Source organism: Delphinus delphis, chromosome 3 (genome assembly GCF_949987515.2).
Source record: "Delphinus delphis chromosome 3, mDelDel1.2, whole genome shotgun sequence".
Taxonomy (NCBI): Eukaryota; Metazoa; Chordata; class Mammalia; order Artiodactyla; family Delphinidae; genus Delphinus; species Delphinus delphis.
Window position 1 is genome coordinate 46777800 of NC_082685.1, and position 69717 is coordinate 46847516.

At 53.6% G+C, this 69717-nt stretch overlaps 2 protein-coding genes across 4 annotated transcripts; both read right to left on the reverse strand.

The window, feature by feature from the left end:
• Positions 1 to 1271: 1271 nt before the first annotated feature.
• On the reverse strand, positions 1272 to 12724 carry MYOZ3 (myozenin 3). Its single transcript, XM_060006846.1, has 6 exons — positions 12664 to 12724; positions 6561 to 6715; positions 5524 to 5583; positions 5287 to 5425; positions 4684 to 4846; positions 1272 to 1455 (listed from the first exon to the last, which is right to left on the reverse strand). Exons 1-6 carry the CDS (start codon positions 12722 to 12724, stop codon positions 1287 to 1289), a joined length of 747 nt encoding a protein of 248 aa, XP_059862829.1. The 3' UTR covers positions 1272 to 1286.
• Positions 12725 to 16375: 3651 nt separating this feature from the next.
• SYNPO (synaptopodin) lies at positions 16376 to 46860 on the reverse strand. Of its 3 annotated transcripts, none has more exons than XM_060008518.1 (3): positions 46791 to 46860; positions 24190 to 26528; positions 16376 to 19136 (listed from the first exon to the last, which is right to left on the reverse strand). In XM_060008518.1, the coding sequence occupies exons 2-3, from the start codon at positions 26194 to 26196 to the stop codon at positions 18450 to 18452; spliced, it is 2694 nt and encodes an 897-aa protein (XP_059864501.1). In that variant the 5' UTR covers positions 26197 to 26528; positions 46791 to 46860; the 3' UTR covers positions 16376 to 18449. The 3 variants fall into 3 exon arrangements, 2 of the variants coding, with proteins under 2 accessions (XP_059864501.1, XP_059864500.1); XM_060008517.1 differs by lacking the exon at positions 46791 to 46860 and adding an exon at positions 32121 to 32243; XR_009518937.1 differs by lacking the exons at positions 16376 to 19136; positions 46791 to 46860 and adding an exon at positions 46652 to 46724 and having other exon boundaries at positions 26398 to 26528.
• Between the last annotated feature and the right edge of the window lie 22857 nt (positions 46861 to 69717).

Consider the following 69717-nt stretch of genomic DNA (forward strand, 5'->3'; position numbering starts at 1 on the left):
AGAAGCAGCCACAATCATCATCATCACCACCACCTGCAGGGAGGCGTTCCTTGCCCTTCTCTTCCTAACGAGCCAGGATACAGGCCGAAAAACTCCTGGCGGAGACTAGCACAAGGTCTACCCTGGCGCCTGCTCTAAACGGTGAGTGGAAGGGGCTGGAAAGGGGTCGTCCTTGTAAGCACCCTACTCTGCGCCTGTCCTGTGAGGTGCCGAGCGCTGCCCCTTCTTTCTGACCCCATGGCCGCCTCCCTAGTCCAGGCCTTGTTCCTTCAAGGATCCTGGCGTCCAGCTGTACTCCTCTCCAGTCTGTGCTGCACACAGCAACCAGCGAGACCCCTTGCTCTCCAGCCTAAGAACCTCCCCATCTCCTTAGTGCAGCCCACCCCACTCTGGCCCCCTGAGGAGTCACTGACTCCTCTGACATCGCCATCTCCCTTCTCCACAACACCTGCCCGCATGACAATTCTGTACCTTTGCCCTTGCTGTGCACTTGCCAGGAATGCCCTCCCCATCACACTCTCCCCATCACACCCCCTTCCCTTGAGGGACTGTCACTCCTCTGCGGCCCCACTTGAATCCTCTGGGAAGCTTCCCAGAATCCCACCCCACACGCAGGGTTAGAGAACCCCTCCTCTGCTTCACTGGTACTTTGTTTCTCAGTAGTCAACTAGCGTGCTTTAGGGAAAATTAAGATGACTTCCTGCTTTACAAATCTGTCTCCTCTACTGTCTTTTCCTCCCTAGGCTAGGGCCTGGGCTTACCACACCCTCTCCCTGGAGCTGGCCCAGCGGCTAGCGCACAGTTGGTGCTTAGTAAATGTTAACAGCGTAAATAAGGACCATCTGTGTCTCAGTAAAAGGAAAATCTAATTATCAGAGTGATTCACAGGTAAATAGGCGGCTAGCGAGCTCCCTGTCATTGGGGCAGCGTAGCTAGACTACAGGAGCAGGAAAGAGTGGAGGCTTGGACGTGAAGTCATTGGTGGTTTGGATTCCTAAAGATACAAACCGGGGACGAGTTTTCCTGGAATCAGCTGGGAGTACTGGTTACTATAGAGACCCTCCACTCAGGAGATTCTGATGCTGCAGGTTTGGGACGGGCCAGAAATCTGTATTAAAACACCTCCAGGTAATTTTGAAGCACACCACATTTGGGAACTGCTGAACTTCGTGACCTTTGAGGCCATTTGTGTGTGATGGCCCTTCGTAAACTGTGAAGTGCTGTCCACGAGTCTTGGCTCCAGGTGTTACCCGAACTCTGAGATGGGGGAATTGAAGCGGCTGGGGCTACAGCTCCTCAGACTCTGGGAGGTTGCGGACCCAGCCCTGGGCCACCCTGTTGAAGCTGGGTCTGAGGCGGAGGAGTTCCAAGCTACTGGTGAGCTCCGGGACGAAGGGGGTGCCTGCCCTCGGAATGGTTTCCCCCACCAGGGCTCCTCCAAAGGGCACTGGTGTCCTGGGGAGAGAAGAGCAGCAGGGGAGGAAGGCTGTGTGGGAAAGGGTGGCGGAACAGACCTGTGGGTCGCCACGGGAAGCCCCTCCCCTCCTCTCTCTGGGCCTCAGTTTCCCTGCTGCTCAGCAAGGTTTTGTACTGTCTTTAACAGGTTTCTCCAGCTCTGCCCATTCTCAAATCTGCCCCTAGTGGGGATGGCTTCTTGCTTGGAAATAGGAGTGAGGTTTTCAGTGAGAACTGGCTTGTCCTGGCAAAACTCTAGGTTCCTGTTAAGGAAGGTCCAGAAGGGTGTAGAATTGGAACAGAGTTTTTCCCTCCTCTTGTCATCTCCCCTTAAAACAATATATCACAGGCTGGAGAGAGAAAGGAGGGTTAGAAAGAACACTGAGAATCAGAGACTACAGATTACCCCAGAGACATGCCACTTCTCACCCATAAGAATGGCAAGAATAAGTGATTTGGTCATGGGGCAAAGTTAGTGAGGCGGTGGGGCAAGGTCTCACTCATATACTGCTGGTTGGAGAGTAAATTGGTGTTGCTCCCTTGGAGGGCAATTTGGCAGGATCTGTTTTTCTTTTTTTTACATCTTTATTGGAGTATAATTGCTTTACAATGGTGTGTTAGTTTCTGCTTTATAACAAAGTGAATCAGTTATATATATACATATGTTCCCATATCTCTTCCCTCTTGCGTCTCCCTCCCTCCCACCCTCCCTATCCCATCCCTCTAGGTGGTCACAAAGTATTGAGCTGATCTCCCTGTGCTATGCGGCTGGCAGGATCTTTTAAACCTGAAAATGTGCAAATTCTGTGAACCAGCGCTCTACCTGTAAGCATATGGCTTAGGGAAGCATATGCACAAGGAAGCAGATATGAGCAGCGATTAGTGACAGACCAGAAACAAGCCATATGCCCACTGGCAGAGGAATGGATAAGATAAATATAGTATATTCACATGGCAGAGTACTATATAGCAACTTAAAAGGAATGGAAAGAGATATAGGTATTAGAAAGAGGAGACTGAAAAGGCATAATGTTGAGTGAAAAAAGCAAGCAAGTTACAGGATGAAATACAAAGTAGCAAAACACACACACATGCACACCAAACAATGCTGCATCCCCATAGGTATGTAGCTGCTGGTAGAGAATATTCTCTTGTAGAGAATGTTCTGAAAACATACATACCAACCTGACAACAGTGTTACCTTTGGGAAGGGAGCTGGGATTGGAGCATGGGGAACAAAGGGGCCCTACCTTTATTTGAAGTCGCCTAGGGTTTTTTTTAAAGATAATATAAATACATGATTTTCAAACTATTTTTTAATTTTAAGAGAATAAAAAGCATTGCTCATTTAGTGTTTTCCCTGCAGCCTGGGACCAATGGAGAGAGGGGAATGCCTGCTCTGGGGTAAAAAGGCAATCCTTGGGCCAGAGCCTGGGTTCCAGCCAGGACAGTGTTTCTGCCTGGACCACCACAGCTGTGATGGCAACAGCCAGGGCCCCGCAGGAACAGGTTGGGCTGTTTCCAAGTCAAGCAGGCCTCACGGTTGGGCCCTTGATCAGGAGCCCAGGGCCCTGGATCCTGAGCACAGCTTGGCCACCAACGCTACAGTTCCTTCTCTCTCTGCCTCAGTTGCCTCTTCCGTCCCAGGAGGGGTCTGGGCTCAGGGGTCCCTAAGACCCTCCTTATTTTTGTGGGAACGTGCCTCAGCCTGTCAGAGCTGAGGCATGAGATGGGTGGGGCTGCGACCTGCAATGGCCAGCCTGGAAGCTGGCTGCTAGCACTGAATGTCAGCTGAGGGTTTTAAAGAGCTGGACAGGCAGGGTGTGAGGGCCCCAGGAGGACAGCAAAGTCCTGCCTGGCAGGAAACCCCCAAATGTCTGCCAATGGCTCGTGGTTCACACGAGGCCTGTCGGGCCCATTCTTCCCATCATGGTCCTCCCTGGCTCTCAGCTGTTTGAGGGCAGTCACATCCCTCCTGAGCAGTCTCCTCTCAAGGCCCATCACCCCCAGTTCCTTCAGCCCTTCCTCAGAGGGCTTGGTCTCCAGGCCTAGCAAGACAGACACAGTCTCCATGTGTGGTCTGAGCAGGTGCCAGAAGCGCTGGACTGTGGCCTCCTCTCTGTGGACCCTCCACTTTCTCGCTTAATCCAGCCCAAGCCAGAGGAGCATTTTTCACGAATAGCAGCACACTAAGGAAGCCAATTGAAATGCGGTTGAAATGCGTCCCCCAGCCCAAAGCCTTCTTTCCTGCCAAGCTCCTGTCCTGACTGCTGTGATTTGTTTTCAGGCCCCCAGGGCGGGATGTTAATCTATCCCTTTTAAGTTCTCCCCTGTTGGCTTTTGCAGCCATCATTTCAACCTGTAAATAATAATAATAATAATGGCAGCCACCACTTATTGAGAGCTTATCGCTTGCCAGAAATTTTGCCTAAGGCCTCTCATGCCATCCTCACGACCATCTTTTGAAGCAGGTACTGTAACAGTCTCATTTTACAGGTGGGGAAAGGGAGGCCCAGCGAGGTTAAGCCACTTGCCCAAGGTCACACAGCCAGGGGTGGAGATTGCATTAAGCCCTCCTCCGTGGAGGGCCCACTGTGCTAAACACTGTGAGTCACTGCTTTGTGGCTCTCACCTCTGGCGTCCAACATTTCACTGTCACTCCCCACAGTGGTACAGCCTCAAGATCACTTTCTAGGCCTCTTCCAGACCACTGATGAAAGTGAGGAAAACGCTGAGCTGGCGTAGGACTAGTGAGATCTGGGGCCCCCACCCAGGGAAGGACCCGCACCTTGATGTCCATCAAGGAGATGGCACACAGCAGTGATGGAGAATAAGCAACTGGACTCTGGAGTCAGACAAAACCAGACTTGGATCCCAGCCCCGCCACTGCTTCCTTGCTTTGTGATTTTGGGCAGATTGTTGATGATCCTCTTCTCCAGCAGAATAGGAAAAACTGTGGCACCTGCCCCACCCTGTTGTGGAGGAGAATCCAGCAAGGTGTGTGCCACATTCACCCATTTATTCCCGGTACATTTGTTGGGCACTAGTTAGTTGTGCTAAGGCAAGAGCTCTACTGTTTTAGCAGGGGCTCAATAAATGTATATAAGGCGTTGGGGTAGAGCCCGGCCTGTAGAAAGCGCTCAGGAGATGCAGCTACTGCTGTGGTTGTGACTGGCTCCAGCGCATCCTCCCTCCAGGTCTCTCCCTAAGCAGCCCGCCTCGTCTTACTTGTTGAAATTTCGATACTCCGCCAGGCTGGGGGTATGGCTTCTGCCTTCGCCCAGGTGGTCCTGGTAGCTGAGGAACTCCTGCCATGGGCAGCTGTAGCCCTTGGGGATGGCCGTGTGGTTGAACTTCTCGGGAGGGACGCCCTTCAGTGGCTCGGCATAGCCTAGGGGGTGGAGCATGGCACGTGGGAGGCGGGCGAGCGGGACGCCTGGGTTCCTTTTAACCTTGCCGCCACGCCCCGCTGCAGACACTGTTGGGGGGGGGGGCTAGGAAAGGGGAGTTGGGGGAGGGGGTGGAATGTGATGCTAAAGTTGCTCCAGCAAAGAGGACCCTTCCCCATCCCTGGAAACAAGGAGGACGGAGCAGAGGAATTGCAAGTTGGGGCGCAGACTCTGGTCTTGCCTCGGACCCTGGCTGGCTCTGTGACCTTGGCGCATTGCTGCACTACTCTGGGCTTGTGTTGGGTCTTTGGAGTGGGGTGAGTGTGTGTGTGTGTGTTGGGAAGGAGGTGGACTAGACGCTCTCTGGATGCTCTTCCTGCCCCACCGTGGAGCTCGCCCACGCTACGGTCCCCTGGTCCTGGGACGCGGGCAGGCCACTTACCTGGCGCCAGGGTACTGGGGCTGTGGGCACTCACTGGCCGGGCGGCTGTGGGCTGGGCATCCTCAGGGCCCCCGTGCCCTGAGGTCGGGAAGATGTGGAGCTCAGAGCGGTAGTTCTGCCCCTCGGAGCTATTGGCAACCTAGGCACAGGGGCGGGAGCTCAGAGGTGGCGGACCGGGGAGTCTGAGCTGCCTGGCCCTTTCCCCCAGGCTTCCGCCACTTCGGAGTCTCTGTGCACGCTCACCATCCCAGGTTCCGCTGTTCCAGTCACCTTCTCCTTGGCGCTTCCTGCCACGAGCTGGGGGGAGGGGAGGGGCAAATAAACCGCAGGAAGGCTCAGCGGGGCAGGAGGCCAGGGTTCTCCCTCCACTAAAAAAATGGCAGGGGGTGGTGGGAGGTCATAATGCTAGAGCCCACCTCCCAGGGATGTTTTGGGGGGAGGATGAATTAATAGTGTAGAGCGCTAAACCCTGGAACAGAGAAGTGCTCTTATATACGTTAGTTGCTATTATAGTATTGACCCTGGGCATATAATACTTAACCTCTCTGAGCCACAGTTTCCTTCTCTGTAAAGTGGAGATGATGATAATATCACTCTCTGATCATTAAATGAGATGATGCATGCAAACTGCTTAGCCAATACCGTCATAAGCACGTAGCAAAGGTAGGTGTTTTGTCATTTTTATTATTCTGCCACATCGATCCCTCTCATCATCTCCTGTTTCATCCAGAAATTGAGTGGAGTAGGATGAAAGTCCCCTGAGTTCATTAGAAGTACCTGAAACTGCCTGCCACCTTTTTGAAGCTGGGGGACAAGCCATTCTTGCCTCCTTTCTCTACCAGCTGACTGTCTCGTGGCCCTTGCCTTCTTCCAGTGGGAAAAAGAGGACGGCATTCTGCATTTTCCATCTTAGATCAAGCTCAAGTGTAATCTAAATCCTGCTTCCTGCAAATTCAGCCCAGAGCACCTGACTGTTCTTCTGCACTTTTTGTAGGAGTCAGAGTCCCTTCGCTCCATGGGGCATCCTGTCCGATACACGTTATGTATTGTATCTGGGGAAAGGTGCCTAAAGGGCTAACCCTTTTCTAGGATCACCTAGCAAGGCAGAGGTCAATCTGATGGCAATATCACAGCCGTCCCTGGCTGGAACTTGAGGGACCGCCCCCCCCCCATAGAGGGCAGAAGTCCTATCTGGCTCATTGTTTGGCTCTAGGCTAACGATTGGCCCTCTCCGGGCCTCGGTTTCCCTGTGAACACAATGGAGGCTTACTCACCACACGCGGGCTGGCTGCAAACTCAAAGGTGAATTTCTGCACGCGGCGCTGTCTCTTCTGGAAGAGGAGGGATCCTCGGTTGTTACGCAGTGATAGCTCTTCCATCATCAAGTCCTGGGGCACGCTCAGCTTCTTGCCCAGGTCCAGCAAAGGGACTGCCCAGAGAGGCCAGAGGGAGCTCTTACTACCAAACCCTCAGGGCACTCCGGGTTGCTGCCTGTAAGGGGACCTCCGCACAGCACCATCCGCTGTGTATGAGAGTGCCGACTTTGCCCCACACTTGCTGACCCTGGGTGTCATTATTCTTAGGAATCTTTGCTCACCCAATGGGCGGAAATGACTCCTCTGTGTTTAATTAGCATGTGTTTGACACTCAGTGAAATTGAGCATCATTTCAGGTGTTCTTTGGCCAGGTATATTTATTCCATGCATTTCCCATGAAGCTCTTTGCCCATAGTGGTGGAGGTAGTGAGTAATGATCAGATTCTAGGTATCTTTTAAAGGTAGGCCATGGGTGTGGGATGTGAGAGACAGAGAGAGAGGTGTGGGAGGTAAAGGCAAGGTTTCTGGCCTGAGCCGCTGGGAGGATGGAGTAGCCGCTCTCTGAGATGGGAAGGCTGGAGGAGGAGGAGATGTGAGGAAAGACCAGGCATTCCGTTCTAGACATGTCTTCCTTTAATGTTAAAATAGCCTTTTATTATTATAAAAACAGCATATAAGTGCATTGAAGAAAGTTAGAAATATAGACATAAAAGAAAAGAAGGGCTTCCCTGGTGGCGCAGTGGTTGAGAGTCCGCCTGCCGATGCAGGGGACACGGGTTCGTGCCCTGGTCCGGGAAGATCCCACATGCCGCGGAGCGGCTGGGCCCGTGAGCCATGGCCGCTGAGCCTGCGCGTCCGGAGCCTGTGCTCCACAACGGGAGAGACCACAACAGTGAGAGGCCCATGTACCACAAAAAAAAAAAAAAAAAAGAAGAAAAACACCATTTTCTACCATCCAGAGGTTGCCACTACTAACACTTTAGTGTATCTCCTTTCCCGTCTTTTCCACTGACTATGTATTCATATGTGACCTTTTAACCAAAATGAAATCATAGCACAGCTGCTTTGTAACTTGCTTTTATCAGTTAAACATCTCCACCTTTCCAAGTGAATGAATTTTTTTATATATATAATGCCTAGTCTATATTCAAACTCCCCTAATTGTCTCCAAAACTGAGTATAATGTTTGCAGAGTAGGGAGCTGGATATATGAGTCTAGTGTTCATGGGAGAAAATCGACCTGGACGTAAAATTTGGGGCATCAGGAAATACAAATGGTATTTGCTGTTGTTGTTTTTTAATGAAGACTGTCCCGTTTATTTCTTTTCTCATAGTTGGGACCAGTCATTATAGCCATGTAGACGGATTCCAGGGCTGATGACCGTCCTTAGTAGTTTGGTAGCCCATCCATATCCTTGGTGCTTTCCCCACCAGCAAAACACATACTTTTATGTTGGTGCCACAAGGGAAGACTTTTGGAAGAAAGGAGTGTCAGCATGGTGCGGACGTTGGTAGGAGAGGGATGTGTATGGGCAGCACGGGAAGACTTGTCATCTCTACAATCAAACACACATAGGTTCATATTCCAGCTCTTTGAATGGTATTTGGAGCCTGGAGGCTAGGTGAGATCTCCAAGGATATGAGAATGGATAAAGAGATCCAAAGACTGAGCCCTGGGGCCTCCAACATTTAGACTGAGGAGATGAGCCCCAGCCCTGGAGCCTGGGAGAAAACACCCAGCACGTTAGGAGGAAATCTAAAGACTGTGGTGTCCTAGAACCAAATGATGAAAGCGTATTAGGCAAGATGGACTGATCAACGGAGTCAAATGTTGCTGATATGTCAAGTAAGAGGAGGGCTGAAAACTGACCATTGTATTTAGTAACATGGGGTTATTATTGGCAGTCTCCGCAAAAGCAGTTCCTGTGGAGTATTTGGGTGTGAAAGCCTTATTAGACAGGGTTCGAGAGAAGAGGACAGAGGGACAGTTTGACACAACACAAGGAAGCAATGAGCCAAATCTAGGATGTGGGACGTTCTACAGGGCAGGTGGCCCGGTGTCTTCAAAGGAGTGAATGACATGGGAAAAAAGGAGGCGGGGGCAGTGTTTTAGATTAAAGGAGATTTAAGAGACATAGCTACCAAATAAAAACAAGGGCCCTTGAGGGTACAGTTATTATGCTAAGTGAAATAAGTCAGATAGAGAAAGACAAATGCCATATGATTTCATTTATATGCGGAATATAAAAACAAACAAACATAAACCAAAATAAATGATCAAACCAAACCAAACATCAACAAACATGTAGATACAGGGAACAGAGTAGTGGTTCCCAGAAGGGAATGCGGGTGGCGGGGGAGGGTGAAATGGGTAAAGGGGATCAACTGCATGATGAAGGATAGAAACTAAATTTTTGGTGGTGAGCGTGCTGTAGTGTATACAGAAGTAGAAACATAATTCTGTACACGTGAAACTATCAATATATAACGTTAAATATGAACCAATGCTACCTCAGTTAAAAAGTGGCTCTTATTTGGATCCCCGTTAACTAGAAAATTGGAGAAGTTTGACTATAGGACTGGCTATTAGATAGTATTAAATCAACATTTACTTTTGTTCAATGTGTTAATATCTTTGTGGCATGTAAGGAAATGTCCTTTTTATTACTTTCTGTGAAGTATTTGGGGGATGAAATGACATGCTCTTTGGGATTTGCTCTGGAACCCAGGAATAAAAGGAGGGCCACAGGGATTTGCACTCTCAACTTTGTGTGTGTGTGTGTGTGTGTAAGTTGGTTAATAAAATGTGAAAAAGAGAGAAAGAGAGGAGGGAAGTACAGACAGCTGCTTTGAGGAGGTGGGCTCTGAAGGACCATGGCTGGGGGCAGCTGTGGAAGCAAGAGTGGTTTGCTCGCTTGTTGGTTTGCTTACTTGCTTGCTTGTTTTTAAAGAGGGAGGAATAATAGCACGTTTGTTAGCTGATGAGAAAATCTGACGATGCAATAAAGAGAGGGGAGAATTACTGAAGGAATGTCTTGAGCAGGAGAGAGGGCAGGGAGGGTGTTCAGTGCCCAGCAAGAAGGGTTGGCTTCACACAGTGCAAGGAGAGTTCATCTATCATATCAGGAAGGAAAACCAAGAACAGGGACACAGATGCAAACAAGTGGACAGATGTGGAGGCGGGAGCTTGCAGAAGTTCTCTTTTGGCCACTTTACTTTTCTCGGTGAAATAAGAAGCAAGGTCATTAGCTGAGAATGAAGGTGGGGGAGGAGGTATTGGAGGTTTGAGAAGAGAGGTTGCTAAAGTTATCTCAGAGAACAGTAGGGGAGAGTGAATGGGTCAGGGATGGGTGATGTGGTCACCAGGCAACACTGAGGGCCATTCAGGTGCTGTGATTCATCCCATTCAATGGAATCCTAAACAGCCTTTTAAAAAAGGAGGCTGATGTTTCTTTCATTCTTTCAGCAAATATAGAGACAGCACCTTCTACATGTTAGCATCAGAAAGAAATCCACTGTAGATTAAAAGGGGGAAAAAAGGAAATTTCAGAAGAATCTGTATTCTAAGATCCTACTCGTATATTTTTAAAAATAAGCACATGTTTATGTATGCATTGAAAAATCTGCAAGGAGATATGCCAAATATTGGCAGTGACAATTTGGGGACCTAGGAAGGAGGAGGGCTGGAAATTGTGTGCATTGTTTTTGTTTTTGAACAAGAAAATGTACTGCATATTTAAACAGATGAAAGACCACATATACCTAAATACATAATAAAAGTCCCCTGGCATCATATTCTCAAATGCTGTTCAGATGAACTGAGCTCAATATTTAAAAAAAAAAAAAAAAAAAGCTATAGATAAAACCTATTTGACTAAGCAATTCCACTTCTAGGCGTTCGTCCTCGGGCAGAAAAGTTGAATAAACATGCCTGAAGATATACATACAAGGATGTTTACTGCAGTGACTTTTCGAATTGTGGAAACTGGGAATCAGTCTTGCGGTGCATGCTGCCCAGATGCCCTTTATCAGTGACTAACAGCTCACAACTGCCACCTCTACAGAGAACTGCCCCGGTGAGTAGAGGCTGCAACAGCCCCCTTGCTGAAGATGAGATGAATTCTGTAGGGCAATTAATTTATGCTTTGGAGCCCACATCCTTACTTAGCAATTTCCTCTGCCGGATTGTGCTTTTGTCACTTCCCTTCTCCTAGGAATGCGAGCTCAACAAGTCACTTGTTTGGGAATCCTCAGGCTCTACTCCTAAGGGTCCCAACCTGGGCTGAGCCTTCATGGCCTCCCTTAGGGGATGTGTGTGTATAAATATATATAATATCTTATATGCTGGGGGAGCAAGGGGAGGGGAGGGGTGAGATAAGTCATACTAGGTTGGAAAGAAGTCTGTGGTGTGCCGCTAAGTGAAAAAAATTTAAGATGATGAACACAGTGTATAGTATTTAGCCCGTGTGTGTGTTTATATAAATACGTTTATATATGAACAGAAGAAGGATTTACACAAAACTGTTAATAGTGGTTCTCTCCAGATGGTTTTGTTATGAGGAACTTTCACGTTCAAAGTCATTCATGTCTGCTTTGTCTGAATATTCTATAAAATGAATGTTTTATTTATATAACCGTGTGGTAAAGGAGCAGTTTTGGAGACAGATCTGGGGTCAAATCTCAGTTCTACCACCTACTATATATGTGACTTCCTAGCTTCTCTGACCCCTGTTTTCTCATCTGCAAGATGGGTGTGATCGTATCTAACTTACAGAGTTGTTGTGAGGGTTATATATATAACGAAAGGTACAAATGCTCTTAGCACAGTATCTGAGACATAGTGAGTACACAATAACGGTAAGTGTTTTATTATTATTATTTTACGATGGCTATCTTTCGGCGGTGACACCATGAGATTTTTTCCTTTCTACTTTTCTTTAGCTTCAAAATTGTCCTTAATTAATACCTTAGCAATCGTCAACAATTCACGTATTTCCAGTCTGGCGTAAATGTTGTGTGTCAATATTTGGGGGTCTGTAACTAATTAATTACTTAGACAAGAGAAAAGAAAATGCATTGCCTGATTCTTCTAGTTAGAGCATCGGTACCTCACAAAGCTTGTGTATTTCAGCACAGAAAATCATGGAATTAAAAAAAAAATGATACCAACAAAAGGAGGCAAGAACATACAAAACAAGTTAAAAGTACGACTCACACATAAAGTCATACACATGATTAAATACTTCCTAGAACACTGAAGGAGTTAAAAGTGCAGCAATGCCCTTAGATAGGGGTTTATCAGAGCTTGGTTCACTTCCCACCTGCATCAGAATCACCTGGGTACTTGGCTAAAAGGCTAATGTATGGCCTCCTCCGCAGGTCCCGTGAATCAGAATTCCTGGGGGTTGATGCTGGGAATCTGTATTTTTAACCAACAACGCCATGTCACTGCGATTCACAGTGAAGTTTGAGAGTCCTGACTTAGCTTAGTTTGTTTTTAAAATATTTGAAATGCTATAAAGTAGGCCAAATCAACAGACTCCAAAATTATGCCAAGAGGTCTTGTAAAGTTGATAATCATGTATTTTAGATGATTTATGCATTGGATGAATGTGCTTTTAAGTGAAATGGTTTGAGATCGGACAGCCTATTCCTGCCCCCCTGCCCCGCTCTCCCCTGACCCCTTGTCTCTTGCCATGGGGGCTTGGGGAGACGGCCCAGTTAAAACAAGCAGGGGCAATCTGTGGGACGCTTGGGCCATTGTTAGGATTGAATCTGGGGCCAGAGCCCTCAGAGCTCCATCTGGGGCTGAGGTAAGGACTTAGGTGGGGGCAGGACCCAGTCTAGGGCACTCAACCTCAGCTCTTGGGGGTGCGGGCATCAGAGCAAGGCCCTTCCCAGTGCTTTGGGAAGCTTCCCAGCCCAGGCGGCAGATTCCACAGGCCGGCCTCGAACTCACACCTGTTTGCCCAGGCCTGGGGCCAGCAGGCCTGAGTGGCTGCAGCCTGGGAGCAAGAAAGCATGGGATCTGAGGAATGCTCAGGGGCTGGGTCAACCTTACCTGGTTCAGTGAGGTCCCCCGTGGTAGTCATTACCGGCCCCTTCTGCTCCTTGGGAATCATCCTGTGGAGGAGAGACTGCCACATATGGTCCAGGCTGCCTCCGTGCCTCCCCAGACCTCCCAATCCTTGGTCTACCCAACCCCGGCCCTGCGCAGCCTTGGCCCACACCAAAGTCTCAAGCAAGGGTGTCTGAGCTGGAAAGAGGAGGCTGAGGTCCATGGAAGAAAAAGGAGATGCTCAGGGTCACACAAATCTGCTTCCTTGATGCTAGGGAAGCACACACGCATTGGGGGTAGTTTCTGGGACATTAAGAGAAGGGGAGGTGAGGGTCTCTGACTGTTCTTGTCCACTGACTCAAGTGAGCGCTAATCAGAGGCTGAAAGAGGTTGGAGGTTGAAGTCAGGGGGAGAGGAGCACGGGTGGTTAGGCTGACGCTGCACTGGGGTCTGCGAGGTGCGCCCCTCCTCTCCTCAGGACTCGGCTCTGAGGCTTGAGGGCGCAGGCTGGTCCAAGGACACTGAAAACAGCCATCAGCCCCCTTCCTACCCCCGTCCTTCAGCTCACTTACATGGTGTCCTTTTCTCCCTCGCTCCTTCTCTCCCTCTTCCTCCATCCCCCCATTTACCTCTTATGGCGTGTCCCAGGAATCTTGGAGGTGATTTACAAATAAAATGAGGTCCAAAGCCCCAGAGAAGCCCTGCAGGCCCCAAGTCCAGATCCCCTAACTCGCCCCCAGGAGAGAAGGCAAAGTCCTTGAGCCTCCTGACGGCCTTACCAACCCTTGTGCCCCTCTGCTTGGCTTCCAGGTTTTTCTGTATTTCTTCTTTTAGAGAAACAATCTGCCTCCATCTGTGCCCCCCACGCCCATACCCAGCCCCGGGTCCGTGGGCGCTGAGCTGGGCGGCCTGGCTTCTGATCGGTGTCCCTGACTCCCTCGGTAACTGTGAGCAAGTAGCCCTCCTGTAACCTGAGGAAACTGGGCTACATCGTGGGTATCCATGGACGTGCTTCAGGGCGTACACGGACCCCCTCAAACTGTGTGCAAACATGCGTACACATGCATGCCTTGGGGGCGATGCCCACGAGCTGGTGGCCAGTGCTCCAGCTGGGACCACTTAGGGTTCCACAGTCCCCGGATCTGTTTCTTGACAAACACTCTCCTTATAGAAATTCACAGACATTGGGAAGGACCCCGCCCCTCATTTTACAGACAGGGACCCTGCTTCCCTCTATTGCTGAAAGATCTTGGAGTCCTGAGCAGAGCCATTACCTACCCCAACCTTGAACCCTAGCCACCCCCTCTCCATTTAACCCAGAGTAACCCAGAGCTTAGAATCCCTCCCTTCCCAACTCAGGATCCAGGCTTCCACGAGGCCCCACCCTCCCCGGACCCCCTTGGGCCCTTCCTCTGCTTGAGGGAAGGGGCTCTGAGAATTGGCTCCCCCCCACTGCCCACCCCCGACAGCGCCTCGAGCTCCCCTTGAGTCCTGGTACCTGAGAGATGGAACCACAGTGGGCAGGAGGGAGTGTCAGACCCTCAGATTAACACCTCTGTCGGGAAGCTGAGAGTTGAGTGGTCGGTGTCTGCGCAGGCGGTCGTCAGTGAGCTGGGTATGCCGTGCCTCCGGCTCTGGCCTCAGCTGACGAGAGTTGTCCTTGCCTTGTCGTGGCTCATAGCCTTATTTCAGGCTGCAACAGGATCCAGGGACAGATGCTAAAAGCACCAGGCCCCAGGGAAGACAGGTGCCCCGGCAGCAGGCCCTTGCAAACAGAAGGCCTTGCACACGTACAGTACACATACATATGCACACACCAAAGTCACCTGGAAACGCTGAGTGAGTCACCGGTCCCCTGAGCTTGCGAATTGTATCCTTAGGGCCTAGATCGGGGCCTGGTAGGAACTCAGTAGATATTTGTTGAATGAATGATTGAATGGGTAGACTGATGAATGAATGAATTTTCCCCCAGTAACTTTGCTTGACTTGTTCATTCCCCCTTTCCTTTCTTTCTCTGCTTCCTTCCTTCCTCCCTTCTTCCCTCCCTCCCTCCCTCCCTCCCTCCCTCCACCTTCTCACATTCTCTGAGCCTCTCTCTATGGACTGAAAATAAATAAGGCAGGGCTCTGTCCTCAAGGAGCTCAGCCAGGCCTGTGTCAGACCTGTAAACAGCCTTTGCGACGCATCACGGAAAATGATCTGGGAGGGCCAGGGAAGGGTGCCACCAGCTCGGCCTGGGGGTGGGGAAGGCCTCCCAGAGGAGGAGACATTTGCGCTGGGCCTTGAAGTCTGAGTGGGAGCTCACAGGCAGAGAGGGGCACGGGCACTGCAGGCTGAGGCCATGTCACACATAGGATGTGAGGGGCCAGCGAGGAGAGCTAGAACTGGGGGCTGGGGTGGTGCTGAGAGATGAGGCCAGACAGGTGGGCAAGGGCCAGATCACAGCAGGCTTTTCAAAAGTACCGTGTATCTTATAAAAGGGCTGTTGGAGTTTAAGGCGGTGGAACAGAGCCGTCACGTGGTCATTTTCCAAAGATATCTCTGGCTGCCCTGTGGAAAGTGGGTTGGCGGGAGTTAGTCTTCAGGCAGGAGGATTTCACTGTGGTCAGGTGAGACCTGGGAGTGGCTGGACCAGGGAGGTGACAGAGGGCATGGAGAGGAGGAGAGGGGCTTGAGGGGTATTTGAGGGATCACCAGGTCCCAGTTAGAGACTGGATGTGGGAGGTGAAGAAAGGGCCGCTCCCGTTTCTGGATTGCGTCATTCAAGGAAAATAATGGTGAGGAGTAGGGGGGATGGGGGCAGCTTGGGGTTGGGGGCAGAGACTGAGTTCAGTTTGGGGTGAAATTGGTTTGGCGTGTCTGGGCACCAGGATCACCAGTAGGCAGGGGGATACTGTGCTCAGGAGAGGTTCCTGCTGAAGATAAAGATTGAGTCAGAGGTGCACTAACCACTACCAGGGAAGGGTGGGATCAGCAGGGATGCGCCGGGTCCAGGGCAGGGAGCTCCTGTACCTGTGTGCTGGATAGACTGTCCAAGGGCATATCTCTTAAGAAGAAGCCTGGCCTCTGCTGTGGACCACCTGAACTCAGCCTCCTGCCCGTCAGAGTCCTTTGCCCAGCCTCTGCAGGGCCTGAGCTTTTAGAGAGGAAGGTGAGGGATCTTGGCCTCACCTGGGAGTGGGGCCCCAATCCCCTTCTCTGGACAAAGGACGCCCCCATCAGGAGAGGAGCACTCCTGATGGTCTGGATCCTGAGTTCTCTAGGGTTGGCTGGACTCTGATGTTACCTCTTGTAGGGGCTCCTCCTCCTGTCTGAAGCCCCGACCTGCCATCAGGAAGCAGCCCCAGAGCACTGGGCCCTGATGCAGCTTGGCCCTGGCCACTCCAGTGACAGTGTCCTGGGGTCAGGGCCTGGGCAATACCACCTTGAGACATCACCTCACCAACTCACTCATTACACAGATAGGGAAGCTGAGGCCTGGAGAAGGAGTGGGTTTACCCAGGGTCACCCAGCTAGTAGATGATGGGACCAGAACTTCAACCCAGGGACTTCTATGGCCCAGAGTGTTTTCATTGTTCCCCATCTCTGTTCATGATTGTTACTTCCCAAGCTCCCATCCCATGTGTATCATTCTCATCCACCCAGCATCCCATGGACTGTTCCATGGGTGGGGGAAAGGGAAGGGCTTTAGACATAGCTGAAAATGACACAGGAGACAGAAAGATGCAGGAAGCATTTATTGAGGGGCAGAGCTGAATTCTACAGGAGGCAAAAGGCATGACACAGGCAATTTCTAGTGGGTTAGAGGAGAGGACTGGGAGAGAAAGCAGTTACAGGGAGAGAACAGCCAGACAGAACTGCAGCTTCCCAAGGCTGCCTCCTGCTGGCTCTTTGTGGGAAATGCAGGTAGAAGTGGATTTTCTCTGCCACTGCATCAACTAGTGGCCTGATAGTGTCTTTTCTCTGAAAGAGGCCCTTAGCCCCAGCCTCTCATGCTACAGGGGTCCCTGAAGCAGGTGGAGACTTCAGTAATGTGATCACTCATCACTGACAAGTTGGAGCACCCTCTCATCTTCCTACCAACAGGGCCTATGTTCCCAATCTTTAGGCCCTGGGAATCCTTTGGGATCAGTCCTTTATTCCAAAGCACCCCACCCTCACCCTGACTCCCATTCTACCCCCAGCTTGCCCTAGCCTCAATTAGGGGTTCCTGGTCTAAATCACCCTGAGGGATGGGTAAGTCTCCTCCTAACCCCAAAATCACCCTCTGTCCCTCATCTTTAGCAACATCCTGGTATCCTTTCACTTACATACATACCTTTGATCCTCAGCCAATTCCAGCCCCCCCCCACCGCCGCCCCCCCACCCCCACACACTTAGTTTCCTGAAACTGATATTCTGAACCTCTAGAGGGCACCACCAGCCAACTCTGGAAACTATAGGACCGAGGTACATTCCTCCCTGTGTCCCTCCTGGGGATTGGAATCAGAGTCACTATAGCCTAAGGGACAGGCTAGGGCCTGCAGCCAGGCTCCCCAAGGTCACTGGGCACCAGACACTGGCTAGGCCAGAGTGTGATGGGAAAGAGATGAGGCAGAACAGGGCCCCATCATCTGGGCACAGTATGGATGCTGGGGCCTGAAACTGAAGAGTGAAGTACTTCCTAAGGAACCAGAAACACAGGCAGACTCTGGTCTAACCCCTCACTCACCCATCCAAGCTCATCTCCCTAGCCAATCCTCCAGCACTACTCTCCCTCCCTTCCTAATACTGTGGAATGCATTTCAGGACTGGAAGAGCCCCCAGAGGTCATCTGAGCCAGTCCATTCCCTACTAGAATCTCCTCTATGCATCCTGGCCACTGCTGGTATACCACCCATAACAAAGAACTCTTTGCCTCCCTCTTTCCAGATGGGCAACCTCAAACTCAGGGCTACCAGGTAAAGCCAGAGGATAACAGATAGCTCCGTATCAACTCTTCTCTGCCCGGCTCAGCTTTGAGCCCAGAGCCTGCCATGAAAGGGCCCGGAAGGGATAGATGGGTTGGAGACACCTATAGCATCATTCCTGGAGACCCTGGGAAGCCTGAATTGGGATGGAGAAAAGCCTGAGAGGGATCTGAGAGGAGGAATCTTCCCTCCTCTTCTCTCCAGAGAAGCCAGCAGGGCACCTTGAGCTGGCCTGGGAGACCCTCTCTAAAGGCCACCATGGTAAAAATAGAGCTTGTCTGGGAAGGGATGGAAAACAGCTGCTCCTGCCTGGGACTTGGTGCCAGGGAGGCAGATGGTCAAGCCAGGGCCTGGACAAGGAACTCAGGCGTAGGATCCTCTGAACACACCCCTCATTTACCAGACTCCAGACATCAGAGCCAGGAAGTGGGGGGGGGGGGGGGGCGGAGAGTATGGAACCCTGCAATGCAGCAAGTCTAGGGGTCCATACATACAACACCCTGCCTCTTCCAAGGCACTAGTGTGTGTGTACTGATAGAAGGGGTAATTTAGAAGTTTGGAGATTGCCTTGGCCAAAGCTCTATTAAACAGATGGGAAAGCTGAGGAGCAGAAGAAGGGTCTTTCCCACAATGACTGAATGACGGAGCAAGGGCTAGAACCCAAGCTTGGATCACCACCCCACCTCCAAGCCCAGAGCTCTCCTCCCCTGACCCCTTATCTCTGGGGCTATCAAAGAGGCCAGACCCTTGGGGACATGGTGCTGGGAGCTCCCAAGCCCCACGACACTTCTTCTCGCTCGGCTCTCCCGGGGCAGGGATGGGGTGTGGGCGGGGAAGCCTTTAGGTGGTGCAGGAGGCCTCCGTGGGTAGGTTGCCACGCTTGAGCCTCAGGCTGCCGTTCCATCCGCGGGGACAGATGTTGTAGCCGAGGATGCCGGGCGACTTAGCCCCAGAGTCCTCGGAGTCGAGGGACACATCGGAGTCCGTGGGCGAGCGGCGGTAGGGGAAGGGCCTGGGTCGCGCGGGCAGCGGGCTCCGGGGACTAGCGCAGGGCGAGGGCCCGGCGGGCAGTGGGCTCCGGGGGATGGGAGCGAACGTTGTCCCGGGGTCCGCGGCCTGGCCGGGTCGGGACGGCAGGGGCGAGCGCATGCGCGGCGGCGGTGGCGGCGGTGGCAGCGCTCTCGGCGGGGAGAAGGGCCGAAGGCTCTCAGCGCCCGCCGGCCGCGGGGAGGCGCTCTTGCGCCGGGCCGCGTTGATGATGTTTCGCGCCAGGAGCGCCTGCAGCTGGCGGCTGGGGGGCCGCGCCTCGGTCTCATGTCGCAGAGGGGATACGGAGCGCTCGCTCCACGAGGGGGACATGGGCGGCGGTGGCGGCGGCGGCGGCGGCGGCAGCGGCGGGGGGCTGCTCAAGCTGCTCCCGCGGCCCGGCTCCCACGGCCCCGGGCTCACCCAGCCGTCCAGGCTGCTGGGGGGCCGGGACGCGCCCGGCGTCCAGGGCGGGGAGGTGGGCAGGCTCTCTCGGCGGTCCTGGGGAGAGAACAGAGAGGGTGGGGGCAGGCGTTAGTGCTGGGCTCCTCTATACCGGGGTTTCAGAAGGGACCGAGTTGGCTGTGTCCATTGTACAGAGTCGGGAAGCCAGTGACCAAAGTCAGGTAGTGCCTGCAGAAAAACGCAGGTGCCCCAACTTTCATCTTTCAGGTGCTTGAACGAGCCCACGCTGCCTGCCCCTGCGCTTAGCAGGGAGGCAGATGACTGGCGGTTTAAGAACGCTCGCTTTGGAGACAGACCCCTTTGTTTACTGAATGAACTTGGGCAAGTTGCTTCAGCAAAAGAAGCAACTCGAAGCCCCTGGGCTGCAGTTTCCTCCTCTGTGAAATGGGAGTATAATATCAGCATGTAACCTATAGGATTGTTGTGAGGAGTAAATGAGATAACTTACGTCAAAGACTATCACAGTATGAGAAGGTTCCCTAGAAGAGAGTAGGTGCGCAATAGATGTTAGTTACCTTAAAGACATACTAGAATGATACACATGAAACTAACCAGAGTGCCTCTCTGTTAGGAAATGGGGTGAACAGGGCAGGGGACACAGCCACAGGAGTGGGAATAAGGCTTCTAATGTATTATATACTTTTTATATAAGTTTAAGGTTTTGAACCATATGGATATAATATCTATTCAAAAAATTACAAGCAAAAATATTGATCATTATTACTAAAGTTGGACTTAGGGAAAGGCCCTCTCTGTCTCAATTCCCCTGCCATGTTGCCATGGTCACCTCCTAATTGTTCCTTGGACACCTTGAACAGGGAGGAGGTTCCCACTGACAGATGGAAACATAAAAGGAAGTTGGGTCGTTCCTCCCTAGGCAGCACACTCCCCTCGCTGGACTTCTTGCCAGCATGGGGTGGGGAGTGTGGGTTCCGTGAGGCCAAGTTGGTGAACCTCTGTGAAGTTATACACTGCTCTGCTATACACTATCATACCTGCTTCCTACCTCCTTAGGAACTTTCCAGTCTACAAAGTTCGGTCTCATCCTTACTCTCTCATCATATCCTCACAACAGCCTGGTGAAGTAGCTGGTATTATCACACCCATTTTACAGTGATGAAAATGAAGTTCAGACGTGTAAATAACTATCTGGTGTGTTCTGCCCCACCAGGAAATGTGTGTGACTATCTGTTGCTTAAAGGTGGGAAGCAGGCTTAAGCAGTTTGAACTGGTTTGAAAGTACAGGGCTTGGGGATCCAGGCCCAGCATGTATCTGCTAAACCATCCAGCTGTTCAGCCAATCAGATTCCAGCAACAAGCCAGTCCACTCAGTCTTCAATCCAAATTCACCAGCAGTCATCCCTCAGAGTCCAGAACTAGCCAGTCCATTCAGTGCCTCCTACCCAATCAAAATCTAGAACCTCTCATAAGATCCATTCTCTCATCCAATCAGTAACCAGCCGCAGCCAAGCCAGTCAGCTTCTCATCCAATCAGAATCTAATTTCAACCAATCAAAAGGAAGCAATAAAGTACATGTATTCTCCAAACAATGCAGCAGCTACCAGATGAGCCCAGACTCAGAAATGGAGCCCTTTAACCTATAGAGGAACGTATAGCAGTCTGAACAGATTTTTCATGGGATTGGGAATGTTAGGAACCTCCCGGGGACATCCAAGGCCCCAATCATCAAGCAGGAAAGTTAAAGCTCAGCATGGGCTCCACCCCTTTTACTCCCAGGGTCAGTTGTGTATATGTGAGCCAGAGACACTGGGAGCTGCTGTCTGTGAGCCATCTCAGGAATCTTTCAGTGAGCCTGGCTGGGGGGAGCAGGGCCAAGGGGTCATGCTCCAAGTCCATCAACAAGCACTGAGGCAGAGCAACCAGGGCTTTCAGCCAGGAGCAAAGCAGGCTGGGGCAAGAGAAGCTGTGATAACTGTCTGAAATCTCCAAGGATGGTCTGCCTTTAGTGGCCACGAGGGGAAGGCTAGGGCCAGCAAGTGGAAGGAGTAACAGAATTCACTTCTCAGAATGCCTGGGTTGGAATGTTGGGGGCAGTGGTAAGCAGCTCCTCACCCTTTGGAGGTGGGCCAGGGCCTGACCTCATCGAAACTGCCATGTCTGGGTACTGACTGTGTGTGTGTGTGTGTGTGTGTGTGTGTGTGTGTGTGTGTGTGTGTGTGTGTGTTGGGGGGCGGGGGAGCAGTGAATAATACAAAAAGTCTGCAGGGAATCAGAATTATTCACTTTCTGAAAAAGTTCTCAATGTACCATATACACCAGAACTCCTTGGAAATGCACATGGGTGAAAATTCAGAGAGGAGCACCCACTTAACCCAGCACCGGACCCAAAGCAGGACACATGTGTGGGCTGAAGGTGCGAGTAGAGCAGAGTCAGACAGGAACTATCAGATCAAAGAGAGCTAGCTCCCAGACAGCTTCTGTAATCCTCTTGTTGCATGGAAGGGGAGACTGAGGCCCATGGGTTGTCTAAGGTCACACAAGGAGTCAGATGCAGATCTGGGCCCAGCACCCATTTTTCTGGCTCTTGATGGCCGTACGCTCCTCTCCACGAGGGCAGAAACTCATTTTATGCAAGAGCCCGGTGGTGATGACTGTGGAAAGTGGCCGGATTTAGATAATGGGGGCGATGGGGAGGTGGGGGGGGCGGCTGCTGAGGGAACCAGAAAGTATATATGCTCTGGCTAAAGGCACTTAAATACCACTTTTAAAGAATTCGAACAAACCTGGACCATAAGGGGCATGGGTTTTCCCCCGTGCTCTACAGGCTTTTTGGCCAAACTCTTAAGGAAGGAGAAAACAGAACATGATTTCCACAGGATTCTGGTTCCCTCAGTGCTGACCCAGGGAAGAGAGAGGGCAGCCCTCACTTTCAAGCCAGCACACATCTGTACCCATGGCAGATCCAGACACTCAGCAGATGCAGGCAGCACGTGGACACACACCACAGGCTCACACGCCGTAACTAAGCAGTCCCACCCCACTTCTCAGGCCAGAATTGGGGAGGAGGGAGAGGGCCCTGACCACCAGCCAGTGAGTGTGGAAGAAAGAAAGAAGCAAGACAGATTTGAGGCAGAGTGTATTGAGAACAGGAGAGAAAACAAAGTTGAGGGAAGAGCTCAGCCAGCCTGATCACAGGAGCTGCAGGATGGAGGGTGGGCTCTTCCATTGCTGGCCCTCAGGGGTAGAAGGGAGCAGGGGTCCGGAACACGGGCTTCACTCTGCCCTGGGAGGGGTTTGGCGTGAAGGAGCCGAGCTCCCTCGCGACTCTCCTATGCATGCCCCCACGTTCTGGGCAGAATGAACTCACTGGGAAGGCACCCTCTGTTGCCATGGAGACAAGCCGAGAGCTCACGAAAACTGCGGGCTCAGCCCGGCATGGGCACCGCCTCCACCACCCCTCGCCCCTCTGGGGAGCCCAGAAATAGGGCTGGGAAAGAGAAAGTGGGTGGTGCTCGCCCCCGGTCTTGGGAAGCTTCCATCTGAATTCTGCCTCTTGCGTCTATGTTCTCTAACCCCCACAAAGTGTGGTTTGGGGGGGCTGCAGCACATCAAAGGTGTCAGAGGTGGTGAGGATCTCAGACTACCTGACTCAAAACCCTCACAGTATGATGGGGAAACTGAGACCCAAAGCTGCACATGGAGTCCATCTTTGAAAATCCAGATCTCCTAAGTCCCAGCCTTTTCTTCTAAACCTTAAGGTCTCCTTTGTCCCTTCCTTGAGCTGCTGTGCTCCTGCCCCAGCCCTTGCCGTGTTCCCACTGTCTCCAGGCGATCCTGAGCAGTCCCAGCCTAAATTTCTGATCTCCTGGCCTCCTGCTGCAGCTCATTCCAGCCACACCCTCCCAAGGACACCCTTACATCTACTCACCATCTGTCCTATGGCAACTGTCCCATTTCCTTCCCCTCTCTTCCCAGGGGACTGTCTTATCACTTACAGGGCCTTTCTCCCAAAGCACCAGCCTGTCCTCTCATTCCTCACAGATTGTCCAGCTAGGAGGGCCCTCATCGTATAAATGAGAAAACTGAGGCACAAAAAGGGAAAGTGACTTGGCCAAAGTCGCACAGCAAACGGCAGGCTGAGATGCCTCTCTCCTTGCGGCCCCTTCCACTGCACGTAGACGGCTGCTTTCAGTCGTGCAGATCTTGGCTGAGGTTGAAGGCAAAACAGCTGACGGATACACTGCTAGGGGCCTCTCTCCTAGCTGCACACCAACCTCTGCGCAGCCTCCTACAGGGCTCTCTGTCTCTCAGGGGTCCCCTGGGACCTCCCACATCCCAGAACGGTGAGGGCAAGCTAGGTCGAACCAGGACTGAGGTCTGGGATGAACTGCGTTAGCTGTCTCGAAAGCGGAGCTAGATGTTTGGAGCGGGCATGAAGGCAGCTGAGCAGAGGGCCAGGAAGAAGAGTGTCAGACAGCAGTGGTGGGCTGAGTCCTCATCCAGCAGAACCCGAGAGAAGAGAAAATGTGGAGGCCGAGGCAGAGGTCTCTGAAGCAGCGGAGAGGAAACAGTGTCCGGAAGGCAGAGGTGGGTGGAAGAGACAGACCTGCGGAGGCGAGAATCCAGCAAGAGGCAGAGAGTTGCCAGAGCTGGGGCCACAGTGAGGACGGCCCCACCGGGGTGGCTGAGGAGGCAGACCCTTGGCTGGCTGGTCCCACAGGCCAGGGCAGGCTCTGTATGCTGCAGAAGCCCCTCAGCAAGACGCTGGCATCCCTACAGCTCACCAAGGCCAGGTGAAGCCCCCCAGCCTCGTTAGGGCCTGCCAAGGGAGTTCTCTCTCCGTGACCCTCCTCCCCCTGCAGTGGCAGACTTCAGATCCCTCAGACATGGAGTCGAACCACTCTGTGGTAGGGAAGGGGTGGCTGCAGCTCAGAGAGGGGAGGTGACTTGCCCGATGTCACAAAGCTAGCTGGTGGCAGCATCAGCCCTTGAGACCTGAGTCCCCATACTCCTGACTCAGCCCTGTGCCACTTCCTGCTCTCCATCCAACCCTCGGAGAGCGGGCTCTGACAGGCAGCGGGATCCCTGTGGGGTCCATTACTTGAAGCAGAAGGAGGGCTTCCACACCTGAGCCTCGATCCCGGCATTCCGGGTGGAGAAGGAGGGCCTGGGGGCTTGCTTGGCTCGGGGAGACCACGCCCTGGAGGGAGACACGGGCGAGACATCACTGCTGTAGGTAGGGCTCAGGGCAGTGGGCTGGAGGCCATCCTGGCCGGGGGAGGAGCGGGAGGGCCGAGGCAGGGCAGGCGACGGTGGGAGGGCCGCCTTGGGCAGGCTGGGCGCCAGGTCCAGGGAGCTCGGCTTGGCAGGCGAGGCGGCTGTGGGCGAGGACTTGGCAGGTTCCTTGATGGGTGAGAGGACAAAGAGCGAGGGCCGCAGCTGGCAGGGCGGCTGCCTGGAGGGCTCCGGGCGCAGGACCCCGTTCTCAGGCAGGTAGCCATGATAGAGGGAGGCAGGCGGGGTTCGAGCGGGGCTTCGGGACGCCACTCGGAAGCCGCCGGGCGCGTGGGTGGGGTACTTCCAGCACGAAGGCAGGGACATGGTGGGTGAAGGGCAGCGGGCCCGTTCCGCGTGGCCCGAAGACTCGATGACGTACTTCTCCATGCGGGACTGGCGGCGGGCGTAGAGCTCGGCCCCCTTCCCGGAGGCCTCGGAGAGGTTCTGGTTGGGTTTGGGCTTGGGCTTGGCCTGGATACGCGGTGACTTGAGGCATGAGGCCCACTCGGGGACAATCTCCTCGGCACCTGCGGGGCTGGCCCTGTCCCGGGGTGCGGGCTCCTGCTGGAAGTTGGAGGCCTCGGCCCCCAGCGCAAAGGGCTCCTCCTCCACGCCCATCTCCCCCTGGTCCCTCTGCCTCCGCTTCTCGTCCGCTGTCTGTACCAGATCCAGCAGGTCCGGATTCGGGGTCACCTTGGGCTTCTCCACGAAGGTGAACATGGATTTCCGGCTGCCCCTGCGGGCCATCGACTCCTCCAAAATGCCCGTCTTGCTGGCAGGAACCGCCTGGCCCTTTAGATGAGAAGGCTTGGGGTCGGAGCTGGGGTACAGGGCAGAGTAAGAGGGGGGAGACCTAACCCGGGAAGTCAGGGGGGCTGTGGACAAGGTCTCGGCATAGGTTGGGGGCGGGGTGAAGTTCCCCAAGGGGCGTCTCTCCAAGGCGGGGCTTCGCTGTGCCACGGGCCTCCTCTCCAGCATGGGGCTATGGGACATGATGTGTCTCTGTGGCCGAGGGCTCCTGTCTGCCACGCTGGGGGGCCGGGGAGCGGGGCCCTTCTCTCCAAGATGTCGTCTCTCTACCATGGGGCTTCGTTCCATCTGGCTCGTGCCGCCCGGTGCCTGAATCCCAAAGGGCCTGGCCGTCCTGTTGACCACAGATGGGGGCTTGGCCAGCGTGAGGTGGACCTCGCTGTACAGTTTGGTGGGCGTGGTGGCAGCTGCCCGCCCGGACATCTCTTGTTCTGTGGATGCCACTGGGGCACCAAGCTGGATATCGATGAGCAGGGAGCTGGACACGAAATCTGGGGCTGGCGACCTGGAGCTGGAGATGGGAGTCACTTCTCTGGAGAAGGTGCTGGTGGTGGTAGGTGGAGCCGATACCTTGTCAATTAGCAGGGTGCTGGATCTCACCTCCGCGGCTGGCTCCTGGGGTTGCCCACCAGCACACGGGGTGCTGGGTTTGAAATCTGGCACCGCACCCTTCGGCGGGAGCTGTGCCTGTGAGGAATTCTGCTGGACGCTGGACAGTGGCAGGCTCTGCGGGGTGACAGTTGCCGGTGGGTTCTGATCGACATCTGTGGCTGGCAGGTTGTGGTTGCTGTTGGAAGCTGGCGTGATGAGCGTGGCGCCGGGTGAGGGAGGGTTTTGGCTGGCATCTGTGGCTGGGCTGTGGACCTCCGCCGGAGGTGGAGTTGGGGGTGTCTGCTGGGCTTCTCGGTTCTGGGACAGGTGGAGCCCATTGGCCGTCAGCAGGGCCGCGTTCTCCTTTAAATAAACCACCAGTGGTACCTCCTCTTCCTCACTGGCCACCTTCTCCAGGTGCCGCAGCAAGTTGGCTTCCTCTGAGGAGCCCTCCATGCTGTGACCAGGGACCCCTGTGTCAGCGCTCTGGCAGGCGGGGTTTCTCGGAGGGCCTGGTTCAGGGAGGGAGGTGGGACTCAGGCTGAGCCCTGGGGCATGGCCTGTGGGGCTGGCGGGGGGCACCCTGAGGGACTCCTGGCCGGGCTTCTGTCCCCTCTGGCCGTGGCTCTCCAAGGTGAACTCGTTCACCCTCTGCCGGCGCCTGTTGAAGAGCTGGACGCCGCGGGAGTTGGAGCTGGGAGGGGTGGTCAGCTGGGCTGCGATCTGCTGGCTCCTCGCCTTGGCCTCTTTTAGATCCTTCTCGGTGAGGCTAGTGCTCCGGCCCAGTGCTGCAGGAGGGACAGAGGCCGAGTCAGCAAATGGGATTGCAGAGCCACAGGGGTACACACACAGACAGACAGATGGTCACCCATGCCCCACTACAGATGGCCTTTTCCTCCGGAATTTGATCTTTACTCACCGTGTCCTAGAATCTCCTCATAAAGATCCCTGACCCAACCATCATGGCCCAACTCAAATAGCCATGTAAAACCTCCCCTGATTACCCTTTTAGTATTAACTGCCCCTTGTTTGGATTCCCGCTGAAGGTTGTTGACATGGCATTTACCAAACTCAGCAAGAACACCTCACCCTAGCAGTCAAGGCCCCACTCCATCTCGGACTCATCTTGTGCCACCTTTCTCTCTCACTGGGCTCTTCCTGGCTGGCTTTCTGTTCCTTGAAAATGCCAAGTGTGTTCCTGCCCCAGGGCCTTTGCACTTGCTGTTCTCTCTGCTTGGAATGATCTTTTCCCAAGTGGCATTCCATGTTGGTTCCTCATCGCTCAGGACTCACGTGAATGTCACCTCTCTGGAGGGGCCTTCCTCTATAATCAGCACCCCCCCCAACCCATCTCTTTGTTTTGTTTTCTTCATAGCATTCAACACAATTCAGTATTCTCTTCTTTACACGTTTCCTTGTCTATTATCTGTCTCCCTCACCTAGAACGCAAGCTCTAAGGGGGAACTGAACTTGCTTGACTTGTTCATCCCTCTAACCCTAGCCCCTAGAATAGTGCCTGGCAAAAAGTGGGCACTCAGGAAGCATTACTGAGGGCATGAATGAACCTGCAGGATATTCACATGCCTAAGTGCATATCTTAGGGCCCTTTACACTTTCAAACTCATAGTACAGTCATTTCTTAACACTAACACTTCCTCTTTTTAGAATAGGTAATACATTTACATGGACTGAAATTTTTTTTTTAACTTAAAAACATAAAAAAGTATACAGTAAAAAATGTCTCTCTACCTCTACCACAAATCAGGTAACAACTGTTAATAGTTTCTTCCAAGTCGTTGCAGAATTTCTTACCATTTTCATTTAAACAATCATTGAAAAATTCTCATACTTTAATGTTATAAAAGTAATAAATTGGGCTAATTTCAGCAGTGACTCTACTAGAACATTGCATTACCTCATTTTATCCTCACAAGAACACTAGGACACAAGCATTACTTGCTCCCTATTTTACAGAAGTGGAAAATGAGGTCTAGAGTCTTGTAAGTAACTCACCCAAGATCACACAGCAAAGGGTGGCAAGGCTGGAGTCAGATCAGAACCACTTCTCTCTGGGTCCACAGTGCATGCTCAAGCTGCCTGCTTGTCCCAAAGGTCCCTTTGGGACATATAGGGGACAGAGTCGGTGGGAGTCGGGGTTCAGTCTGGGGCTGCAGGCTAGGACCGGAGTCTGGGGCCTGAGGTCAGGGATCAGGCTGGGGGTCAGGCCCTATTAATCTGTAAGTTGACTACAGGCAACCATTTCTTTCTATATCACCAGTGCCCGGCTGGCACAGAGTCAGTGTTTAATTTGTGCTTATTGAATAAGGAATGAAGGAACGGACGCATGAACAAATGAACTTACGGACAGATAGATGGGACAGCCTGTGGCCAGGCTAGCAGCTCAGTCGGTGGCTGGGAAAATTCCTCCCTTTGTCACCCCACCCCCATCGAGGGAAGCTAATTAGTTCTAGAGGAATCTGACCCTGCCCTTCCTCCTATCTTGCCCTCATTAGCACTGGCCATGACATGCTGAGTGGGTCTCCAGGGACAGTTTTTCTAGGAATCTTGCCAGTGAGGCTCAGAATTCATGGACTCTCAGAGCTGGGAGGGCCCCTATAGAGGAGCTGTTTCACTACCACCCCCATTTTATAGATGAAGAAACCAAGGTTCGGAGAGCGGTGCAGGGTAGAGCTCACACTAGGGTCAGCGGGGAGGCCCACACAGGACAGAGTGGCTGCCGACAGCTGCTTCACTGGGACCAGGCCCAGCAGCCACAGGCTGTCTGGTCCCAAGCTCCTTCTTCCCTCCTCCCATCACGACCTGGCTCCCCACCACACACACCTGTGGCCACAGGTCCAGAACAGTGACAGCACACAGCCTGCCCCATGCGCCCCTGACGCCTGCTTCCTCCTGGTAGGGCTCCTCTCCTGCCTGGATCACCCCATGATGAAGGCTTTGGGGGTTGGGCCAGGCTGCTCCCCTGTGGGGAACTTAAGTAGGGGACAAGCCAGCAACACAGGAGGAGTTGCTCAGCTCATGTGATGTCCATCTCCTCTGGTCTGCTTAGAAACCAAGCCTCCCGGCCCAAATCCAGGCTCTGCTATTTGCTAGCTGTGTGACCTTGGCAAGTTACTACGTCTCTCGGAGCCAGTTTCCTTAGCTGAGGAGAAGGTAATAAAAGCACTGACAGGGGCTTCCCTGGTGGCGCAGTGGTTGAGAGTCCGCCTGCCGATGCAGGGGACACGGGTTCGTGTCCCGGTCCGGGAAGATCCCACGTGCCGCAGAGCGACTGGGCCCGTGAGCCATGGCCGCTGGGCCTGCGCGTCCAGAGGCTGTGCTCCGCAACGGGAGAGGCCACAACAGTGAGAGGCCCGCGTACCGCAAAATAATAATAATAATAAAAATAAAAGCACTGACATTAGGGTTAGGAGGCTACACTGAGATCGCGGATGCCAGGGGGATTACTGTCATTCAGCCCAAGTAGAGAGGACCGAGGGCTCATGCTACTCTGGGATGGAGTTGACGGTGACCCCACGTGACACCCTGGAAGGGGTCAGCACTTCTTCTAGCAAAGGAGATTCACCCTACAGATCATGGTCCTGAGAGGGGTGACTGTCTTAAGGTCACAGAGCAGGGGATTCTAGAGTTATTGGGAGGCAGGGATCATGGCCCCAAATCACAGAACCTCAGAATCTCAGAGATGGCTGTCACCGGGTCCAATCCCCCACACAATTCCTGCGTCCCTAAAGCCATGTCCCTGCGTGTACAAGCCTCTGTTTATACCCTCAACTGACAGGGAGCTCACTACCCTGAAGATGTACCTTCTGCTAATTAACATTCTTTCTTTAGCTATAAAGTCACTCCTCATATTAACTCCCACCTCTTGACATGACTCTGCCCCTCACCGCCACACAGATAAAGAGCTTTCTCTTTGCAACCTGACAGCCCTGCAGAGACTCAGGCACAAATCACATCCCCACGGGGCACGGTCAGGATGAACATCCCTGGTCCCACCAGTGGCTCTTATGACCCAACTGCAGCCATCGGAGCTCACACTGATTGGGCTCTTACTGTGTACCCGGCTAGCGGGTTCCCACAGTGCCAGGCTCCCAGAAAGGGCTTCAGTGTTTGTGTAACTCAGACCTCCCAAATCCCTGCACTTTTCTCTTTTTTCTCTTCGCCTCTCCGCTTCAGTCCTATCCCAAGGTTGGTTCTAAGGGCCATGGGGCTAGAAAATGCTCCAGTGTCAGAGAGTGAAGGGCCCTCAGGGATAAGCTGGCCTGGGAGGCTTTAGAGAGGGAAGGGGTTGCAGAGGAGGCCATGGGCCAAGACCTAGTCTGCTGACCCCCAGCCAGGCTGGGAACGTTCCCCACGCTGTTGTTCTGGGACAAGAGGAACCCAGCAGAAAACGCCAGGGGGTGAGAGAGCCCTGCCTCCGAGGGAGCTCCCGTGCCCCCCATCCCAGCCTGCAATGACTCCACGGAAAAGGAATTTGGCAGGAGGCTTGGACCAGACCCAGCCAGCAATCCAGATGACTTTTGCCACCCTGCACAAACAAAGCTGGGAGAAGGGGGGCTGGGCCAACTATGGGCATCCCAGAGCCCCCCACTGCAGGGTACTGGGGGTGGCAGCTCCATTCAAAATCCCCCAGACTAGGGAACTGCCACCTCTAGTGATGCCCCAGCCAGGTGGGTCCAAAATTGTGGTCCCTGGTGTCAGAGAGGCAAGAGGTGGCCAAGGGCCACAGGGGAGAGGCCCCTTGCTGAGCCCCCAATCTGCTTGTCTGCAGCCTGCACCTGTACAAGTCCTAACACCCCCTCTTCCCTCAGCCTCTTCAGGGCTGGTCCTTGAAAGTCCCACCCTGGACAATGGGTGAGGAGTTCTGAAGACCGGCCTTCCAGAGATGGAGGGGTGAGGGCAGACTCAAGGAGGAGCTGCGCAGCGTCAGGAGACCTGGGTCCAACAGGGTTAAATCCCTAAGTGGGGAAGGCGGACAGGAAGCCCTGAGTACAGCCCTTCGAATGAAGATCGCGGTGGGTGCTATAATTAGCGAGCCCTCGCTACTGCCCCGTATAAAGTGCTGTGCCACGCACTGTAGCCCCATCGTCTTGTTCGATCCTCCCGATGACCCTAAGAGATAGGTACTAGCGCTCTTCCCAGTTTGCAGATGAAACCAGAGCTCAGAAAGACCTGCCCAGGGTCATATGACTTTTAAGTAGCAGAGCTGGGATTCAAAACTCAAAATCTGGCTTTGCTGAATCTCATTTCTTAACCGCCCTGCCTTCCGGATCCTGACTCCGGTGGGAGGGGCACCCACAGAGACTCTGGTGCTCCTGGATGCTGGTCTGAAGAGCCCTCTGTTTCCACATCTCGTGATCAGTGCCCGCGGCAGTGCCCTCGCCTCTTCATATTCAGCTGCCCAGAGCAACTCATGCTTTGTCGTCCTTCTTCCTCTCGGGAGAAGAGCTGATAAACGCATTGTGACTAAGGTAGAGATGACAGCTAGGACGTAAAAAACTAGTGGAGTAGAAAGAGCACGGTGTGGGGAGTCAGGAGACCTGAGTTCAAGTGGTGCTCAGGCAGGGTATATAAGCCCTCTCTCCCACCCCATTACTTCTGTAGGCAGCTGCCTGTTCTGCCGGCCATCAGGCCTTTTGGACAGAGGATCCAGAGGAGGGAGGCAGGGCAGGGGAACGGAGGCCAGAGCAGAAGGTCAGGACAGGGAGAGAATTCAAGGAAATTCTTCTTCACACGGCTGCCTGCCGTCAATGGGAGTGCCCAGGGCCCGGGCAGGGTGGAGTGGGACAGGGAGCCAGAGGTAGGAAGAGAGACTGGCTGGAGACGGCCCATTGTGGCTGCCTGGGAGTCTTGGCAACGGGACAGGTAAACAGGCTGGGATAACTGCCCCCCTGGTGGGGTCAGGAAGGAACCAATGGCTGGCTGCTGCACAACCTCGGCCTTGGCCGGGGGCAGGAAGATGAACTGGACCTGAGTAATGGCCTGACTACCTTGCCAGCCCCTGCCCCGCATCCTCCCTGCTGAAAGGAGGAAATGACACAGCCTCCTTTCCCTGGGGAGTTCTCCATCCATGCCAAAGTCCTGGTGAGTGCAACCTGACTGAGTCCCAGCAGACTGCCAGGCCTCCTTGCAGAGAATAATTCATACCAAGGTGGGAAGGACTGCCAGACACGGGAGATGCACAGGAATGGAAGTGAAGAGCCCCAGACCTAGCTCCAGCCTGGCCACCCACCGGCCGGCAGAAGTCATGGCACGCCTCTCCCTTAATGCCCAGGGGGAACTGAGACCACAGGAGGATGCTGTATGCCCTAAGTCACACACCCCAAACCACCAAGGCACCTCTGAGTGCTCGCTTTACTCACTCCGGCTGGGTCCTCCCTGCAGCCCAGCTTCCCTCCGGATGCTGAGCCGGCCTTGCTTCTCAAAGCCTCCGCGAAAGGCAGCCAATCGACTAGCTGACACAGAGGAAAATCCCACGTTGACGGCAACGCGGAGGAGCTGGATGTGACTTCTCTCCTCCACAGATGACTCAGCCTAGCTCTTTATCAGGAAAACCGATTTCGCAACAGCCTTTTAAATGGTCCCTCCGCCCCCAGTCTCTCCCCCGACAATCTACCCACCCCACGCTGCCAGATCCGTCTTCCTCCTGCCTGGCTCCGCTCTGTGTCGGGCCTCTCTCCTCCTCTCCAGGACATGGGGGCTCAAGCAGCCAGTCCTCGTCCTGGCATTCAGGGTCCCTGACGTCAGGGTCTGCCCGAGAGCTCGCTCACCTGCTCCCTGCGCCCTCAGCAACCGTCAGAGGGAGTCCAGCGGCTCGTGGTGCCACGCCTGCCCTGCGAGTTCCAGCCTCCGCTGTGGGTTTGCGCCCATCTCTCCACCCGAAACCCGTCTCTGTCTCCTATCCTTTCTACACGCTCAATCCCCAGATCATCAGTGTTTTATCTGCACCGCTTAATAACCTCATCACTTGGCAGATTATTTGTTTTAGTCAGAGTTTTCACCGGGGCGTGCTCACCACATGCCCCGTGCCAGGCCCTGGCTTCATTAACAGCAGCCAGGAGGTCAGCAGTCCCCTCATCTCCATGTTAGAGGAGAAACGGGCTCAGAGAGGTGAAGTGACTTAAGTGGTACAGCTAGCCAGAGGCAGAGTTGGGATTCGAACCCAGGGTGGCCCCGCACCCAGCCCAGGACCCATCACATGGGCCCTGCTGCCTCCTCCCAACATCTTGCTTTGCAGCAGTCAGGGTCTGGGTCTTATCTTCCCCCAGAGAGTGCAAGAGCGGGGGGACAGGGCCCTCAACTGCTTCCGCCTTGTCCCCTACACCTTCCCCGGGGGCTTGCAGAAAGGATGGAGTCAATGAGGATGACAACAGCCAACACATGAGGAGCTCCAGATGCTGCCAAGCTAAGGGTTTAGCATATATTTTCTCACTGAATCCTCACAGCAACTCATAAAAGAGGCCCCCTTACCTCTGTTTTATTGATGAGGAAAACGAGACCCAGAGAATTAGCCAACTCACCCCAGGTCTTACAGCCAGCAAGGGACAGGCAGAGCAGAGCTGGAGCCGGGAGTCTGACTGATCCCAAGCCTGGGCCCCTCCTTCTGAAGAGCTCAGCCCATAAAGCACACTCACTTTCCCACCTACTGTCCCAGGCCCAGCCCAACTGCCACTTCCTCCAGGAAGCTTTCATCAATCCATCCAGACTCCTCGATCAGTGCCCCTCCCCTACTCGACCGGGCCCAGGGGCCTCGCAGCAGGAGTAGGGCTTGAAGGAAACGACAGGTTAAGAAAGCTCAGGAACCAAGGCCCAAGGGGAAGGAGGCTGGGACTGGCCCAACTCCTGGTATCTCCCTGACAGGGGTTCGGGATCATGCAGGGCAGGGTGGGTGGGCTAAGTCAGGTCGGCATGGGTGTTGGCTAGCAGGTATCCCTGTAGGCCACAGGCACTGCTCACTGCTGGCTGACGAGGGCTGCTATGCGGTCCTCCTCTCCCAAAGGCCGGGAGCCACCACCTTCCTCCTGCCTGCTCTACTGGCCTAAACACTAATCTACAGTTAGATTTTCAGGGACTTGGAAATGGTGACCCAGAGAGAGGCAGGTTCAGTTCCAGGTGCACAACAAACTGGAAAGGGCTGGTTCACCGGGAGCCGAGTTCAGACCCAGGCTCCCACCTCCCCCAGTCCAGCCCTGGTAAGCCAGGCTTCCCCCGCGACCCCCAAGCCCTCTCCTGCTGCATCAGCCTCCATCATCCCAGCCCTGGGAGCCTTGAGAGTACAGAAAGGACTACCACACCCTACCCTTCCAGAGAAAACAGTGAATCCAGGAGACGTAAAGGTGGTGAGCCAGGGTGGGAGAGAGAGCATTTCCCCTAAACTATGCCTCTGCCAGGAGCAGGGCTGAGCCTAGTCTATCTCAGGGTCCCCAGCACCCAGCCCAAGGCCCTCGACAAAGATACAGCCCTTCCTCTTGGCCCTGGGGCAGCCTGGGGCTGGAGTTGGTCCCATTCTCTCTAAATTCCCCAGACTCAGCAGAGGCCGTCACCCAGGAGGGGTTCACTAAGTGTTGACTAAACAAATGACTGAAGGATGAGCACTCCCACAGTCCAAATCTACCTTCACATGTTACTCCACCATTCACCCCAGGAGACAAATTCTCGATGTGTCTAGATCCCAGAGTTATGGAGATTCTAGGTCAGAGATCTAGAGGGTGGTTCCTCGAGGAAGGGGAGAGAGGAAGGAGGGAGGTAGCAACAAGACTTTGGGTGAAGAGGGAGATGAAACCTCAAATGGCAGTGTTAGATCCAAGAGGCAGAATATTCCATCGAGTGCCAGGAGAATACAGAGCTTAAGAGATAGATGAACGAGGATGAAGAAATCTGGGAAGTCTTCCTGGAGGAGGCGGCATATGCCCTAGGTCTTGAAAGATGGAGATGTGGAAGTATTTCAAGCAATGGGACAGGCCAGTGGAGGCTGGAAGGCTCAAGGTGGTCCCCACCCCATCCTCTACACCCCTCCACTCACACCTCCAGTCAAGACAGCTGGAGAGGAAGGCACCTCTGACAGAGGAACACGTCCACCACTGGGCTTGCCCAGAGGCTAAGGGTGACTGGGGTGGTCCAGGTAGAGTTCCAAGGGAGCTATGTACATGGGAATGCACATGCCTAGAGCTCAGAAGCACCGTGGTATCTGCCCTGGGCCTCCGGGTGGGTTACATAACCGCCCCACCGGGGCCACAGATTCAGCCAGGACCCTCCTCCGCCTCCACCTCCCCAGCCATCTGTCTCTGCTGCTTCCCTCTCATAGAAGAGGCCGCTGCACTGCCCAAAGCAAGGCCAGCGCCCTGTGGTAAATTCCCCACATTCCTTCCTCACAGAAAAATAAATAACGGGGAGAAAAAAATGCTGGAGGAATGATAATGACGGCCCCAGCACGCTGCAGTCCCAGCTCGCCTCCCCACCCTGTAGAGCAGAGCCCCATCCTGGGCTGGGGCGGGGATGGGGACGCTGCTGCTTCTCCCTGAGGCATCCTCACTGCCAGGCCCCGGGATAGACGAGCTGCCTGCAGCCCCTCACCGCTCCCCCAGGCCTCTCAACCCTCTTTTGTTCTCAGGGTCACTCATATCTGCTGAAGAAGGTGCTGGGAAAGGTGCTGAGAATCTTTCGGTTGTGGCAGGTGACCTCCGAGGGCAAACTCGCCAGAGGCTGGGCGCCCTTCACTTTTACTACTCAGGTTGTTGTTTACTGAGCGCCTCTTATGTTCCAGGCATTACTACATTATGTTTTGATTTATCTTTGCAAGCTGTGAACTGGAAGTACTGTCATACCCATTTTACAGATGAGGAAACTGAGGCTCAGAAAGGTTTTATGATTCGCGAAAGTAGTTTGGCCAGTGAGTGGTCTACCCTCTCCACTCCTGCCTCTTACTCCCATATCTATTCAGCCTGTCTGTCCTCCCCCAGACAGCCCTCCTTTACCAAATCCAACCAGAGGTGCAGCCTGTTCCCTTCCCACGTCCTGCTCAACAAAGCATCCTGTGCGGGCTACCTTTAGTAAGTCACCTCACCTCTGAGTCTCAACTTCCTCATCAGTAAACCAGGGATGATTATAGCTGCTTTGCAGAGTCACTGCTGAGCAAATGAGACGCACAAATTATTTCTATAGCATAAAGCATTGTGCACACCTGAGGGGGATTTAACTTCAGCCTTTTGCACAAACCTACCTTTGTATAACTGTACCAGGCTAGGGCGCTGTCTGTCTCCCTCCCTTCTCCAGCCCTCCCTGGAGCTGGTCTCCCTCTTCTGCTCATAGTCAGGCACAGCCCAACCTTCCCCTCCCCCTCCAGCATCCTCTCAGCAAGGGAACCCCAGTGTCAACCTCTAGCTAACTGTGCTGTAGCAGGAGAGAACCAGGTTTGAATACCAGGTCTGCCTCTTACTGGATGTGAGCACCCAGGCCCCCTTGGATGGCCCCAGACCCAGACTCCTGGGAGGGAAGGTATGGCCAAGGCTCCCACCACTCAGTACGCAGTCCTGCAGCCAGGAGGGTGCTGTGGTCCTGAGCGGGCAGGAAGCTACCGACCCTGCCATCCCCTCATGCCATTCGCCGGTTACCAGGCATGTGTGGCTCCCCTCCAGCTAGAGGAGTCTCCAGCCAGAGGGAGGCTGAACCGTCCCCTTGTCCCTCGAACTGCAAAAGGAAAGCAGGCTGGAGGTCAGGGGATTTGGTTCCAGTCTGTTCTGTCACAATATGGGTGAGATGCTGGACTAGTTCCTGACCCTCTTTGGGTTTCAGTTTGTCCATGTATTTGTTTCAGAGAAGGGATTGGCCTGGACCAGTGATTCCTAGAGTGTGGTACCCCCACACCTCTAGTGGGAGCAAAAGGATTTAAGTGGTACCCTGATACTTAATAACATCTTACTAGTTATGTAAATTTCACGTGTATTAGAAAAGGAGGATAATAAATCCATCAAAGGTACAGTACTGCTTAGGGAGAGGTAAAAGTGGATATTTCAGCAACAAAAGTTAGACAATTTAAAGAAAACAAGTATAGGTGGTGTATGAACTCATTCACTCAACTGATATTTATTGCACACCAACCAAGGGCCAGGCACTGTTCACAGCCATGAAGAGAAACAGATAAAGCCCTGCTTGCATTCTAGCACGGGAGCCAAAAAATAAGACTATTTCTATAATCTTATTATCTTATTATATTATATATCTATAATCTTATTCTATTCTATAATAAATTCCGTAGAGAAAAATAAAGCAGGGGTGGGAGATATACAGACTGCACAGGGTGGGGAGTGGTGTGCAAAGGTGAATAAGGTAATCAAAGGAGGCATCACTGAGAAGTCCCATCGGAGTGAAGAAGGTGAGGGAGTGAGGCTTGTGCATTTCTAGGGGAGGAAAGACCAGGCAGAGGGAACAGCTAGTGCTAAGGTCCCTAGGCAGGCTCGCACCTGGCAGGTTGAGGATGGTGCACGTGATGTGGAGGTGGGACATGAATAAGGAAACCAGCTTCTTCTCTAGTGGTCTTTCTAGTGGCCTGCAGGGTCTCAGGGATCCCCCTGCATTGCAACCATTTGTGCCTGTGCGCACACGCACACACACACCCCCTGCAACACGCACATTCTGGACAGCTCCCTCATGCTGGTGAGAGCCTAGCCAGCAATAGTATATCTTCCTCTGCACACACACCCACACACAAAGGTGCTCTTTGCGTGTGCACCCGTAGAGGGGGAAGAACCTACACACCAGTGTGTGCACGCATAGCGCCCGTCGGTATGCATGTGGAGACACACAGGTACTCAGGTGGCACACTGACGCAGATGCACGTGTAGCGGGTACACACCTTGTGAGCGGACATATGTGTCTCCCTCCTGCCAGCCTGCCCTGTCTCTGAGTTACCAGACCACCCTTGCCTGGAGGGCAAGTGCCCCGATGGCGTGGTTTCAAATTCACTTCTCCATATCTCTGCACCTCAGTCATGGTTTCCCATTTCCAGGGCTACATTAAAATCAGCCACCTGCTGCTCAAATGTCCCAAGGGAGCACGTTGCTGTGGAGCATGTCCCCTTTTCTACCCCTACTGCAGTTAAATAGAAAAGCCATGAAAATGCCTAGCACAGCACTGTAAACAGGATCAGCCGCTTCTGGCATCATCGCTCATCACAGTCATCCGCATCCCTGGCTTCATGCCTTTAGGGACCTCAGGGGGCAGCTGATGAGTAGAAGGAAAAGGCCAGACTGCGAGCTTCAGGCCCGGATTTTAGTTGCAACCTGGTCTCCAACACATCGCGAGGCCTCAGGCGAGTCCTGTCCCCTCTCTGGCCCAGATCGGAAACCTGTGGGTGCGGCAGAATTTCTCAGGGAGTGTGTCCAACATGCCGATTCCTGGGCTCCGCCCCAGACCCAGGACCACAGAGTATGCACGTTAACAGTCTCCCTGAGGGGTTCTGAAGCACAGCTAGGTTGGGGACCCAGGGGGCTTTAGAGCTCATGATTTTATAAATGTGTTTATAATTAAATGAACATAGAGGGAAATGCTTGGAACATAGGCTGGCAGATAGACCCACGTCAACAAAAAATAAGTTTGAGAAAATATGTTTACATAAGTAATTCTATGTAGTGATACACCATCCTTGAACATGCACACACGTTTATAGTTTTCCTGGCAGCTTCACATCCGTCAGAGAAAGAAGTAGAGCAGGGATTGTGATGCTATTTTAAAGACTAGAAAACTGAGGCAGAGAAAGGTCAGGGGGCCTGGCCAGAATCTCACAGAACACAGGTCTTTGGCTCCCAGCCAGAGTCCTTGGGCCAGCTTCGTTAGATGCGCCACCTCGGGGCCTTGTCACAGCCCAGCCCACAGTGTGCACTGTGTACACAGCAAACACAGTCCTTCCACTCCAGGTGCACTGACTTTTCCAGTCACTTGGGGTTCGCTGACAATGGGACAACCTCAGCCGGTTAATTTCCTTCCAGCTGAAATACACTTCTCACTGGGTAGGGCAGGGGCTTCCCAAAGCCCTTATGCTCCATGCTACCGTTTGATCTGGAATGGTGTTTCTGTTCCAGCCAACCTGAGTCCAGATCCCACCTGAGCAGATCACTACCTTGTATATGCTAAGCCTCAGTTTCCTCCTCTGCGAAGGGGTCTCCTAATTCCTATCCTGCGGGGTGATTGTGAGGATAAGGTCTTTTGTGCAAAGTACCCAGCATCTCGCCTGGTACCCACGCTTCTGCAATGCTGGAGCGCCACTAACTTGCAGGCTAAAGTGTGAGCTCCTGGAAGGCAGGAACCCACAAAGCGGTCATCAGGGCACCCACACCTACCACGTGTCGTAGGCTCGATTAATACGCACCCGAATGGGTGAGAAATGAAATGTCGTCTCGAACTTCTTCCTGATCCCAGCTCATCATTGTCTTTCATGACCCATTTCCCAGCGTGGGGGCTGGACGCACAGAGCAGAGATGCTCGGGGCCAGAGGGATGGGTCACGGGTCCTGGGAAGACACTGATGAAGGCCGCTGGGGAGGGCCGTGTTCTGGGAGACCTGAGTGCAATCCTGTTGACTCAGAGGCATAAATAATGCACTAGCACATTCTCTGCTCGCCATCCTGTCATGCTAAGAATAGCACCAGCTACCCTTTCAGGGATTTCTCAGGGAAGAGAGAGGAGGACACCAAGATGGGGACAAGCAGGAAAAGGCATCGCTAGACTGTGGCCCATCAGGCGCCCTTTCTTCAGGCCCACCTTTCCAAACCCATCAAGCTGATGACCCTGGAGGTCTGAGCTGAAAGGGCTCCTGGGGGCACCTGGTCAGGAGAGGCCTGAGGAGACGGGGCACCACCCACCCTTGCCCACTGGGGCTGTTTCTTTTCCTCCTCCCTTCTGATGCCCATCCCAATAAAGCCCGTGCCCCTAGCCCATACCCCACGATCCCCACCCCCAGTCATGTGATGAACAGAGTGGGCGGTTCCCCTCTTAATGTGTTTTCATCTGTAAGACTTTGGAGAGAGAAGAAGATTCTATAAGCTTTTGATTAAAAAAATTTTTTTAAGTTGAAAAATGACTGACTTAGCGCTTCTCATACTTTAATGTACATAGTAGTTACTCAGGGTTGTTGTTAAATTGCAGATTCTGATTCAGGAGGTCTGGGGTGCGGCCTCAGAGTCTGCATTTCTAAGAAGCTTCTGGGTGACGCTGATATTGCATACATGATTGCCATACCATGAGTACACAAAAACTAGAGTATTTCCGTATAAACTAGATGGAGAAACCGAGGCCCAGAAAGGAAAAGGGATGTGCCCGAAAACATACAGCAGAGCTAGGCTCAGAACACAGGCCTCCTGAATCCTCCTGGGGCTTGGTCCTAGAGGGGCTCTGGGGTTGAATGGAGGTGGCTGGAGTGGGACAGGGGACAGACAGCAGTTTCAGGCAGCAGGAGTCGGTCCGGGGGGCGGGCCTTCATTCAGCCAAAAGCTGAACCTCCTGGGGTCCACAGGCTCCCACAAGCCATAAGAGGAAATAAGAATCCACTGGAACAGAGGCGCTCAGCTGAAGTGACTGCAGCCCCTTGCTCAAAATCATGCCCTCATCAGTTTGCATTTGAGGCCCGAGGGGCTGGTACCCTCCTGGAAGGCAGGATGAAACAGGGGGCTATTAAAATGCAAACAAGATCCAGACAGAGGAAGATGAGGTCTGAGCACTCTGCATTCAGTCATACTGAGAAGTGGCTGGGGGAGTGTGCGGGAGGTGGGGGGGGCCCACTGCACTATCAGGATGGGCATCGGAAGGAAAGCAGAAAAGAAAGGAGGCAAGATCAGCCTCTAAGACCAACACTAGGAACAGCTCATCCTTCCTAGGCTTGGCCTCAAACCCCTTTGCAGGCTCCAGGCCCTGCATGACTAGCCCCACTGCCCCTCCATGCCAGGCTGCAGCTCCCCTCGTGGTGTTTGCCCTCCCTACACGCCAGCCACGCTGGCCTTCCTTCAAGTGCTCAGACAGGAACCAAGCACTTCGCACCTCAGGGCCTTTGCACTGGCTGCTGCTTTTGCCTAGAACCCTTTCCTCCCATACCCCTCAGTTGTCCCTTTCTGGCCATACTTCTCCTCCTTCAGGGATGTTTACAGGTCTCAGGGAGGGTGCGCCTATCCTGGGAGGTCACATTCCCCTGCCACGGCACCCTCTATCTCTCCTCCAAACTCTCATGAGATTTGTAATTCCATCGTCATTTGTTTTAGTGTCAGTCTGCCCTGCCCCATGGTAAGGAGGTCCCGCCGGGCAGGGACCTTGGCTATCATTTCTCTGCTATGTTCCTGCCCCCGCCTAGGCCACAGCTGGGCCCAATAAACATTTCCTGACCGAATGAGGGAATAAATGAATAAAACCAGTGCTGACATCTACCTGCATGTTTCCCAGTGACCTCGCTCACCCTGGAGAAGCTGTAAAGGACCAGGACTTGCAAGATTATGTGGGTCTAACCCTCTGCTCTGTGACGCTCCAGCTGAGTGGCCTTCACAGGTCATATCACCTCTCTGAATGGGGAGCGCTGTTTGTCGGGTCTAAATGAGAGGTAGAATCTGGGAAAGGCTCTGAAAGCTAGAAAGAGCTTTAACTGGTAGCTCTACTCATCCATGTTTGAGGCCCAGAGAGGGAAAGGGCCTCATTCAAGGCCACACAGCCAGTGTGTGGTGACGCCAGACCCCCCGTGGCACAGCTTAAAGCCAACAGGCCCACCCAGACTCAGTGAGGGCACCATCTGGCTGGAGGCGGGGCAGGGGTGGAGGAGGAGAGGAGAGGAGGTGGCTGGGAGCATCCAGCCTCAGGCCCAGAGCCAGGGGTGGGGTGGGCGGGGCCCCCAGCAGGAGCCCTGAGTGGGGCCTGGCAGCTGGGCATAGGGGAGCCAACTGGCTCAAGCTGGGTGGTGGCAGGCCTGTTCCGCATGCGCGTGACGGTCTATTTTTTAATCAGCGCCCTACCCATCCCCCAACTTCATGTGCCCTCCTAAAGGGTACATATTAGGAACCATGTCCTGGCTGAGACCAGGGGCCAGCTTGGAGATTGGTGGGAGGGTCCCCAAGTCCCATATCGTCACGAAACCCACAAGTCCTAAGCAGCCCAGAAGGCAGTACAGGAGACTCAGGGAGCCTGTGTGGGCTTGGGCCTGTCCCTGGACTCTCTGACCTCAGTTTACCCCGTCCGTACAGTGAAGAGAGTCAGGCCAGACTCCATGACAGTTTATTACAGCTCAGGCTCTTGGGATCCACTCAAGCTTCACGACACTAATGACGCTCACTTGTCAGGCCCTGGCAGAGCCTCCTTTGCCACAGCATTCCCAGGGCACACATGATCCTCCCTGATCTACTCCCAGGGGATGAGGGGAGAAGATAAGAGGCTGAGCTGGCTCAAGGGTCAACCTCAGAACCCCAGGCCCCAGACCCAGTGAGGCTCCCCCTTCCAGCACCTGAGGGGCAGAGATGATGAGGATCAAAGGGCAAAGAGGTGTGTTATTAAGCATGTGGCTCGGCCCCTCTGAGCCTCTGGCACTCCACCTAAGGCAGGAGAGAGCATGTTGTGCAGGAGTTAAGCACATGGGCTTTGAGGCCAGACTGCCTAGGTTTGAACCTGGCCAGTTACCACTGTGTGACCTTGGGAAGCTCACTTAGCCTCTCTGTGCCTCAGTTTCCCATCTGTAAAATGTTGATAACAGGACTTACTTCATAGAGTTGGTGACATGTAAAGAACTTAAAACACCCTGGCACATAGTAAGTTACCATAAACGTTAACTATTTTTCAAGAACTTTGGCTTTTACCTATCGAACACTCTTTGTCTCCAAAAGATTTTATTCCAGAGGACGACATGCAGGAGTCTCACGTCAGCCCACTCTCCTGTCTCTGAGGCTCATCCAGCCTGCCCCTTCCTGACCCACCCTGCTGACCACCCTTCCTGCCAGCCCAGTGGCCTTCGCGTCTGTCGAGCTCTTTCACACTCACGATCCCCTTATATCCTTCTTAGTCCATTTCATAGTAGCTCAGAACCAAAGCCTGAGCCCCAGAGGAAGCAAATGATTTGTCCAAGACCACCAGCTTGTTGGCTAAGGCTGGAGGTTCAAGTATCCATTCCTGAAGCTCGATCCAGGCCCTTTTCCACCATACTGTGCCCATCCTCCCACTATCAAACCTGTTCCTGGCTAAATGTCAAAAAGTAACATATACTGAGATATGAGTCTTCAGCGAATGTCCCTCTTCTCCAGGGCTTGCTATTTTAACAGAGATCAAAACATTATAATACTATTTAATAGGTAATAGTTATTTTTATCATCTCATTTAATTTTCACAACAACAGTACAAGGTAGGGTCTGTGATTGTTTCTATTTTATAGATGAGGAAACAAAAGCCTAGAGAGGTTATATAACACACTCAAGATCTCCCAGCAAGCTGGGGAGAGAATCCAGGGGTCCAACCACAGGATCTGTGTATTAGACACGCAGGAAACAGCTAGCACAGGAGTAGACCGAATTTTGCGTCACCTGCAGCAGCCCTGGGAGGCTGGACAGAGAAGGGTAGGGTAGGGTAGGGTCAACACAGCACTATACTATACTGCCTCACTGAGTGGAAAAGATGAAGCTAGGATGATGGAATTTCAGGCAGCGGCCAGTTGGTAAAGATTTCATTTCGGAGAGAGAGGGCTTTTGTGAGCCTCTGGAATTACAGGGCCTGGAGGCTGTCCCCACATTGACTTCTCCTCTGGCCACACTAGGTAGCAATTGAGCCACAGTGTCCAGGGACAGTTCACAAAGGACTCTGAGCTCACACACACACACACACACACACACACACACACACACACACACACAGGCCTGGTACAGCCCAGCTGCCCCTGTGACCAGATCACAGGCCTGGGTTCCTTTGGGTGGACAGCCTGAAGCCCTGAGGAATGAAGGCATTTTCATAACCTACAGCCAATGCCCACCCCACTCCCTTCCCCCAGCTCTTAGTTTAGACCTTTCACCAGCCTCTGAAACACCCTTTCTCCCAACCAAATCCCTCCCATTCTTCTAGACCCAAGTTCTGGACATGCCAACTCCACAAAGGCAGCCATGACCACACCTTCAAATAACATTCAGGGTGTTGATCCAACGCCACCTCCAGAGAGAGGCCTTCCCTAACCACCAAGACAAAGAACCCCTCTAAGTGCTCTTCATCTTAGCAATGTGGCTTTTTGTTTGTTTTTCAGGCTACTTTTATCTATCTGAAACTATCTTGCTGATTTCTTTGCTTCCCTTTCTCTTGTCTATTTCCCCAATTAAAGAGCAATCTTGAGGGCAGGGACCAGTCTATCTTGTTCACTATGGTAACCCCACTGCCTAAGGATCCACGCACCCCATTGCTAGACAGGGACACTGAGGTCCATAGAGGGCAAGGGATTCACCCAAGGTCATACAGCAAGCAAGTGGCAGAGGTCGGTCTAGCACCTGCAACTCTGCACTACGGCCCAGAGCACTTGGCCTGTCCCGATCCCCACCCCAGTTGACCCTCTGTTGGCCTATCTTGTCCCTGCCTTCACACTACAGTGGGGCCAGAGCCTGCCAGTCCTCGACAACAGCGTCCCTCCACTGCCCCAGGGGCCTTTGGTGCCCCATTCTGGGCAGCCCAGCCTGCTTCCCCCTCTGTCCCTCCCTTCCTGGCATCAGCATCTCCGATGAGCTCATGTCTGGAGGCCTGGGAGCTGCCCTGAAGGAAAAGGTGCCTCCCAGGCCGGGCCCCTAGGTCTGGAGGTGTGTTCAGCCTTGTGGGATAGCAGCCCTGGCGGGTGGAGAAAGTGTGATGACCCCTGCCCATCCCAGCACCCAGGGCTGTGCAGTGGGCTCAGGGAGACACGTGTCATCCAGGGAGATAGAGCACGACTAGGGGTAGAGAGGAGATGGAGAAAAGGTTCCTCCTGTGCTTCTCCCATCTCTCCAGGTGCTCCTCTGCCACACTGGCCCCTCCTGCTTGTCAAGGAGCTGCTCTGTCCCAAGGAAAGGGTTCTCTGCTGCCTTCTCCTCACAGAACCACCCTGAGCAAATCTCTTTCCCTCCCCGGCCTCAGTCTCCCCAACTCTAAAATGGGGAGATTAGATAAAGTGCTGACTGCAGAGGCTAGGGATCAGTTGGGAACCAGGCCCCGAATGCCACAGGATTTTTTTCTTTTTGCTTTATTATTATTTTTCTTACCTTAGAGGAAAGGCAACAGATAACAAGGGAGGGAAGGAGTTAAAAGGCCTTATTTTAATAATGTAAATGCTGATTCCAACCACAGTTTAATTTAGGTACTAGTCTGGGGGCGGGGAGTGGGGGGAGCCGTTTCAAGGCCTGCAAAGTGGCGATGGGGAGCCAAGGTAGCATAGCAGCAAACAGTTTGCTTTTGGGAAGTTCTCTGAATATCAAACCAGAATGATCCTAGTCCGTTCCCCTCGTTGTACAGATAGGAGAGAGAGGAAGAGGAACCAACCCAAGATCCCACAGGGAGACGGAGGCAGGTGTTCCCCCACCTCCCAAGCAAACAAAGTATTTTCACCTCCCTTGAGGTCCCATTCCACTGCCTGAGATAACACAGCAAAGCACTGGGAGGAGGACATCAGTTTGTTTGTGGTGCTGTCCCCCAACACAGGGTGGGGGCCAGGCCCGGGGGTGGTGACAGTCAGGCTGGCACCAGCAAGGCTCCCAGCCCCCTACCCCAGCATACCCTGGTCCCTCTGAGCAGCATCCTATCTCATCCTAATCGTGCAACATGACAGGGCTGGGACAACCTCCGACTGCCACTACAGCCACTACCAGTGCTGCTGTCTCCAACGCAGTTAGCCGCTCAGGGGCCACCCGCCCACCCTCTCACTGGGAGCCAGAGAGGGCAGGAGGCTTGTCCCAAGATCACAGAGCAAGGTGGTTTACTCCAGTGCCACCTGCCACTCAGCGTAGGACGGGGACTGGGGCGCGTGCTGCTTCCCCACTGGCTCTTGTCCCTGTGAACAACCCAGGCATGGAACACGGGAGGTCCTATCCCCATCCAGAGTTAGCCTATAACTTGGGGTGGAGTGGGGAGGAGGGAGACCTTTTCTCCCGAGTTCTCAGAAAGGTCCTGTCCGGGCTCTGGTTGGAGCCCCCTGATTCCACGGTGTAGTGGTTAGATAGGAGCCCCGCCCTTCACCTCTAGGGCCTCCGCGCTCACCTTGGCAGACTGGGCAAACTGTGAGAATGCGGTGTAGAGTCCTTAGGACAGGTCCCCCTCTCCCCCACAGGCACTCAGGAGAGGCCTCGATTTCCCCAGGTGGGGCTCGCGCCGGTGTTCCCCGCGGTCTGCGGGTTCCGCGTCCTGCGTGCCTCGCCCGCACAGCCGGACCCGGGCGCCCCGCCCGCGGTAAGGGGTGAGGGCCCGGGCCCAGCACACGCCGTTCCCGCTGCCCCACAGGCGCCCATGTTGGTCAACCCCCGGCAGAACCCAACCCGCCACTTCCCGGAGTCAAGCCGTTTCCCCCTTCCCCAGAGCGGGCCGGGGGGCGCAGACCTCCGGAGGGCTGTCGCCCGCCCGCCAGCCCGCGGCTGACCCGGCCGCGATCTGCTTGCGGGCTGGGGCTCGAGGGCTGGAGCTCCCACGCAGCCCGGCTTCGGGGCGTGCTGCTGAGCTGCCGCGGAGCTTCGAGATTTCCCCAGGTCCCCGCCTCCACCCCACCGTACAGGTGGGGAAACTGAGGCCCAGAGTGTAGCAGCGACTCAGCCAAGGTCACCCTGCGTGTGGGGACTGGAGCCCAGACGTGCCACCTCCACATGGGCGGCGCCTAGACCGGCACAGGTGGGAAGGGGCGAGGCTCGCTCGGCACCGGCACCCCTGCCCGGCCGGCGCCCCTCACTCACCTCCAGCCTCCGCGCGCGGTCCCCGAGCTCACCGGCGCCACCACCTCCGCGCACCTGGCCACGTCCGTCAGCGCGCCCCGCCCCGATCGAGACCCCCACCGACCCCCCCCCCCCCCCGCGCCTGGCGCCCCCTCCTAACCTCCGCCACAGCCCACTCCACCGCCTAGCAGGCTGCTCCGGGACCGGGAGCCGGGAGGGCTGGGCGGGCTGGCGAGCCACGCTCCTGCCGCTCGCTCCCCGGGGCCCTAGCGCCGCCCTTCCCGCTCGCCCCGCCCAGCCCTCGGAGGTGCGACTCCCTCCTCCACGGGCTAGGCCTCCCATCTCCCCTCGGGTCCCGTCTCTCTGCCTCTTTCCTCTCCCTGGCCTCACTCTCTGCTGCCTGATTGTCTGTCTCTCTGTTTCCTCCTCAATTTTTGTGTCTCTCGATGGGTCCCTGAATCCTTCTGCTTTCTATTTCACTCAGTTTCTTCATGTCTCTCCCATCTATTTCATGCCCCCCTCTTTTCTCTATCCTTCCCACTAACCCCATTTTAAGTCTGTCTTTGTGAGTCCCCATAACTGACACCACCTCCCATCTCCCCAGCCCATTTCCTTTCAGACCCAGATGCAGTACCCTCTTAGGCCTGTCCTCTCCCTTCTCAGCCCCAGTAACTAGAATAACTGTCTAGGACTTAGGCAGGTAGGACTGCCTAAGTAGGCCTTGGCAAATAGAGGTTGAGGAAGGTTGTCACCTCCCAGGCAGTCTGGGGCCATCCACTGTCTTAACTAGTGGGCCAGCAGCAACAAGGGCAGTGACGTTCAGAGCCCCATGGCAAGGGTCATTGTGCATCAGAATCTAGTGGGGATGCTGTGAAAAGTCAAGATTTCCACAATCACGTGCCCCCTCCCAGTGGTGGAGGGGCTAGCAATGGGCTTGGAAACTGGGCTGATAAGAAGCACCTTTCAGGCCCCCAACAAAGCACGTGGAAAAACGCTGTCCTGGGTTTTCACCGAAGTTTCCCTGGGTTCCAAGTACCCCACCCCTTTAACCAGGGTGGTTCCACTTTTGTGTCCTTTATATCAAGGTTCTGTGTTTAGATTTCTGCTAGAGGAAGTTAGAAATGTGCTGATGTAAGCCCACTCACCCAAGGTTCTGTGAAATGCAGAGGTGTAAGTGGCCTGGTTTTGAGACGTCCCCTGTCCCCAGTGGGTGGGCTTAGAGTGCATGGGGTCAGGTGACAGAAGGGACAAACCCTCCCTGGCTGCTACCCTCTGCTTGGCTTCATGGCTTCAGAGAATCCCTCTGACCCGGTGGCTGCCCCAGGTGACAGTGGGGGGGTGGAGGTGGGCACTGAAGGGGTCCTGGGGATTGGCATCAGGCAGGGTATTGCCTGCTCTGTGAGTGCACGTGCTATAGCCCAGCCTGTGAGAAACCAGGAAACAAACTGTGTGGGAGAGAGAAAGAGAGAGAGAGAGGGAGGGAGGCTAGGATTACTGTGTGGGTGGGTATGAAAGTGAGAGAGATGGGGGAAAGGAAGGACAGAAAGTGGTTCGGTCTGTATGTGGGTATGTGACAGTGGGTGTGCAGAGTGGATATGCCTGTAGGAGAGAGTGTGTGCATGCAAGAGAGATTGCACAGTGTAGGTGTGTGAGCAGAAGAAAATGGAGAAAGGAACATGCTTTTAACCTGTATCTAAGGGAGGGAATATGTGTGCTTGTATGTTTTCAGGTGGGACTGCTATGTATGCAAATCTGACACATGTGTCCACATGTGAAAGTTAAGCATGCATGGATGAGGGGGGCATCTGTGGGAGGGTGTGTGCCAATGTCTACCCCATGCACGGGTGTGTTGGTGTCTGAGAGCATGCATGTGTGTGCATGTGTGTGCAGTTGTGAATATATACACATGAGCATTTGCATAAGAACACGGTGTGTAGGTATCACTGTGCATACACGTGTGTTTGTAGGGAGTGTGAGCGAGTATGTGTGGGTACACGTGTGAGGTCTATGAGAACCTGTGAGCCCTGCTCCTATACCATCACCCCTATTAGAGTCACCGTGGTCGGGGGGTGGGGGGAGGGAGAGTGGGCAGCACCTTGCCTTTCTGTCTGCCCTCTTTTCCACGGGCCTGAGGAGCAGGGACCTTGTCCTTGGCCCAGGGATCAGCTCTCATCGTGGGTGCTGACTCCTCTGCCTCAGCAAGATAGACATGGCCAGGGGCAGGGCTCCTCTGACAACCCAGATCCACACCCCCATCTCCACCCCAAATGCTTGGAGCAGTATCCAGTAGAGTTGGAAAGGTCTCCACATTCTCCAGATAACCTGAACCTCCAGAACAATGGCCTGGAGAGGAGGGAAGGTGGGAATCCCAAAGCCAGGGGCAGAGGAGGGGCTGGATTGGCAGTGGGTCCCAGGTCTCCCTGAGTGTCTCCAAGGAGGAAGGGGTATGGCTTGTCCACCATCCCTCAGAGTCTGAACAACCTTTCCCCAGCCCCAGGTGGGTGGAAGAACACAGCCTGCTGCCTTGTCTCCATGGAGACAAGGCAGCACAGAGGGTGGTTGAAAGCATGGGCCAGACCTCCCAGGGTTCACATCTCAGCTCCTCCACCCGCTGGCCTGATACTTTGACAAGTCACCTTAACTTGTTATGCCTTAGTTTCTTCATCTGTCAAGCAGATAAGAAAATGATGAACTTCAGAGGGTTGTTTAGAGGATGAAAAGAAAGAACCCATGCAAAGCATTTAACACAGGGCCTGGCAGCTGAATTGAGGGGCAGAAACTCTGGGTTCCAGCTATAGCTTTGCCACCAGCTTACTGTGTGACCTTGGACAATTCACTTGCCATCTCTGGACTTAGGAATCTCCACAAGATTATCTATAGAATAATCTCAATAAGCCCTGCCAGTTACGACCAGCTGAGACTCTGTGGGAAGTACAGCGTGGGTCTCTCTTGGTGAGCTATGGACTAACCAGCGCTGATGAGGAGCCCTATGGGACACTTTCCTTCCCACGTATCTTCTCTCAAGTTGGCAGCAGCTGATGGCAGGAAACTTGAGCTGCAGGCTGCTGCCCACCTCATCTCTTTGCATCCCCTGACCCTCCAGCCTGCCAAGGACCCCCTTCTGTTCTGCTCGGCTTGTACTCTGGCCTGAGCAAAATGTCACTGAAACCTACCCACCCCAAGTGGTGGATACCCAAGGCAGAAGATGCCGTGACCCATAGTTAAAACTGTCAGGGAGCACTCAAGAGAGGCAGGTATAATTGCGGAAGGATGGGTGTAACTGTCTGAAGATGCTTATAATCCTTTGGCAGTAACGGGAGGAAGTTTTAAAAGGACGCCCTAATCCGCTATTAACCTGGCAGCCACAGGCCCCTTCCCTCCAGATCTCCGCATAGAGAGAAGGGACTCTGGCCACTCCCTTTCTCAAGGGAGCAGAAAGGCCAGTGTAGGCTCTGACCCAAGACCACCCGGGTTTCTACTCTCTCCCAAGACCCAGCTTCCTTTCTGCCTCCACTTCTGAGAAGTCTCCCCTGCCCACTCCATCCTCCTGAGGTTACTCCTACCTCTTCTGTCCCTAGAAATGTTCAGGACAGAACTAGATAACCATCTGGCTAGTTGTTAAAGAGAGGCATGAACCAGACTGTGAGCAAGAAGAACAAGACCATAGTCTCAGCTCCAGCGCTGACTGTGACCTTGGGCAAGGGACGTAAGTCTCTGAGCCTCAGTTGCCTCACCTGTACAATGGGGAGAATAATAGCTGCCTTGAAAGATCAACAAGAATGAGATACCATGAAATGGGCCAGCTCTGTGTGAGAAGCCAACAGGAGTCGGTACTGGTAGTTTCTCCACGTATGGTCTCTTCCCCTCAAGGGTGTCAGCAGACAACTCTCGCCCGTGTAGATCCAGAGCACAGTGGTAGCCAAGAGCAAAGCCCCACATTCAAAACACTGTGATTGAATCATGGCTTTGCAGCTTGCTAGCCATGAGTCTTGGGCAAGTCACTTATATTCTCTGAGCCTCAGTCTTCTCTTCTGTATAATGGAGATAGTAACAGTATGTCCCTTACGGGAATTGTTATGTGATTAAATGAAGTGATCTGTGCAAAGCTGTTAGCACAGTGGACTTGGCACATGAGGGCTCAACAAATAATAGCTCTTGTATTGCTGCGCTGACGATGATCATTGTAGTTGTTATCAACATCCCTTACAGGCTTATCTAGATTACCCTGCAACCTCCCGATAGCTCTATGAGGTAGATAGGGCTCCTATTTTTATTTTATTTTCACAGATGAAGAAACTGGGAAGGGATTTTTGGGGCCTTGGCTAGTTGCATCAGGTCCAGAAGCAGCACCCATGTCTCCTGACCCCCAGCCATGGTCTGTGAGAGGGAAGGGAGCAGGTCCTGAGGCTTCCAGCTCTAGGGGACCTGGATTTGTGTCGAGTCTGGTGTGGAGGCCTGTCTCCAAGTTCAAGGCTGCTGGATCCCCCTGGGATCCTCCTCCTACCTACCCCAAATGCATTGAAGGCCCCTCCTTGTTCCTGCCTGGTTCCCTGTGTGACCCAAGCCTGGGGGCCACGGGGATGGGGAATGGTGCCCGTGGGGTGTGGTCAGAGCCTGGAGAGAATTATTTCGGAAAAGGGAGTGGGTGGGAGGCTGGTGAGACGCCAGGCTGGGTGTCGGCGACGCCTGCACAGATATGAAGTGCTCCTTCAGTTTCCTGACGCACAAGCCCTCCCAGGCCTGTGTCCCCCGCACGCCCTGCGCCCCCAGGATCTGCTGGCAGCGGCTCCCGCCTGAGCGAGCATGGCCCAGCTCATGTCCTCCCCATCTGGACCCACTTCAGTGTTGCCATGGACCCAGCGGTGGAGGTGATTCAGTGTGGGTTTCCCTGTCCCGCCCTGCTCTGCCGACTCTTGCCGCCTGTGGGAAATTGATCTTCCTCCCTTCCTTCCTTCCTCCTGTGCCATGCACACCGAGCTCTCCCCTACACAATGTCACTGAGTCATCACTGCAGCCCAGGTGACGGGCCTCTGTCGCCTCTAACAGATGGGAAACCAAGGCCTGGATGAGGAATGTGGGCTCGGCTCAGCCACCGACAGGCCGAGTGACCTGGAGCAGTCTCTTCCTCACTCTGGGCCTCAGTTTTCCCACCTGTAAAATTAGGAGGTTGGTTTAGATCAAAGGCTCAGTCTCTACCTCCAAAGCACCGTGAGGGCAGGGACCACATCTGTTTCGCCCCGTGCTGTATCCCCAGCACCTGCAAGTAGTTGGCGCTTAGTGTGTTCAGCAAGGTGGTCCTGCCCCGTCAGTCGCTCAGACTCTAAGGTCATTTGTTACCACGAATGATCAAAGGGCAGACAAGGGGCTTCCCTGGTGGCGCAGTGGTTGAGAGTCCACCTGCCGATGCAGGGGACACGGGTTCGTGCCCCGGTCCGGGAGGATCCCGCATGCCGCGGAGCGGCTGGGCCCGTGAGCCATGGCCGCTGAGCCTGCGCGCCCGAAGCCTGTGCTCCGCAACGGGAGAAGCCACAACAGTGAGAGGCCCGCGAACCGCAAAAAAAAAAAAAAAAGGGCAGACAAGAGCGTGTGATGGGCTTTTTTTAACCAAGCATGATAACGTGGCTTTCTCTCGCTGCCTTCTCACGTGCCCTCTTTGGCAGAGCAAAGAGTGGACTTAGATGTGGTACAGCTGGAACGACACGTATGGCACAGCCTCCCCTGTCTCCCCACAGCTGTTAATCTGGGCAGGCCCGTGGGACTCTGATGGTCTCTTGTGTACCATGGGAAAATATGGTCAGGAGTGCCTGTGTTAAGCACCTGTGGGGTCCCCCATGACTCTGGCAGTCCAGGGGAAAAGGGCCATGAGCTTACCTGGTTTCTGGGCAACCCTGGGCCCAGGGCTGGGGCTGAGGCCGGCTGTCATCACCTGCTGGGCCTTCACCGTGTCCCAGTCCTGGCTGGCTCTGTTGTCATGCTGGGAACCCCCTCGTGCCTCCCTGGAGCAGATGGGTGACTGGATGCCCCGGGGTCTGGGAAGCTGTGGTGCCCCTTGGGTGGCTCTGCAGGCATTGTCCTCACTCCTTCTGGCCACTTCATTTTCCTCCAAGTCCGTGAGCCCCGCCTCTCCCTGTAGGCCCTCCTCGCCGCCGCTCTCCTCGGCCTCCAAGGCCAGACACCTGTAGCTCCCGTCAGGAAGCCCAAATGTGCAAGGTGAGGACTTGCCTTCGCTGGGCCCCAGGGGCGGGGTTGGGAGGTGAGGGCCCAGCATGGTGCTGCCTCTCCTCAGGGACACAGAGAAGCTGGCGCCTGGGCTGAGGCCAGGACTCGAGGCTCCCGAGTAAGCCCTGGTCTCTGCTCTTCTCGGGGCCTTCTCACAGAGCTGGAATGGGGTTCAACTGCTAGACTTCCTGGACTGGGTGGGTGGTGGCCCCCCAAGCCCTCCTCCTTCACCCGTCTCTCGCCTGTGAGGCCTCCCCTTCAAGATGATCTATCTGCAGAGGGAGAAAAGAAACAGTGCATGAGATGGTTCTCTGCGTGTTCCAGGCTGAGTCTCTGACTCCACTTTAGGGGAACCCTGAGAAGTGAACTGACTGGTGTTTGGGGGTACAGGCCTCACGTGTCCATAGGAAAGTCCCAAGCTTCAGTCATTCGACATCCCAAATTTTTGCCCCAATTTTTGCCATATCCTTATGCCACTTACACTTTATTTGCTTAATATCTTTCCGTAAATCAACTTTAAATAACTTACTTCTACTACTTTAGACTTATCTTAAGCAATAATTGCAGAGAAACCACAAATATGTTGTGCTAAGTCATTTTCCCCCTTAATACACATTAAATAAATACCTAGTTATTTAAAAATATTTATCTGGGCACCTCCTAGAAAAAATTCTCTCGTGTGTCACCAAAGGTACATATGCCACAAGGAATCACAGCAATGGTGGCGCAGAGGGTGCAAGACTGGGGCCAGGACCCCCTGAGGAGGCTGTGCACCAAGGGATGGGGCGCAGTGATGTGCTTACATGCCCAGGCTTTGAGCTAGAATCCCACCTCTGCCACCTGTGTGGTGGGCAACAAGTCCCATGACCTTTGTGAACTTCAGCTTCCCCATCTGTAAAATGGGAACCGTAATATTTCCATCATAGTGTTGCAATGAGGACTAAGTGAGAAAATGCATGCAGAGGACTTAGGACAGTTTCTGAGACAACTTAATACATGTTGACTATTCTTTCATTCCACCAAAAACTTTTGAGCTCCTGTTTACATTTTAGACACTATAAAATGTACTCGGGCTACAGTGGGACTAAAAAAGACATGGTACTCTGGCTTGAGAAGCCTTCAGATCTGGTGGGGAGAGCTGTGAATGACAACAGGGACAATAATAATAACAGTATGATTATTTAGAAATGTTAAAAATGATGGCAATCCAGGAGAGAGAGGATGGAGTCTTTCTGCAGGGATACGCGGAGGGGATAGATGGGAGAGAAACTTGGGCAGAAGAATTGGCTGGGCGGGGAGGCAGATGGAGAGTGGGTGTGAAGGAAGAGGGAGGAGGCTAGGATGCAGCCCAGTTCGTCACTCTGGTGACAGTGTGATTTCGTTAATAGAGATCAGGAATAAATGGTTAGGAGCAGGTGTTCAGGGGAGCAGGGAGATGAGTTTGATTTGGGATTTCCGGGGGAGCTGAGCACGGTCAGCTCCACAGGGAGGCCTGAAGAGCAGGGGAGAGGTCCAGGTTGGAGACAAAGATTTAAAAATCATTTGTGGAGGCCCCAGGCAGAGGTGGGCAAGATGCCCCAGGATGGGCAGGTAGAGCTTAAGTCAGGGTCAGTGACCAATTGCACTCGGGAGGAAACCTTGAAGTTTATAGATATTGGTTAACAGATCTTGGATTCCACCACTGCTTAGCTGTGTGAACTCTGGAGGATCTGAACTCTCCGAATGTCACTTATCCTGTTATAAAACAGAAAGAGAAGAATCCCCCCCACCTCCTACTGGCTGCCCCATGGGCAGTGAGAATTCTGAGAATTGTGAAAGACTGTGGATGTTGGCGACCTCAGGGCCTGGGCTGACCTCTGCTGCTGTGGTACCTGGAGGCCATGCCTCTGCCCCCAGGCAGGGTCAAGCATCCCCCACCCCAGTAGGCTCCTATGAGGGAGGTACTGTTATTATCCCATTTCGGAGGTGGGGAAATTGAGGATCAGAGAGGCGAAGTGACTTCTGGCCTGAGTCACACAGCTAGCAAGTGATAAGGCTGATCTCTGAACCCATCTCTGGCACCTTGACCGTGATGGTGGACACAGGGAAGAGAGGTTCCAGGGCCTCATTCGTCTCCAGATTCCTTCTCACTCGCCAGCTGCTGCCAGATTTCTGCCATTAGAGTTTCAAAGAATCTTAGAACCTCACGAAGGGCTGGTAGAATTCTGAAGAGTCCTAGCTGGCTGTTTGACCTTGGGCAGGGGCCTTCTGTACTCGAGTCGGTTTGCCCAAAGGCACCATGGTGGGCTTGAGCCAGAGGATGCTGGAGGGTCCAGCCAGCCCTGGCATTGCAGGATGCCATGATCCTAAGCCTTTGGAGCCCTCCATCACCACCGCCACCCGCCCCACCATGGAGCCAGATGGCAAGAGGCAGGAGTGGGTGTGGGGGGCAGGGCTCCCTGGGACGCCCCACAGGGCCTCGCCTCACTCTATGCCTGCTTCTGTTTTGCTGTATTTGACGGTGGCCACGGTTTCCAGGAAAGAAGACAGAGGCGGAAAAGTTAACTTTCCGCCACCCACACAAATATTTTTGGCCGGCGTTGTCTTCGCACTGCCAAGCCGGGAGGGAGGAGTTGGCAGGGGCGCTCCAATTCAAGTCTCCCTCCCAAGGAGGGAAGGCTCCCAGCCCAGCTGGGGGGTCTGGGCAGGCCCCATTGTGGGCCCAAGCCCTGGAACACCCACCCTGCTCCGGAGCCTGGGGAAGGGGCGGGGGTGTCAGGACCCGGAACAGTAATGGCGGCTGCCCCTTCCTGAGCATCTGCTGGCGCTTGGACAAGGCTTTGACCTAACGCTCCTGTGGGACAGCCACGTGAGTGCTGTCTACAGGTGAGGAAACTGAGGCACGGAGAGAGAAATTCTGCATCCAGGGTCACAGGGGGCTGAGTGGTAGAACTGCTGGGCTCCGTGCTCTTACCCGCACTCTCAGTGGCTGCAGACTTGACTCCAGGGACCCCGCCCAGCCCCCGAGCTTGCGCGCTCAGACGCAGCACACCTGTCTGTGTGGGCACGGCTCCACCGTGGGCAGGAGAGAGCCTGCTCCGGCCTCCACAGAAACGGGAGGGGGAGTCCTCTGATACCAGCTTCCCCAAATCCACAGCCCTCCTCTGGCCACAGGCCCAAGGTTCCAGGCCATCCACCCTCAGCTGATAGGGCTGACAGAGTCCAGCAAACCCACTGCGTTCATCTCAGAGAGGGGAGCTCTGAGCCCAGAACAGGGAAGGTATCGCTTAGGTTGTACAGAAGGTTCAGACACAGGCCTGGCATTAGAGCCCAGGTGTCAAGACACCTGCCTCCAGCCTCTTGCACAAGCCCTGCTCCCTCCTGAGCGGTCAGCCTCCTGTCCTCCCTCCCCTCGCCTCCCAGGAGTCCAAGCAGGGCCCCCAGGACCAGAGGCCTAGCTGAGCATCAGATCTCTACAGCCCCTGTCCGTGCAGCTCTGAGGGTCTACCGAGATCTCCAGAGGCTCCTTCAGTGGTTGGCTTCTGCCATGAGTGGGCCCAGGGGACGTGGCCTTGGGAGCCTCACGTCCCTATGTGGTGGAGGAAGGGCACTGGCTTTGGAATCAGATCTGGGTTTGAATTCCGACTCCTCTGTTCAGTGGCTGCGCGACTCTGGGCAAGTCTCTCTGTCTTTGTGAGCTTCAGTTTCCCCTTCTGTAAAACAGATTAACACAGAGCCTACTTCACAGGGTTGTTGAGGGATTAACTGAAAGATACAGGCTCGTTCCTTTGCTTGGCAGGGGATGAGGGAGCAGGGCCGGGTGCTGCTCACCTATGGGGCTCTGGGGATGCTTGGCTCACAGGCCAGGGGAACATAAAGCACAGTCTGGCCTGCCCTGATTCTTCATCGTCTTCAGTGCCCTCAGCCTGCTCTGCAGCTGCAGAGGAAATAAGGGGAGTGAGGAATGCTGAGGATCGGGGCTTAAGTAGACACATGGCAGCATCAGGCATGGGGTCCTAGTTTTGACTTTCCCCCTGACTTCCTGAGTCAGTGCTGGGGAAATCACAGGATCTGATTTCGTAAGGGGGAGACTAGAGTAGGCAGAGAGGGGATAAGCAGCCCAGGAAGGTGAAACCCTTATTCCTCTGAAGGACTCCATACCTGGCCTGCCTACCTGCAATCTCTCCCTGTCTCCATCCTCTACAGGATCTGGCCCATTCTTCTAAAGTGTACCTCTGAGTGTGTTGCTCAGCTGCTCAGGAACCCTCCGTGGCTCCCCATTGCTCATGGAATAAAGAAAAGTTGCAAACAAAGGGACATGCAGATTCAGAGGCAGATCTCATGATTCTTGGCTGAGGGGAAGGAAGGAGGGCTTCCTGGGATGATGGACGATGTTTCAGTTGAATTTGAAGGATTTTGGCAGGAAGCGTTTGGCAGTCTGATGAATGGAGGGTACTCCGTCCATCAAGGCCCCGTGGAGGCAAGAAGGAAGGACCATCTGAGGATGAATCTGGAGAACCACAAGGGCCTGGATAGGCTGAGGCTAGGGCACGTGTGGCAGGGCAGAGGGAGGTGAGGCTGGGAGAGAAGGTGGCCAAATTGCGACAAATTCAGCTGCCTGGACTCTCTCCTGCTGGCTTGAGAGGTCATGTAGAGGGTAGCCCTGTAGGGCTGCGGGAGCCGTGGCAAGGCCCAGCTTTGGGGGTGGAAGTGGAGGCTGAAACAAGGGCTGGCGTGCAGACGCCTCTGTGAGAGGAGCATTTTGAAGCAATTTCCTCAGCACCTGGCACAGTGCCAGGCACATAATCACAATGACAAGGATGATGGCTGAAGTTTATGAAATGTTTACTACATCAGGTGTTATTCCAGACACTTAGTGTACATTGACTCATGTTATCCTCATCACAACCCTATACGGAAGATGCTATTATTATCCCCATTTTACAGATAAGGAAATGGAACTTATGTGACTTGCCAAGCTCACACAGCTAGTGAGTGGCTGAGTCGGGGGTCGGATCCGGATAGTCCAGCTCCAGATATCCCTCTTCTCCATAGGCTGCACTGCCTTAATAGTTTAAGTAGTTACTAAATGAACAAATGAATGAATGAGGAGGCAGAATGGAAAGATGGGAGGATGGGAGGTGGAAGGGAGAGAGGGGAAGATTATCTGCAGTGCTTGGTACACTGCCTGGAACACAGGAGTCACTAAATAAATATTTATCAAGTGGAATAATGGACTTGGAGTAACTGAGGTACTAACTGTATGTATAGCCTAGGGACAGAATTGGAGTCACTCTGGGGAAAGGGGTAACCCAGAAGTGGTCCAGATGGCTCAGGGTGCCCCTACCCACCCCACCCCTGTCTGGCAGCACCCTGGCATTAGGAGTGGGGTGGAGGGTAGTGTCTGGACTGTCCAGAGCTGAGTTCTCTTGGCCACTAGGAAGAGAGCTTTTGTTGTCCTCAAGGGTCTGAGCTGAGAGTATGTTCCTGCCTTAGTGCTTTTCTCTCAAGGGGGGGATGGGAGCCAACGTGGGTGGGGGTCTCTTCCCCATGGCTCCAAAGGGGGAGTCTCAACCCCCTCCAACCTCCAGAACTGGTGAGAATGAGGAAGCCTGGCATTTGGAACTATCTTGCTATGTGTTCTGGAAGAGTCACTTCCTTTCAATGGGCCTCAGTTTCCCCAGCTAAAAAAGGCCTTGGGCAGAGTGGTTGGTGGGGATGGCAGTATCCACGATTGAAGGTGTCCCTGAATCCTCCCTGGACTTGCCCTCCCCTGGCATTTTCCAGTGGGCAGAGTCAGTCCCAGAGGGATGTGCAAATGTGACCCCACATTACTGACCCCTCCCTCCAGACCTGCAGGACAGACTGACCGATCGTGGCCTCCTTTCTTCTTGCCTTGGCCTCCGGCCATCACCACCCTGGCTGCCCAGCCTGCTCTGACTGCTCTTCCTTCTTCCCCACTTCCCTTCTCCCCACTGTTCCTGTCCTACTCCTGGGACCTAAGGGACCAGTGTTGGACGAGCGTCATGTGAAGCTGGGAGAACTCTGGAAGCGTCAGGAAACCATCCCTTGAGAAGAGGTAGCTGTGAGGGCCTGGGAAGAACTCCTGAGCTGGACACACTGGGTGGTCTCAGGAGAGATGAGTGTCAGCCAGGCCTCAGTTCAGCCTCATGATAGCTTGGTAACTTTGGACCAGTCACTCATCTCACTGAATTCCAGTTGCCTTCTTGGTAGGATGGAGACGCACACATTCACTTATTCATTCATTCTTTCTTTTGACACATATTCACTGAACACCTGCTCTGTGCCATCCACTATTTTAAGCCCTGGCAGTACACAGTGAACAAAAGAGAAAGAAACCCTGCCCACGTGAAGCTCACACGTTAGTTGGGGTGGACGGACAATAAATAAATAAGAAAGTATGTCAGAGGGTGATAAGTGCAATGGAAAAATAATTAAGCAGGAAAGGGGACTGGGGAGTGCATGTATCATTAGGACAGGAAAAACAGTGGTATTACTATGATGCTATCTTCTGTTTTATATGGCATATGTATTTCAGGTTCAGTATTACGTTAAATTCTCATATACAATTAAAAATATGTAAAATCAACATTAGGTGGCAAACTCAGGAACACAAACCCTGCAAGCCCCTGGGAGATGTCTTACACTAACACTCTGATTATTCAAGCATTCACCACTTTAGAACCTTCATGTTCCACTACGAACCTGTCTACCATCTAGGATTGAGCATTTTTATGGTCCAGTATATAAAAATGTGATTTCACATATTAGCTTTATTTCTTTGAGGGCGTTCTTTTCCAAGTTCATTAAATGGATAGAGTGTCTCCTCGATGTAAAACACATGCTATACAAAGAGTTTGGGGATAATAATAATGATATCCTATAGGTTACTTTTGTTAAGGGGTGACTGAGGATATAAGGCACCACTGACCGAACACTGACTGTGACTGTGTGCTGGCACTGTCCAGGTATATGATATCAAGCATAACCTTGTTTATTCCCCACAGTAACCTTAGAAGGCAGGTACCTACTACTATTCACATTTAACAGATGGAGAAACAGAGGCCGAGGGAGGATAATCTCTGCCCACAGTCCCAGAGCAGAAAAACAACCAAACCAGGACCTGACAGGTACCTGGCACCTGATATGATCACTCGTGGAGGGGGCGGTCTCCCCAGGGTCCGGGCAGAGGCCATTTTGCACAGTGCAGAAAAACTCTTTATTCTGGGCTTGTCTCTGCCATGCCCTCTGCACACCTGGACATGTCCCTTCACTCCTGGGCCTGAGTGACCCCCAACCACACAAATACAGGGCTGGGCTTGGAGTCTCCAAGCGCCCTTCCGGCTCTGGATTGCCTGAGTCCTGGTACCCAGGATGCTGGGAGCTTGAGTCCATTCCAAATGGACACACCAAATCCAGTCTGCTCACCAAATCAGCCAAGTTCCCTGCACGTCACATCTATTTCTGCCCTGCTGGGTTTATAAATATGTGGTCCAGGGAACTAGCTTCAGTGGCACTGGAGAGACTGAAGTCATGGCTATAAATACAGGGCCAAGGCTGGCTGGGGTCAGGCAGGGGTGCTGCAGGGCCAACACCAGCTTAGAAAACCACACCCTGCGGGTCCCACGTGCCGTCCAGGCTCCTCCTGGACACACAAAAAAATGGAGGCCCAGAGGGGCAGGGACTGGCCCAAGGCCACCCGGGCAGTGAGGTCAGAGGTAGGCCTGGACCACAAGGCTTCTGGTTCTGAGTGGAGGCTGCTGTTCACGCCACCTACTGCCCATTATCATAAGTCTCCACCCCGCCCTGGGGCTCACCCAGTTTAGCAAGAGCAAGATCTTATCATTTAAGTTTATAAAATAAACCTCTACTGATAACATACTGCTTTTTATCTGTTGGAAATATTGGGGGCTTGCAAATTTTTCATTTGAGAAAGTGTTCTATGACTAAAAATTCAGCAAATTACTACAATATCTACCTCCTACTCAAAAGGATCCCCCCCCTTCACCGTGCCGCATGGCCCAGCCACATGCTGGAGCCCAGTGTACTGACCCGACAGCCAATTGTGTGAATGAACCACTTCCCAGCTCTGTGCTCAGTGACATCACTTTGGTAGCTTGAAATCAGCCATGGTGGGAGTCATTCCACCATGGATATGGGCAGATGCTACAAATCAGGGCCTTTGTTTTGGCTCCAGAGAGCCAGTCGTTAAACATTTAACAGCACACCACTGGCTAAGACCATGGCTAGTAAATCCCTACCATGCCTGTTTCCTGGCTGTCTGAACTTGGGCCCGTTATTTTACCTCTGTGAGCCTCCATCTTTCCATCTGTAAAGTGGGAACTATAACCACACCAGCATCCTAGCTGCTGTGAGGACTAGATGAGCTTGTGCCCCAAAGGGTTAGCACAGCAGTTCCCAAAATTGTGTGCCTGATAGATCTCCCGAGATCTTTTACACATTCCAAAGCCCCGCCGCTGCACCCTATGCCAATTCAATCAACCTCTGAGGCATTGGTATATTTCAAAATTTCCCAGGTGATTCCAATGTGCAGACAGGTTTGGGAACCACTTTGCAAGCGCTCAGCAACCGTCCAGGAACCACAGAGGGATAGGGGGCAATGCCAACCCCTTATCTCTGTTCCATTTAACTCGTGGGGTTTCATGAAAAAAAGAAGTATTAAAACAATGTGTGGGGATTTGTGTGTTTGTTTGTTCTGTGTAAAGACCTAATCTGCCTAAGGCGTGCAGGAGGTGCTGCTTCCAGAGACCACAGAAGGAGGGGCCTTTGTCCTTTTCCTTCCAGATGTGTACCTGGCCACCCCACACTCCACAGCAGATGGGCCACAGGCTTATAGACCCCAAGGAGGCCTCACTTCATGTGGTACTCAGCTGGCCAGCTGGGGAGATGGAGAGACCTCGGCCTGGTCTCTCCCTCACCTCCTAGAGAGAATTAGGCTGGCTCTTCCCAACCCAGAGGCCAAGGGTGCACAGAGCTTGGCTTAGCCTGGGAGACATCAGGCTGCTGGCTTGGAGGACTCAGATTAAGAACAGAAACATCAGTGCTTATGCCAAGGGCTTGGGGCCTCGGCCCAGCTTCTCCCTGGACCACCACCAACAGCAGCCAGTGATAAAAATAATCATAACGGTGCCTGACATTTATTGGATTGTTCCTATGCACTAGGATATAGCATAGCAAGTACCTTGAAAGGCAGTCTAGTACACAACTCTGTGGTCCAGTATGGTGGCCACTAGCCACATGTGCCACTAAGCTTTTGAAAGGTGCTGAGTTCAAACTGAGATGTGCTACAATGCATACCAGGTTTCCAAGGCTTAGAACCCAAAGAAGAACGTAAAGTGTCACATTAATGAGTTTTTTTAGATTTATTACATGTTAAAATGATACTATTTTGGATTTAAGTGAACATATTATTAAGATAAATTTCTCAGGTTCCTTTTTTTTTTCACCTGTTTCTTTTTACTTTTTTAGTGTGGCTTTTAGAAAATGTAACATTACATGTGTGTTTGCATTTATTTCAATGGACAGCGCTGGCATAGAGGTTAGGAGGGCAGGCTCTCTAGGGCCCCACTCCTGGGCTTCAAATTGTATTCTGTATTCTCCCACTTACCAGCTGTGAGACCTTGGGCAAGTTATACAACTCTCCATGCCCCGGTTTTCTCATCTGTCCAACTAGGATAATAATAGTACCTACCTCTTGTGGCTCTAATGTGCCTGGCACAGAGAAAGTACTCAGGAAAGACGAGCTGTCAGGGAACCACCTGGCCCTGGGCTAAGTGATATCCTTGGATCATCTCATGCCTCAATAGGTGCTGAGCTCCCCATCACTGGTGGTGAACAAGCAGAGCCTGGGAAACTCCTTGGCGGGCTGCTCTGGAGGGAGTCCCAAAGTTGAATGTGGGTGGGGGAGGCACTGGGTGAAACGGTCTTTGAAGCTGGCTCCCAGCACTGACGCTGCGTTATGCTGCTGTCTGCCCCTTGCTTGGTGTTCTCTACTCATCCTCTCTTCCTCACCATGTCCTCTTTTCCTTTCCCAAATCTTTATTCAACCCAACTGAATGTAATAAATGTTTATAGGTGCCAAGGAAGATCAGCGCTGTGCAGGACACAGGGGAGAACAGAGGGAAAGCAGAAGTGGTTCCTGCCTTCCAGGAGTCTAGTGTGGTCAGAGGGGCATGAGACAGGGGCTTGGATAGTTATAATATAAGGTGGGAGGTGGCAAGAGCCGTGAGAGGCTATTCAACCTCTCTGAGCCTCAGTTTCCTCATCTGTAAAATGGGGCCAATGATAGCACTACCTTCTAGGCACTGTTGTGAAAATTAAATGAGATGATGTGGGAGAAACACTTGGCACAGTGCCAGGCCTATGGACGGGCTCAGGAAGTGTTGGTTGTTACCCTGGCTCCACAAGGGCTGGCATCGCGTCAGTTTTGCTCCCCATTCACTCATTCAGCAAGCAGTTTATAAACATATCCTATGAACCCGGACTGCTCTGGGAGCTGGGAGTACAGTGGGGGCTTGGATGGGTTGAGAGCAGGGCAGGGTGGCACAGGGAAGGCAGGGAGTAAGCCATTAGATGAATAAATAAACCAAGTAATTTCAAAACTGAGAAGTGCTCTGAAGGTGACAGAGGGAAGAAACCCACCCCCTACTCTAGTGCAGCCACTATCACATCACTAAGTGCTAGCATAATGCCCGGCCCCTAGTAGGTTCTCAATAAATGCATGTCAAGCAGATCTCAAATGAGAGACACTATGGGGTGTGGAAAAGAGTGGGACTGATTCTGCCTGGGAACCTTCCCTGACTAGGGGAACCACATTGTCGGTCCACTAATGACCTGGCAGGCTCGGAGGCAGGAGCCCAGGGGTGGAGGTCTGGGTTCAAGGTGGAGTTATGATCACCTCGTACAAGCCACTGACTTCGGGCAAACCCTTTCTCCTCACTTGCCTCCATTCACCCCACCATACAGGGAGGGGGTGGACAAGGTGCTTCCCAAGGGTTCCTCCAACCATGTGGATTAGCCTGTCCAAGACTTTATGTCCTGGTCCTGGTGGGCCGTGGGGCGGGCGTGGGAGTTGAGGCTGTGCAGCGTGGAGAGACCGGGGGTGGGATGTGCTCAGGCCTCCCTGGGGACCCCTCACCTTCAGCACAACCTGTGGGAAGAGCTGGAGTGAGGAGACACCGGCTCAGAGCGGCTCGGTGTTGGGACTGGAAGGGAACAAAAGCCCCCATCTCAATCTCAAATCCCCTTTCACTAAGGCCTCCAGCCTTGTGCTTCTCTGGTGTCAGTGGCCTCACTTTCCCCAGAGGCAGCTCATTCATTCCATCTTTCGCATCCCTTTCCTAGAGAGGTGAAATCTCCCCCCACTCTACCCCACTGATTTTAATCCCATCCTCTGAGTATTTTCTATTCCCTTCCTCAAGCTAAACCTCAGTCGCTTCAACTATTCCATATGGGGAAGAATTTTCCGACCCCTTCTCTCCTGTTCACACTCCTCTACTCTCAACCCAGTCTGTCAGATTCTCAGAACTAAACTGACCACAATAATCCAGGAAAATCAAACCAGCGTAGACCAGGGCAAGGCCATGACTTCCCTCATTCTGGGCACTCTATCTTTATTAATGCAGCCTAACATCAGAGTAGCGTTTCCCCCCTTTCAACTGCGATATCTCTGCTGAATTATATTGTCTTTATGCTTCACCAAGACATCACTATACCACTGCTGCTTTTGAGCCACATCGCCTACACCCTGTACATGTACAGTTGGCATTTTGAGCCCAGTGGAGGACTCTGATATGCATTTTAGTGAGTCTGGCCCTCGACTGGAAAGGATTCTCAGTGAATGGTGGAGACAGGGTAAAAGAAAATAATAACCACCACCACACACATGCAGAATGAAATAAAATAATGGAAGGGAAATATGTTTTGTCAACAGGCATCCAATGCTATTATTAAGAAGCTCAGGACACGCTCGTTGAGGTAATGGCTGGCTGGATAAACTAGCGTGAGGGTGAGAGATGCTGGATGGTGAGGTCTAGGGGATAGAGGTGAGTCTCAGGGGTTGGGGCAGGTGACGGAAGGGAGCTATGGCAGAGACGCTGGAAGAGGAGGCTGGAGGGCACTGAGCCTACTTGTGACGCGAGAGTTTGTCCGACCCCGACCCCCGTCTCTCCTCTCCGCACACGCAAAGACATCCAGCCCTGTGCCCTCCACTCTCTGTGACTCCCCTTCCTGGGGCCTGAGAAGAGGGCAGCATCATGTTGCTGGTCACATGGTGTGGAGAGTGGGGGCAGGGTGAAGGGGCTGATCCCAGGGGCTGATCCCAGGGCCTGGCACAGAGACAGGGAGGGGCACCACGCTCCGGGCCCTGCCACTCCAAGCCCACTTTCCCATCTGCAGACTGGGGCTGATTACAGTGCCCACCTCGTGGGGTTGCTGTGAGGCTTAAACAAGTTCATCCAAGTAAAGGGCTTAGAGCTCGACAGTAAGTGCCTGGTAGGTGTTACTATAATTGCAGCAAGGGGCTGGGCTGCTGTGTGCCGTGGCTGTGTGGGAAGAGAGGCGCCCAAGCTGGAAGGGGCTGCGGAAGCCCTCCGTCCCAGCACCTGCCCTCCTGCTCGGAGCTCCTGCGCCCTGCCTCTGTGCATACGTGTGTGTGTGTGTGTGTGTGTGTGTGTGTGTGTGTGTGTGTGTGTGTGTGTGTGTGTGTGTGTGTGTGTGTGTGTGTGTCTCTGTGTGGGACTGTGTGTGTGTGTGTGTGTGTGTGTGTGAGCGCGTGTGGCGAGGGTTGCTGGAATCTGTCTGCAGAGCAGCTGCGAGTGGCCCAGGAGGTGGTCAGCCAGACCAAACAACCCCAGCGCTTGGAGCTCTAGGCTTTTCTCTGATTCTGTTTGCTTTCTTTCTCTCTTTTCCGGTTCGCCTTCAATCGGTTCCTGCTTCCAGGGAACAGCGTTAGAAGGAAGCCCTGGCTGGGTCGGTACAGGGCCCTCCCCGCCTCCCTCTCCCCACAAGGTTTCCCACCCTCTCGCCTGCACCCCTCCAGTCCCCGCCTCACCTCCGCATGGACCCCACACAGGCCCCTTCCCTCTTAGAGCCTCAGTTTTCCCAGTTTCCTCCTTTCTCTCAGGATCCTTCAGGTAGGAAGCCAACTCACACGCCTGCTGGCCGTGATAGTGAGGTGTACTGTTACTGCCCACCCTCTGCCTGGGGACAGGGACCGGGACAGAGCACCCCTCTAGGAGATGTTTTTGGTAGTGTTTGTGGCAGGACCTGAAACCAGTCCAGAGGGGAGATGCCCTCCAGGGCTGCAGAGCCTCTGATTGCCTGACCTTCCTGCTCCAAACGCTGTGGCCCCAACTGGGGACGAGTGGGATGATTTGAAGCAAGCATTTTGAAGGCCCTGGCCCCTGAGGTCAGCCCAGGACCTGGCTTCGGGCCTCCAGGTTCCCGCTCAGCTAGAGTAGTGTTCCCTGAGAGCCCACTACATGCCAGGAGTTTTAGGTTGGCTCGTTTAATCCCCACAACCGCCCGATGAGGTCCCTAGGTGCTATCCCTGGCCCAGTTTTATAGCTGAGGAAACTGAGACTCAGAGAGTGAAGGAACCTGCCAGCAGGCACAGAGCCAGCGGAACCCAGGCCTGGGAAAGAGTTGGTGCTCTACCCTCATCTCACTGCACGTGGCTCTGAGGCCCTTCCCCTCTGTGAAGTGGCGATGACACACCCTCCCTAAGTCAGCAGAGTTATCCTCAGGCCTGATACCTTTGAGCTGCTATTTATCGAGTGCCGGCTACAGTGTCTGCCAGGTCTTCTGTACCATCATCTCCTGACTCTTCATGACAACCCATTTTACAGATCAGGAAAGTCAAGCTAAGAGAGATGCAGGGACCTGGCAAGGTCCCACAGCTGCGGCCGGAGCAGAGCGCAGGTCCAACTGATCTCTCTCCTTTTTCTTTGTTCCTAACCCAAGAGCAAACTTCACCTTTCCTTTGCCTGAAAATATTGTGAGTAGATCTGGGTGTGACCCTATAGGTGGACTGCTTTGTCACCACTCCACACTCTGCGTGTAGCAAACCCAGGAAAAAGAAATCAAGGTGAAATCTAAGGAAGTGGAGCCCCCGGGGCATCACATTGGGTAGATGAGCCAAGTTTAACTGGAATCCTCTGCCTCGTTGGAACCCATGGCAGAGCCCACCACGGGGGACATGTTTAAGCAGACAGTGGTCGTATGAAGAGTTTCATTTTCCAAATGAGAATGTTTCCTTAGGAAGAGGTTGCTCTTTAAGTCCGTGTCCTCCCCAGTAATCAGTACCACCTCCCACTCCCTGGCCAGGTTGATCTCTCTGTAACAATGCCCATAAGGCTGCCCACGTCTCCACTTGCCCTTGGCCTTGGGTGTAGCTGCTGGTAGCTCCCAGGGTCACTGAAAGCCAGTTAGAATGTGGTAAGTTCTGCAAGCAGGGACTTTGCCCCTGACCCCGGCCAGCTGCTTCCCCAGAGTTCGAGACAGCTAGTCCAGCCCACAAGGGAACCTGGGCTCAAGGAGTATGGATGACTCCATGTGGCCCATCCCTGCTCAGGGAGTCCCTCCCCAGACTCCCAAGGTTTGTCCCCCGCTCCTTCCCTAGAAGGGCCCTCTTCTAGAGGAACAAGAACCCTCTAGAGGTAGACGGATGTTGCTTCATCTTAGGACAGAACTAGAAAATTACTTTAGCCTCACTGAGGACGATGTCTCCTGGGGGCGGTAGGGACACTGAGACCCCAAAAGGTCAGGGAGCTTGCCCTGGGCTCCTTCGTGGGCACTTGCTGCCTCCCCAAGAAGGGGCCATGCATTCATCCCCACCGAGGATGCCATCCCCATCCTCGAGCCCTCTGGATGCCCTCTTCCCAGTGCAGGATGAGACAAGTCAGACAGTCTGGGAAGGTGCACTTCCTGCCGCAGGGAAATGCCGTGCTGGCCTAGAGGGCTGGTGACGAGACAAGTTACCAATGAAGATCCATGAAAAAACAAACATTGTCCTGAGTAACAGTAACAGCGAGCCACACAGTGGGCTGGGGGTGAGGGGCATGAGGAGCACATGCTCAATGGCGCCAGACCCAAGCAGCCCAGCCTGCAGGAGTGATGAGGCCTCCGCCAAGGGGCCTCCCACACGCCCTGCATCCTCCCGGGGCACCTTTCCTGGGCCAGTCCTGGGTTGGCACATAAAATGCAGCCAAGTGGCCAGGGAGCCAGGGCTGAATGACAGGAAAGGCTGAAGTTAGGGCGGCCCGTCGCCTACCCACCCATCCCGGCGATTCAGTGCAAGGCTGAGGGCGGACAAAGCGCTTGAAAATGTCAGTCAGGCAGGGAACAATCTCTTTCCCCAGCTCCCTGCCTCTGACCTTGGGCACCTAGTCTCAACCTTGGATGGGCTAATCTTTTCCCCAGCTCTGCCCATTTCATTCCCAGTCCCTTCCCACACAACACACACACACACACACACACACACCACACCACACCACACCACACCACACCACACCACACTCCAAGGTGACACAGAATAACAGGGCTGCTAATCTGTGGAGGCCAAAAAATGATCTATACAGCAGATCACATCTTTAGGTCCCAGATAGCCGGAACCAGCACTCTCATGAGCATTTAAAATGGTAGAAACGTAAAGCAGGCCTGTCGCTAAAATGGAGAGGACCCCAGGGATCTCCTAGCGGAACTCAGTCTTCATTCATTTGGGTTGTTTATATTTTTATTTAAATCCGCTCCCTGGTTTGAGGCACTTTTATGTATTTTCCACTAATGGAGGGGGTGAAAATAACACACAACCCTTGTTAAAATGAAAACTGGCAGTCCCCGTGGCATCATCTCCTCAGCCGCTGGCGCCGTGCACTCCACGCTTTGGGAAATACTATCTTGGTCCACACTTGTCTTTGTGGGGATGGGGAAACTGAGACCCGGAGTCAGGAGGAGACCCATCCAACTTCCAGAGCAAGGCAGTGCCAGGGCCACCCCCAGGACCCAGAGCCCAGCTCCCGGCAAGGCTGGCTCTTTAGGGAGAGAAGACCCAGGACTCAGGTTACAGAGCTCCCCCAGAGCGGGGTGCCCCTATTTGCCATAGAATCTGAGTGCAGCCTTTTTCCAAGGAGCCCTTGTCCCAGTCATCCCCTGACCCCTGCGGGTTCGGACAGCCCCCATACTCTCTCCCTCATGCCATGGGCAAGCTGTCCCCTGTCTTGGGCTTGGTTTCCTCACCTCCAAGGGCTACAGTGAAGATGCCAAGCTCCTGGAGGCGAGCACTCTGAAAAAAGATGACGGCGGACGTGGGAGAAGAGATTGTTGTCAGCCCCTTGCTCCACGCCTCAGCCTTTCTCTCTGGGAAATGGGTAGAGGTTGTGCAGGCGTGAGGAGACTGAACTGGGCTGGAGGCAAAAGGAAGGAGGGCGGTGGCTACAGGGTAGTCTCAGCATAGAAGGACTGCCACCAGCTCGGCTGGGTGTCTCCTCACCCCAGAGGACCCTCCCAGGAGGCAGCCAGCGGGCTCCCAGGCTCCGGGTGTTAGGTAGGAGTCCGCCCAGGACTCAGGCCACAGGAGGCCAAGGGGGAGACTCATTCGGTCCTGCGAGCAGGGACACCCCACCAATCTGCAGACACGCTTACACACACACACACCCCCACCGACACACAGACCACCCACCCATGCAACATGCACACACACAGAACTCAGAGTCACGCACGCTCTGGTACACATGCAAATGACCCCCACCCTCCCTACCCCCCCAGCCGCCCCGGGGCACACAGTGGGGGCCAGCCTGCATCTCTCCTCCCCCCAGTCCCAAGCGCCAGGCCTGGCGGCGTCTCTGTCC

Bases quoted from the DNA above. Each gene is read 5' to 3' on its own strand.
- MYOZ3 (XM_060006846.1), bottom strand. From the start codon at position 12,724: ATGATTCCCAAGGAGCAGAAGGGGCCGGTAATGACTACCACGGGGGAC. The intron at 5,584-6,560 runs GTGAGTAAGCCT...CCCTCCCCCCAG, and splicing joins TTGCAGCCAGCCCGCGTGTG to CTCGTGGCAGGAAGCGCCAA. The intron at 5,426-5,523 runs GTGCACAGAGAC...CCCTGTGCCTAG, and splicing joins CGGAACCTGGGATGGTGAGC to GTTGCCAATAGCTCCGAGGG.
- SYNPO (XM_060008518.1), bottom strand. From the start codon at position 26,196: ATGGAGGGCTCCTCAGAGGAAGCCAACTTGCTGCGGCACCTGGAGAAG. The intron at 19,137-24,189 runs GTGTGGAAGCCC...TTCTCTCCCCAG, and splicing joins ATGCCGGGATCGAGGCTCAG to GACCGCCGAGAGAGCCTGCC.